This window comes from Elaeis guineensis, chromosome 1 (assembly GCF_000442705.2).
Source record: "Elaeis guineensis isolate ETL-2024a chromosome 1, EG11, whole genome shotgun sequence".
NCBI lineage: Eukaryota > Viridiplantae > Streptophyta > Magnoliopsida > Arecales > Arecaceae > Elaeis > Elaeis guineensis.
This window is the reverse complement of record NC_025993.2, coordinates 115,774,442-115,846,530: the sequence shown is the minus strand read 5'-3', so window position 1 is coordinate 115,846,530 and position 72,089 is coordinate 115,774,442. Positions and strand designations below refer to the sequence as shown.

The 72,089-nt window shown below is 38.3% G+C and overlaps 1 protein-coding gene across 2 annotated transcripts; it reads left to right on the top strand.

Moving 5' to 3' along the window:
• Positions 1-36,673: 36,673 nt before the first annotated feature.
• Positions 36,674-51,248, top strand: LOC105038745 (actin-related protein 3). 2 transcript variants are annotated; one of them, XM_010914620.4, is made up of 10 exons: positions 36,674-36,970; positions 39,716-39,950; positions 40,033-40,257; positions 43,055-43,201; positions 45,323-45,415; positions 47,789-47,908; positions 50,006-50,116; positions 50,205-50,330; positions 50,453-50,551; positions 50,842-51,248. In XM_010914620.4, exons 1-10 carry the CDS (start codon positions 36,924-36,926, stop codon positions 50,920-50,922), a joined length of 1,284 nt encoding a protein of 427 aa, XP_010912922.1. In that variant the 5' UTR covers positions 36,674-36,923; the 3' UTR covers positions 50,923-51,248. The 2 variants fall into 2 exon arrangements, 1 of the variants encoding a protein (XP_010912922.1); XR_830781.4 differs by having other exon boundaries at positions 36,725-36,970; positions 50,198-50,330; positions 50,842-50,969.
• Positions 51,249-72,089: the final 20,841 nt, after the last annotated feature.

Below are 72,089 nucleotides of genomic sequence, written 5' to 3'. Positions count from 1 at the left end.
TAGATGCCTTCTAGGATGAAATTACGAAGGCTTCAAAAGAGGCCTTCAACTATGACTTCTTGAGCTGTAGTAGTTTGATTATAAAGTTCTTTTTCGACCTTGATCTCAGTAAGGTAACTATGAAAATAGCTTTGATGACAACATCTGAGATATCTTCTGGAGTTACCTTAGGAGCTCCCATCATAGTACCACCTACCACTCCTCTGGCTGACGTGCCTGCAATTGAAGTCCTAGCCAGTCTAGCTCAAGTTTCAATCGTTGAAGTTACTTTGGTGGAATTGGTTGACAAGAATTTTATTCCAGCTCCTCCAGCAAATGCTTCTCAGGCTCAGGCCTAAATATCCATCATAGTTTTTTCTTCTTCTTATTAAACTTTTGTATTAGCCTGATGTAAGTTTTTGTAAATGTCTTCGATATTAATGAAATGAAGATTTTCTTCTAGGCTTATGTACCTCTTTTCTCTTTACATTGGATATTATCAATCTTACATGATCCTATCTGGATCCTTAACAACTTGAAGAATATTTTTTTTAAGTCTTTCACAATACACGATTATCATCTGACTTCGATCAGACAATCAGGGATATGCATAGTTTGACCTCAGCTAGGTAAATAATCAAGTTATTAACAAATATTGACTATTCTCAATCAAATTAATAATCAAACCAATGTGGCTAAACTTAACATGTAAGCTCATTATTGAAGTGAACTGAATCAAATCAATTGACTCAGAATAAATCAATGTCTAATGATTTATTGTAAAGGTTCTAAAAGAACTTTTATTTGACTTCAGATTAGCAGATTGGATCTTTTCATTTATGGCACTTCGTCCCATGATGTTTTTCTGTGACTTCGGTCATTAATTGTTTTGATCCAATGTGGAGAAGCTTGATTTATGGATCTGAATGCTTTTTGTCATATTCTTGTTGAGTCTATCTTGAAAATCGAACATTTTAGTATCCATGAGGTTGGATGTCTCAGATCGTAAGGTCCAATTCAGAGATCGGGTGTCTCATACTTAAATATTCGTGAGGTCCAATCTAAAGATCGGATATCTCACATCTTTTTTTTGTGAGGTCTAATTCGAAGATCGGATATCTCATATCTTTTGTCTGTGAGGTCCAATCTGATGATTGGGTGTCTCACATCTTTTGTCTGTGAGGTCCAATCCAAAGATTGAATATCTTATATTTTTTATATGTGAGGTCTAATTTGGAGATCGGATGTCTCACATCAAGTCATCTTGATTTGGTTGGGATTGTTATAGCTTTAATTCGGCTTTTTCCAACCTCATTTGGACACTTATCTTTTTCACATCCTTGTTTGGCTAAACTTAATGATCTCGTTTGGATGAGATTCTTTATACTATCTTCGTTTGGCTGGACATCACAGCCTTATTTGGATAGATTTACTTCTTTTGGTTAATTTGATACCGACCTAGTTCAAACATGATCTTCATCCATTATCATCCTCATTTGATCAATTTTCATCGATCTAGTTTGGATGAAAATAAATTTTCTGACAAAAATTTTTTTATTGAAACGATCAGAAATTCATCTCATTGGGACAAAAATTGAAAGCTTTATTAAAGGACTTTATTGATGGTACATTCTAAGATTTTTAATATTTCATATTTGTGGAATAATTATACTATCCAAATTCTTAATTCGATATGCTTCCGGATGAATCACTTCAGTAATTCGGTAAGATCCTTCCTAATTAAGAGCAAGTTTTTCTTGTTTTGTAGGTTTTGAGACTTTAGCTCGATGAAGAACTAGATCTCCTTTATAAAAAAATTTAAGCTTTACCCATGCATTATAAATCTGGCTACTCTTTGTTTATAAGTTGCCATGCAAATTTGGGCTCTCTCTCTGATTTGATCAAGTAAATCTAGATCAGTCCATAGTCGATCTAAATTACTTTCTTCATGAAAATTTTCTGTTCTGATCATCGATAGGCCGATCTCCACTAGTATTACAACTTCTGCTCCAAAAATGAGCTTACAAGGTGTTTCTCCAGTTGGACTCCGAGGTGTAGTTCTGTATGCCTAAAGAACATTATAAAGTTCTTCTGCCCAAAGATCTTTTACTTCAGTGAATCTTATCTTTAGATCTTGAAAAATAGTTCTATTAGTGACTTCAGTTTCTTCATTCAGTTGTGGATGTCCTACTGAAGTAAGCCTGTGATCTATGTGAAGTTCAGAATAAAATTTTTTAAATTTTTTATTGTTAAATTATTGCCCATTATCGATGATTATCATCCGAGGTAAATCAAAATGATAAATGATTGATTTCTATATGAACTTTTACATCTTTTTTCGATGATTTATGCCAAAGATTCAGCTTCCATCTACTTGGTAAAATAATCAATAGCTACAATCAAAATTTTTTTTGTCCCATAGCCATTGGGAAAGGTCCCAAAATATTCAATTTTCATATTGCAAAAGGCCAAGGTACTGTAATAGAAATGAATTCGGCTGTAGGCTGATGTTGAATATTGACGTACTTTTAGCACTGATCAAATTTATTAATAAGATTGGCTATATCCTTTTGGATAGTGGGTCAATAATAATCTTGTCGAATCACTTTGTAAGCCAAGGACCTACTCTCCAAGTGGTTGCCACAGATTTTTTTATGAACTTCTCAAAGAGCATAATCAATTTCTGATGGTCATAAACACCGAAGTAATAGAAATGAATATGATATTTTATATAATCGGTTATCTTGAATGGCATACCATGAAGTTTGTCTTTTAATTCTTCTTGCTTTAATTGGATTAGTTGGTAGAATTTTTTTTATAATATAATGCATTAATGGATCAATCCAACTTGGCTCATACTCAATTTGGACAATTGGCAAAGCTTCAATACTAGGCCTTTCAAGAACATCAACAAGAACCTTTTGATTGAGTTCAGAAAAGTCTGACGTGGCCAAATGTAAGAGAGCACCAGTTCGAGCATTCTTTGATATCGATATTTGTATGACTTTTAGATCTTAAAATTTTTTTGATAATTCTTTTACATTCTATAAATATTGAGATATTATAAAATTTTTAGCTTCAAATTGACCTCATACCTGTCCGACGGCAAGTTAAGAATTGATAAAAACTTTGAGTTTCCTAATGTTAAGCTTTTTAGCCATTTTCAGTCCTGCAAAAAGTGCTTCATATTCAATCCCATTGTTCAAAGTATCAAAATCAAATCTTAAAGCATGTTCAGTGATATCACCCTCTGGATTGGCTAGAGTCAAAGCAGCTCCGTTTTCTTTTGAATTTGTTGCTCCATCAATATGTAGCACCCAGTATCCTTCTTCACTATCATTTGGACTTTCTGAGATCGATTTTTTATCAGGAATAGAATATTTCATAATAAAATCAGCTAATATTTGAACTTTCAATGAAGATCGAGATCGATAATGAATATCGAATTTGCTTAATTCAATAGCCTACTTAGCTATCCGACCTAAAGTATCAAGTCATTGTAAGACTGACTTCAAAGACTAATTGGTTAGAATAGTAATAGAATGAGCTTGAAAATAAGATCGAAGTCATCTAACCGATGTAATGAGAGCATAAATCATTTTTTAATTTTAGAATATCAAATTTTAGTATCTCTAAGCAACTTACTAGTATAATAGATTAGCTTTTGTATTTCTACATCATCTCAGATTAAAATCGAGCTAATAGCATTAGTTAAAATAGATAAATATATGAATAATTTTTCACATTTAACTGGCTTTGATAATAATGGAGTTTTGTTGAGGTACTTTTTAAGATCGTCGAAGGCAGCTCAGCACTCATCTATCCAGTCAAAGTCTTTGATTTGTCTTAGGATTTTAAAGAAATAAAGATATTTCTCAACTGATCTGGATATAAATTGATTGAGTAATGCTATCCATCCGATAAGTTATTGTACCTTCTTTATTATACTCAAATATTTCATCTCGAGTAGTGCTCAATTTTTTTTCAGATTAGCTTTGATTGCTCTTTGAGTTATAAAAAAATTCAAAAATTTTTTCGATGTTACTCCAAAAGCATATTTATTGGGGTTGAGCTTCATTTGATATTTACGTAATTCTCTAAAAACTTCTTTGAGATCAGTAATATACCGATCTGACCTAGTGCTTTTCATCAACATATCATCAACATAAACTTTCATATGATAACCGATTTGTTGCTTGAAGATCTTGTTGACCAAGCATTGATATGTAGCACCTATATTTTTAAGACTAAAAGATATTATTTTATAACAATACAAATCTCTTTCAGTAACAAAGGCTATATTTTTTTCATTCTCGGATACCATTCTAATTTGATTATAGCCAAAAAAAATATTCATGAAACTCAATAATTTATGTCTTCAAGTAGCATCAACAAGTTGGTCGATTCTTGAAAATGAAAAGCTATCTTTTGGAGAAACTTTATTGAGGCTGGTATAATTAATACAGATCCTCCATTTTTCATTCATCTTTTTCACCATGATAATATTTGCAATTTAATTTGGATATTGTGCTTCTTTGATGAACTTAATTAGCTTTCAAAAGTTTATCAACTTCCTCTTCTATTACTTTTTATCATTACGGGGTGAAGCTCTTTTTCTTTTGTTGCACTGGTTTATATTTTGAATTAACATAAAGCATATAAATAATGATATTGGTAAGAATTTTCGACATGTCAGATGCTAACCAGGCAAAGTCAGCATTTATCTGAAGAAAAGATATCAAATTTTCTTTTAGGTCAGATTTTAGTTGAGATTCGATCTGAATAAATTTCTCTAAATCCTCACCTAAAGGAACAGTAATAAGATGCTCGACTGATTCTCCTCGATTTTTGTTGATCTTAGTTTTATCCTTTGGAATAGGTATTTCAATTGGCAGAGCTATTAGATGTATGTCCTAGAAGTCAATATAGCTGATATATTATAATAATTTTAGGATACAATTTTATACTTAATATATTGATAAGATCAATAAAAAGATATATTTTTTTCATTCAAGTGTGATGTGTCTTTGAATCATCCATGGAATTAGTTTCGATATATATTCTCAAAGTATTGAGAATTAGAGACATGTATTTAATTCCTAAATACTTTCGATCATAAGATCATCATGAGGACGGTAATAGTTTCGGATAGATTAATGTACAAATTATTTTTTTTTGAGATAGATAAGTCTCTAATCTACTGTGTAGAGACGCAGGATGATGAGTGTGGGTAGTTATTAGAAAATAACTAGTACTGAGCATGATTATACGAGAGATGATTTGGATTTCTATTCAATCATCAGTAATTATCTCGATGCTGTAGTTGTATGATCGATCGTTTGATTTGAGATGGTACTACTACTTGCAGTGAGACTGTTGAAGTTTGACTGACACATAAATATGAATCTCAATGAGCTCTTGTAGTGGATGTTGACGACAGTTGATCTACTGTAGGAGTGAGGTGCGCATCAAGACACGATCTATCAATCTTGATAGAAAGGAGTAGTCCTATAAGATTTGAAAGGCTAAATTTAAGAATCTATAGCTATAGTAGTGTGATTGATAGAAAAAAAAATTCATAGAAGTCGCAACTGGACTTAAGCTAATCGAATCTATCATATGACTGATGTTGAGATTTGACGATTTATCGATGACCTGCCATCTAGTCGGAACTCATGATAGAGAGACTGAATCATATGTTAACTATACCTAGAGGTTCATTTCAGTTCAATTAGGTTACTACTACATACTGCTAGATATCACTAGTGGATTGTGAGAGCTTACTAGAATCGTTCTGGATCGACAATCCTTACTGAGTTATAGTGAAATTATTTTGACCCATTGAAAAGAGTTTCAATGATACAATGATAGAGATCATTGTATATCTCACTACTAGATAGAATTGAATCTATAAGGTCACACAACAAAGAGATTAAACTTGAAATAAATAATTAAGCTTATGAAGTGTCAATTGAGTTTAGAGAAACTCATTAGGTTCATGATAACCTTGCTAGTATATGGTTGGACTCAATTCTTTTTTTCGTTGGGATTACTTATTTGATAAAATAATTCTAACTTAATTACCTACTAATAATCTATATGAATAAGATTCATGAGACTCCAATTGTTGGGTGTCTAAGGTTATGGATCGTATTAATTAAGAGTGCAAGTTCCTAATTAATTTTCTTAAAAGTTATTTTTGGGTGCCACCTTGATTTGATCAAGTTGGATGTGTCTATTGATTATAAGACTTTTAGTTCTCTTATGGGGCATCTCTTGGGTGTATTTTTGAGTATCTAATTATGGTTGTAAGGGCTCCAGTTGTTGGCACCTAAACGGTCTCCTAAAATTGAATAACTTAAGTTAATAGGAAACCCAATGCAAGACTTGTATTATGTGATTGAATAGGATTCAATCCTTATGTCTATTTAAAGGAACCTCTCCTAAGATCCCTAGAGCATCCAAACTAGCAATCCCTCACACCCAAAGACTCTCTCCACACCCTCTCTTCCTCTCTCTTTCTCTTCTCTTGGGCGTTCTACATGCCCATCCCTTGGGACATGAGTCCCAAGGAGTTTCACGCCCAAGGTGTTGGGTATCCCATAATTTACTGATTGCTGATATTTTATAGCAGTACAAAGCAAGGAGAAACTCTAGAAAAGATGAGAAGAAGAAGATCAAAGAGAAAGATCAAGTATTGATTGCGATTCAGGCTTTGTTCAGATTCAGTAGGTTGAATTTTTTGGAATCAAAATTCAGATTAAAAAGGACTATTCCAAACTGATCCCGAGTGGATACTCGTAGAGGCTGGATATTTGTGTGGCTAAGAAAGAATATTTTTCTTTCAGATCCAGATTCAAAGAAAAAGATTACGAAACAGATATGTGATTTGATCACAATCTGAATTTCAACATATATCAATTTTAGCATATGAGATAGATCCATATGGTTTTATATTTTTATGCATACATAATTCAGATTAAAAGTATTTTAATCTTATTCTCTACTATGGTGTTTAGAAAATAAAATTTTTGAAATACATATGCATGCACCAAACCCTGAATTCCAACGATGGTATCAGAGCCACGGATTTTCATATACTGAATTTTGATATACATGTTTTTTAAAAGATTTTAAAATCAAATTTTTTCTTGATATATAAGATGTATAGATAGATCTTCTAATCTGAAATTTAATTTTGAATTTAATTTTAGAATATATAGAAAATATATAATCGCATGAATAAATCTGAATTTTGATCTAGAAAGAGTTCTAGTTCATGTTCATGTGATACATAGATGCATGTATAAAATCTAAAATTTTTATATGATCTGAATTTTAATTCATATATGTGATATATGATTGCATATTTAAATCATAAATTTATTTTTAATCTCATCTATGATTAGTATATAAGATATATGATATCATGCTAAGATCTGAAATTTTGTTTAGATCTAATTTTATGTGCATATATTTGATATATATTTATATGCTAAAATCTAAAAATTAATTTAATATTTTAAAACTTACTTTCATGCAATAAATTTAAATCTGAAATATGATTTTAGAATCTAAAATTTATGTTTGTGCATGAAGATTTTGGTAGTGAAAAAACTATAAATTAGGTCATATAATAGGATTGCATTTAAAATTTTTTATTTGAGTCATATAGATCTAACTCGATTAAGTAATTGATCAAACCAAATCAAGTATTGATAAAAATTAGATCAATTAAGCTAATGATCATACAATTATTGTTGATCAAATCGTTTGGATCCCATATATAGAATCGATTAACCTAGGGATCTAATTTGGCTCGCTAGTTTAAGCCTGATTTGCTAGTGCTAACCAATTCTGATCAATCGACCTATTGATGTCTAAGATAAGTTAATGAGACATGGTTATTTAATTAATTTCATTAGCCGATCTAATCGATTTATTGATATCTTAAGAAGGCAACGGGTGGATCCCCATCGATCTCTACTTACCTCATCAATTTGGAAGATTGGATCTTGAATTAGGTTACTTAGCAATCTGGTTTAGCCCATGCCAGTTAGATCGGTCATATGATGACTGATTAGATAAGATCTAAACCTAAATCTTCTCACAAATATTAAGTTCATAGATCTTCCACTGTTGTAGATATGCGAGCGTGCTACCGACATTGATTATTCTCAACTGGTCATAGTGGTTCAGTTGCATCAGGAACACGCGACCACTCTACTAGCAAAGAGTTGCTCCAAGGTAAGGATGGGGTTGGACCCAATAACTATTAGGTAAGGGACCTAATGACGGTCTTGCACCTGCTTGTGAATGGTGGATCGGGCTTAACTAAGAAGTGTGGACAATAACTGTTAGGTGAGCCCATATGACTTAGAGACCAAGTCACTGCAACATGCTTAGTGAAGCATCTGCGCAAAGAGTTGCCTACGCATCGATGTGTATGTTACCAATAACTGTTAGGTGAGGTGCATGTCATCGGTGGGATCGCAGCACCCACTAGGAATCTTTTGTCGCGTTAGAATTTTTGTTTCTTTCTCAGAGAGTGGAGGGATCCGATAAATTAGTGGGAGCCATTGTTTGCATCTTAAAGTTTCTAGAAGCAAATATAAATATTAAGTATAAAAGTCTAACTTGAATCTCTACTCTCACAGTTAAACCACAATGTCAGCCTCAAACTCTCTAGCCCGCATCCTTGAATCAATTGTTTGATTGGTACCTGTTGGTGCAAAAATCCGCCTGCGCCGGAGAAGCTGGAGTTGAGGAAGCCGCGGTCGCCGCCGGGACCTGCAAGGGAAGTCTAAACCGGAGGTGGGGTTGCTCCGGCAAGATCCTCCGACGCTCAAGTCAGTTCTCTGCCTCAACAAGAATGGAGTGCTCGAACGAAGAATTTAGCAGAGTTTTTAGATAAGGCAAAAGGCTTAGAGAATAACGTATCTGGATCTCCTTTTATAGGCAGAGGGGGCAACGGATTGATGGTGACACCTGCAACCGTCTGGTAGTGGGCCGCCCACGGTCAGAGAAATTAATTGCGGAGAGTGGTGGGGTAGACTCGTGGCTATTATCATAGTCTGCCACGTATGGCCTGTTGCGGATAGTGGGGCGGCGTCCGTTGCCGCTAGCTGTCAGTGAGTAGTGGGATCGTGCAGCACCTGCCGCAGGGAGCGGGACAGAATCGTGGCTGTTTGCTACAGCCTGTCAGGGAGTAATGGGTCCGCTGCTGGAGCCGCGCAGAATCCGCTGTAGGACCTGGAACAGGATCATGATTGTTGTCGCGACCTGCCGAGGGGGTGCGGATCTGTCGATTGAGGTTCGACCGCGGTTGGAGTCCGACCTCCGTAGGAGCCCGGGCGGAACCGCTCTGATGTCGAAGGTGGAGCCCGGCTCTCGTAGGAGTCCGGGCGGAGCCGTTCTGATGGCGAAGGTGGAGCCCGGCTCCCGTAGGAGTCCGGGCGGAGCCGTTCTGATGTCGGAGGTGGAGCCCGGCTCTCGTAGGAGTCCGGGCGGAGCCGCGCTGATGTCGAAGGTGGAGCCCGGCTCCCGTAGGAGTCCGGGCGGAGCCGCGCTGATGTCGAAGGTGGAGCCCGGCTCCCGTAGGAGTCCGGGCGGAGCCGCGCTGATGTCGAAGGTGGAGCCCGGCTCCCGTAGGAGTCCGGGCGGAGCCGTTCTGATGGGGATTTCGGCTGCGGGTATTTTATACCCAACACCAGTCCCCCTACTTTCAAGTTTGAATTTCAAGCGAAGGAAGTACAATGCGCAGCCGAAATTGCCCCCTCGACCCTTGTGCGCAGCTGCCCCCACTTAATGCGCGCGTGTCAGAATCCGTTTTTTGGCAAAGGCGACTTGAAAAGTCTTTTTGGAACCCCCGTTGAAACGCGATCCCAGGCGTCGCTCTGTGGGAATCTGTGAGCGGTCAACCCTCGATAGCAACAAAGTGGATAAGCGTGACACGCGGCACACACCATCTGGCCCAGGAATTCTCGCCGTCATAACTGCGCCAGGATCCGCCGGCTATTTAAACCCTTCGATCCATTCACAGTCTCATCCTGGCGTTCTTCTTTTCCCTTGAGAGTCTTGCTCCCCTCGCACCAATTCTCGCCGCCTTTTGCCCATCAATCCTTCTCCGAGGGTTTCCACACCATGTCCTCAACTCTGGAGGCTGTTCTTGAGGGGATTGTTAGGGCTCGGAGGAAGGCGAGGAGGAGGACGACGGTCGGTGAGAATCTCTGTCATCTCAGAGGGGGCCCAAGGAAGAATTCCTTCAACAACAGGGGTTTAATATCGGGGGCTGTTGTAGAAGCTATTCTGCCCGCGAATTTCGGAGCAGTAAGGCGGGGCAATACCGGTCAAGAGGGCAGAATAGACGTCACAAGTCATGACGGGATCCTTGACGCCGTCGGGGCCAAGGGACCAGAGACGGTCGACGGCGGGGCAGTAGAACTTGTTGCGGAGACGGTGGAAGTAGCGCATGCCGACCTTGCCGGAGCGTCTCAGGTGGCGGCCGTCATGGCTACGGTTCTTCTTGAAACAGGTCTTCGCTACTACCGTCGTTACCCCCACCGCCTTCGGAGATCAATCTCACCCCTTTCTCGCTAAGGTCGGGACTTTGGGAACAGAATGAAGAGAGATGGGGCGAGAGCTGTTACATGCACTGGAGAACGCGACTGAGAAGAACAGAGACGGGAAGAGAAATTTGCAGCTTGGATCGGCCTCCGGTTCATCCTGCCCGAACCGTGCTTTGCGAGACATGTATTTTTTTTTTCTCTTTTTCCTGACCCGCCGGGTCCTGTAATGTGTGCTTCTATCAAATAAAATAGTGATTTCAGTACCTTGTTTACCTCTCATGTCAAATAATTGTCTGCCGAACTTCTTTCCTTCTCTTTGCCTGTGTCATGCCGTTCCAAGACCGTCGGCGACCTTTTCAGTTCATGTGTGGTCGTCCTTCGTCGGGCTTCTTTTCGGTTTTTCCTGCCGTTAGGAGATATCCACTTGTTAGGTTTGCCGGGATCTTTCTCCGCTGGAGTTGGGGCTAGGTTCGAAGAAGCTCCTGGAAGTTGAAGTAGCATAGTTTTCATAAGAAGTAGGGCAAAGTCTTTCTGTAATCAAAGTCATAAGTAAAGTCTAGCTTCCGTAGAAGTCCGGGCGGAGCCTTTTCGTGGCGGAACCCAGCTCCCGTAGGAGTCCGGGCGAAACCTTTTGGTGGCGGAACTCGGCTCCTGTAGGAGTCCGGGCGAAACCTTTTGTGGCGGAACCCGGCTCCCGTAGGAGTCCGGGCGAAACCTTTTGGTGGCGGAACCCGGCTCCCGTAGGAGTCCGGGCGAAACCTTTTGGTGGCGGAACCCGGCTCCCGTAGGAGTCCGGGCGAAACCTTTTGTGGCGGAACTCGGCTCCCGTAGGAGTCCGGGCGAAACCTTTTGGTGGCGGAACCCGGCTCCCGTAGGAGTCCGGGCGAAACCTTTTGGTGGCGGAACCCGACTCCCGTAGGAGTCCGGGCCTTACTCCCCGCTCATGTCAGGACGAGGTTCTCCTCCTGTTCCTGACAGGGCTGTGGGGGCACATTAGGGCATTGTAGGGCCTCTCCCCCATCCGGTCTAAAGGAACCGGGCCTTCGACTTTGCTCAAGTTAGGGCGAGGTTCTCCTCCTGTCCCTAACAGGGCTGTGGGGGCACGTTAGGGCGTTGTAGGGCCTCTCCCCCCATCCGGTCTAAAGGAACCGGGCCTTCGACTTTGCTCAAGTTAGGGCGAGGTTCTCCTCCTGTCCCTAACAGGGCTGTGGGGGCACGTTAGGGCGTTGTAGGGCCTCTCCCCCCATCCGGTCTAAAGGAACCGGGCCTTCGACTTTGCTCAAGTTAGGGCGAGGTTCTCCTCCTGTCCCTAACAGGGCTGTGGGGGCACATATGGGCGTTGTGCGGCCTCTCCCCCCATCCGGTCTAAAGGAACCGGGCCTTCGACTTTGCTCAAGTTAGGGCGAGGTTCTCCTCCTGTCCCTAACAGGGCTGTGGGGACACATATGGGCGTTGTGCGGCCTCTCCCCCCATCCGGTCTAAAGGAACCGGGCCTTCGACTTTGCTCAAGTTAGGGCGAGGTTCTCCTCCTGTCCCTAACAGGGCTGTGGAGGCACATATGGGCATTGTGCGGCCTCTCCCCCCGTCCGGTCTAAAGGAACCGGGCCTTCGACTTTTGTAAGATTGTCCCTAGACAAGTGGGCACACATTTTTCGATTAGGATGAAATCACTGGTAGTATACCCGTAAGTTTTCTGAGTTTCATGGTCGCGGGAGGTCGGCCCCTCCGAGCTCCTTAAGATAATAAGTCCCCGGTCGGACTACTTCTTTGATCTCATAAGGTCCTTCCCAATTTGGGGCTAGTTTCCCCTGGGCCTGCGGCTGTGAGACAGCAGCTCGTCGGAGTACAAGATCCCCCGCTCTAAATGTCCTGTTCTTGACTCGGGCGTTATAATATCGGGCAACCTTCTGTCTGTAGGCCGCCATTCGGACCTGAGCGATCTCCCGTCTTTCTTCCAGTAGGTCGAGGTTGGCCCTGAGATTTTGTGCATTCTGGGGTTCATCGAACGCCACGACTCGTGCCGACGGGAGTTTAAGTTCGATCAGGATGACGGCTTCTGTACCAAAGGCTAGAGCAAAGGGAGTCTCTCCTGTAGGCAACCTCTGGGTAGTTCGGTACGCCCATAGCACATGGTAAAGCTCGTCCGCCCAAGTTCCTTTTGCTTTTTCAAGCCTTGTCTTGATTCCCTGCAAAAGGGTTCTGTTCGTTACCTCGGCTTCGCCGTTTGCCTGGGGATGGGCCACTGATATGAACTTGTGGGAGATGTTTAGGTCTTCACAGAATTCAGCAAATCTGGCTCCCGCGAATTGCCGTCCATTATCAGTGATCAGTGTTCGAGGTAAACCGAACCTGCACACTATTGATTTTCAGACGAAATCCTGTACTTTCGCTTCTGTGATTTTGGCTAGTGGTTCGGCCTCGACCCATTTGGTGAAGTAGTCGATTGCTACAAGGAGAAATTTCCTTTGACCGGACGCCATGGGAAAGGGGCCAAGAATATCCATCCCCCATTGTGCAAAAGGCCATGGGGCACTCAGGGGTGTGAGCTCGGTAGCAGGTTATCTCTGGACGTTGGCGTACCTTTGGCATCGATCGCATTTTTTGACATATTTTATTGAATCATGATGCATTGTTGGCCAGTAGTACCCTTGGCGGAGTAGTTTGTGGGATAGAGACCTGGCACCCAAATGGCTTCCGCAAACTCCCTCGTGCACTTCCCATAGAGCGTAGTCAGCTTCTGAGGGTCGGAGACATCTCAAGAGAGGCAAGGAGTACGATCTCTTGTACAATTTGCCCTCATAGAGAATGTACCGGGATGCTTGATTTCGGAGTTTTCGGGCCTCTTTCGTGTCTTGGGGGAGAATCCCATCTCTAAGATAGGTTATCAGCGGGTCGACCCAGCTGGGCTCGTGGTCAATATCCATTACGAGCTGCGGTTCTTCCGTACTTGGGTATTTTAAAACTTCAAAGAGGATGCCTTTGGGCAATTCGGCCGGAGCCGATGTTGCTAGCTTGGAGAGAAGATCGGCTCTGGCATTCTCCGATCTTGGAATTTGCTTGATGTCGAAATTGTTGAAGGCGGGGGTGAATTCCTTCACCTTCTTAAGATATTTGGCCATACTGTCCTCCCGTGCTTCAAAGCTCCCGCTGACTTGTCCCACTACAAGTTGGGAATCGCTGTGCACCCGGAGTTGGTCTATTCCAAGCTTCTTAGCGACCTTCAATCCTGCGATCAGAGCTTCATATTCTGCTCCATTGTTTGTTGCGGGGAATCCGAAACGCAGAGCGTACTCCGCGACGACTCCCTCCGGGCTGGTCAAGATCAGGCCTGCACCAGCGCCCGCCATGTTGGAAGATCCGTCCACGTGGAGGGTCCAAAAGCCATCGAAGGAACTGGCTTCTTCGTCGGAGAAGTCCGGTTGAGTCTTCAGGTCGTCAATTTTGCTTTGCTCAGGTTCGGCCTCCTCAGGGACGGTGCATTCTACTATGAAATCTGCCAATACCTGGGCCTTTATTGCCGGCCTAGGATGGTAGTTGATGTCGAATTCTGTGAGCTCGATTACCCATTTCGCCATTCTCCCAGAAATATCAGCTCGGTGCAAAACCGCTTTGATCGGTTGGTCAGTGAGCAACGTCACCGTGTGCCCTTGAAAGTAAGGCCGGAGTCTCCGAGCTGCAATCAACAAAGCGTAGGTCAGTTTCTCTAATTTAGTATACCTGGTCTCGGCGTCCCTCAGCACGCGGCTAATGTAGTAGACCAGCCGCTGGATTTTTATTTCTTCTTTGACAAGGACTGCCGCGAGGGATGTGGGAGAGACTGCCAGGTACAAAAATAACTCCTCCCCAGGTTCGGGCTTTGCCAGTAGTGGAGGTGAGCTAAGGTAGCTCTTTAATTCCTCGAACGCCTGTTGACATTCAGGGGTCCAACAGAAGTTCTTCGGCTGTTTGAGGGTTTGGAAGAAGGGCAAACATCGCTCAGCCGACCTCGCGACAAAGCGATTAAGAGCTGCAATCCTTCCAGTGAGGCACTGAACCTCCTTGATTGACCTCGGGGCGGCCATCTCTTGGATGGCGCGAATTTTCTTCGGATTGGCCTCAATCCCATGCCCCGACACCATGAAGCCCAGGAACTTTCCTGAGGTTACCCCAAAAGCACATTTGGTCGGGTTCAGCTTCATTCTGTATTTTCGAAGAGCACCAAAAACTTCCTCGAGGTCGGCAACATGATTTTCGGAAGATCTACTTTTCACGAGCATATCGTCCACGTACACCTCCATGTTTCGGCCGATTTGTTCTTTGAAGATTTTATTTACCAACCGCTGATAGGTTGCGCCTGCGTTCTTGAGGCCGAACGGCATAACCCTGTAGCAGTAAAGGCCGCGATTAGTGATAAAAGCAGTCTTCTCCTCATCTTCCGATGCCATTCTAATCTGGTTATAGCCGGAGAACGCGTCCATAAAAGTGAGAAGCTCATGGCCCGAGGTAGCATCCACCAGTTGATCGATCCTGGGGAGGGGGTAACTGTCCTTTGGGCAAGCCTTATTTAGCTTTTTGAAATCGATACACATCCTCCACTTGCCGTTCGCTTTCTTGACCAAGACGACATTGGAGATCCACTCTGGATAATTGACCTCCTTGATAAATCCGGCCTCGAGAAGTTTATCCACTTCGTCGGCTATTGCCTTCTGCCTCTCCGGGGCATGACTCCGGATTTTTTCTTTTGTTGGCCGATGTTTAGGGTCGACCGCCAGATGATGCTCCATGACTTTTGTGTCGATCCCCGGCATATCCGCCGGGACCCATGCGAAAACGTCCGCATTCCTTTGGAGGAAATCCACAAGACGCACCCGCACCCCCTCCTCCAGGTTGGAGCCGATTGACACAACATGCTCCGCATTCCCATCGTTCAAAGGAATCGATATTAGATCTTCGATTGGACCACCCCTCTCTTCAGTAAGGTCATCGCGCGCGTCCAATCCGTCGACCGGACAGAGGTCCACCTGGTCGTTCTTTTGCAAGGCAATGTTGTAGCAATGCCTGGCCAGCGCTTGGTCTCCCCGAACTTCTCCAATCCCCTCGCCGGTGGGGAACTTCAACTTCAAATGGTAGGTTGAAACGACGGCCCTGAGGGCATTGAGGCCGGGACGGCCAAGAATTGCATTGTAGGCAGATGGCGCCTTTACCACCAGAAAATTCACCAGAGCCCTGGACTGCTTTGGATGCTGACCCGCGGTCACAGTTAGAGCTATCGTTCCTTCCGTAGGAACGGCGTCACCAGTAAACCCTATCAAGGGGGAGCACATCGGCCTTAGATGACCGCCAAGAGTGGTCATTCTTGAAAAGACGTTGTAGAACAAGATGTCAGCCGAACTTCCGTTGTCGACGAGAATGCGACGGACATCATAATTTGCTATGTTCAAGGAAACTACGACCGCGTCGTTGTGAGGGAATTGGACTCCCTGGGCGTCTTCTTCAGTGAAGGCTATGGGTTTCTCGACTTTTTGCCGCTTGGGGGGTGCAGCTGATTTGCCGATCGCCTCCTGCCGGGATTCCCCCGAGACGACATTAACGGAATCCCGCGGAGACTGGTCGCCCGACCACCCTTTATCGACGGTCATAGCCAGAGGTAGTTGTGCAGAAACCCCGCGAGAAGGCATCGGATAGGAAAAGGAGGCTTGGGTGCCGGAAAAGATGGCCGGAAGCGGATCCGTTGAGCGCTCCTTTAAGAACAAGGGTGCTGCGAAGGTTCACGCCCCTCCTTCTAGCGCCAATCCTGTTGGTGCAAAAATCCGCCTGCGCCGGAGAAGCTGGAGTTGAGGAAGCCGCGGTCGCCGTCGGGACCTGCAAGGGAAGTCTAAACCGGAGGTGGGGTTGCTCCGGCAAGACCCTCCGACGCTCAAGTCAGTTCTCTGCCTCAACAAGAATGGAGTGCTCGAACGGAGAATTTAGCAGAGTTTTTAGATAAGGCAAAAGGCTTAGAGAATAACGTATCTGGATCCCCTTTTATAGGCAGAGGGGGCAACGGATTGATGGTGACACCTGCAACCGTCTGGTAGTGGGCCGCCCACGGTCAGAGAAATTAATTGCGGAGAGTGGTGGGGTAGACTCGTGGCTATTATCATAGTCTGCCACGTATGGCCTGTTGCGGATAGTGGGGCGGCGTCCGTTGCCGCTAGCTGTCAGTGAGTAGTGGGATCGTGCAGCACCTGCCGCAGGGAGCGGGACAGAATCGTGGCTGTTTGCTACAGCCTGTCAGGGAGTAATGGGTCCGCTGCTGGAGCCGCGCAGAATCCGCTGTAGGACCTGGAACAGGATCATGATTGTTGTCGCGACCTGCCGAGGGGGTGCGGATCTGTCGATTGAGGTTCGGCCGCGGTTGGAGTCCGGCCTCCGTAGGAGCCCGGGCGGAACCGCTCTGATGTCGAAGGTGGAGCCCGGCTCTCGTAGGAGTCCGGGCGGAGCCGTTCTGATGGCGAAGGTGGAGCCCGACTCCCGTAGGAGTCCGGGCGGAGCCGTTCTGATGTCGGAGGTGGAGCCCGGCTCCCGTAGGAGTCCGGGCGGAGCCGCGCTGATGTCGAAGGTGGAGCCCGACTCCCGTAGGAGTCCGGGCGGAGCCGTTCTGATGGGGATTTCGGCTGCGGATATTTTATACCCAACAGTACCAATTACAAAGACTGGCTCAAAAACCTCAAGATTATCCTGACCTCAAAAAAGTTAAGCCATATCCTGACCTCAGGATCATCCTATTGCTGAGCAAAGAACTACTTTCGAGAAGTGGATGGATGAAAATAGTTGGATCAGGTATTATGTACTGACATCTATGCCAAATGAGTTGCAAAGCCAGCATGAGCATATACCCACTGTCCGAGCCATGATCACTCACCTAAAGAGTTATATGGTGAGTAGAGCCAGCGCGAAGTATCCAAAAGACTCTTCAATTTGAAGATGCGCGAAAGGCAGTTTGTCCACAAGCACTGTATGACAGTGATCAAGGATATTGAGGAGCTTGAAAAGCTCAGGCTAGAAACACAAAAAAATTACAGATGGATCTGATCCTTCAATCCCTAACCAGTTCATATAGTCAATTCATTATGAATTTTTATATGAACAAACTGCACTATTTTTGAACTCATCAACATGTTGGTCACCACGGAGGGTATCTTGAAGAGTTCAAAGAGCACTGTTCTCACTGTGGAGCGAACTTCTTCTTCCAAGAGAGAGTCTATTGGAAGGAAGAAGGTTAATTCCACGAAGAAGCAAAAAAAAGAGAGCAAGCCGAAGAAGGATGGTCCAAAGGCAGTCGAGATAAAGGAAAAGTATTTTCACTATCATGCTGAAGGCCACCGGAGAAGAAACTATCCTAAATACCTGAAGAGCCTAAAGACCAAAAAGGGTGATAAGCCTTCTGAAGGTATGTTCGTAATAGAATCTAAACTTATGATTTCTTCTACTTCTAGTTGGATATTGGACTCTGGCTCGAGTGCTTATATATGTACCTTAATGCAGGATCTGATAGAAAGTAAGAGGTTGAGGAAAGGTGATATGATTCTTCGAGTCGACAATGGAGCAAAGATTACTGCAGAGGTCGTTGGCACTTATCCTCTTCGATTACTGTCTGGTGTTAAATTAGATTTAAAAGACTGTTATTATATTCCTGCAGCTAGTCGAAATTTGATTTTCGTGTCTGTGCTAACACAGAAAGATTTTGAAATTTATTTTAATAAAAATTTTTATTCTATTTATTTACGAAATAAATTGATTGCACGAGATCTTTTAATTGACAGTCTTTATCACTTGCATGTTAATGCGAATGTGAACCTAAATGAGCAAATAGTGAGTGTCGTAGGTCAGAAGAGACCCAGAGATAAAATTAACCAGAAGTATTTGTGGCACCATAGACTAGGCCATATTGGAGAGGATGGGATAAACAGACTGGAGAAGGATGGAATCTTTGGCTCTCTTAATCTAGAGTCATATTCAGCTTGCGAATCCTACCTTTGAGGAAAGATGGTCAAGTTGCCCTTTGTAGGATATGAGGAAAGAGCTATAGAGCTACTTGCCTTGGTACACACCAATGTGTGTGGGCCATTTAATATGCAGACTAGGCATGTTTATACCTACTTCGTTATCTTTACCGATGATTTGTCTAAATACGAGTATGTGTATCTCATGAAACACAAGTCTAAGGCCTTTAAAATTTAAAAAATTCAAAGAATTCAGGTATGAAGTAGAAAAGCAGACAAATAAACCCGTTAAGATTCTTCAATCTAATCGAGGAGGTGAATACCTTAGTCAAAAATTTTTGAGATATCTTAAGGACAATGACATATTCTCTCAGTGGATCCCTCTTGGAACTCCTCAGCTCAATGGGATATCTGTAAAGAGGAACAGGATCCTATTGGATATGATCTGATCCATAATGAGCTTCACTGATCTACCTTTATTTTTTTGGAGACATGCCTTGTTAACTGTCATTCACTTGTTGAATAGGATTTTATCAAAGTTCGTTCCTACCACACCGTATGAGATATGGTTTGGTAAGAAGTCGAGTCTGGGTTATCTCAAGACTTGAGGATGTCCGGCCTATGTCAAGAGACAGATAGCGGATAGCTAGAGAATAGATCTATTATAGCTCACTTTATAGGATATCCAAAAGAATCTATAGGATACTATTTTTACTTTTTACAAGATCATAATATGATTGTAAGCCGAAACGTCATATTCCTAGAAAAATAGTTTATCTAAGATGGCGGCAGTGGAAGGTTAGTGGAGCTCGAAGAGAAAGTCTTTGAAGAGCTCAGAGCTATAGATCCTCAGGAACTCATAGTCTATGAGCCAGTAGTTGATGTTCGTCTACCACCTCGTAGATCTAGCAGGGTCTCCTGACCTCCTGAAAGGTACATGGGTATGCTTACGGAGGAGATAAAAAAAATATTCCTTAAGGAAGATAGGGGTCATAGTGATGATCCTAATATCCTTGATGAGACGATGTCTGATATCGATTTTGAGAAATGGTTAGATGTTATGAAGTCAGAAATTGACTCGATGTACTCGAACCAAGTCTGGACTTTAGTAGATCCACTTGAGGATATCGTACCCATTGGGTATAAATGGATCTACAAAAGGAAGATATGTACCGATGGTAAGATAAAAAGACCTATAAAGCTAGGGTTGTGGTTAAAGGTTATAGTCAGCATGAAGGCATTGACTATTAAAAAACCTCCTCGTCCGTAGTCATACTAAAATTCATTCGCATTTTGCTTGCTGTTGTGGTTTACTATGATTATGAAATCTGACAGATGGATGTGAAAACTGTCTTCTTGAATGAATATCTTAAGGAAGATATCTATATGGAGCAGCCTATAAGTTTCACATCCGATGATGGTGATCACAGAGTCTACAAGCTGTAAAAGTCCATACACAGATTAAAGTAAGCTTTTCGGAGTTGGAACCATCGTTTTGATGAGGTAATCAAATCGTTTGATTTCATCAAAAATGAAGAGGAACTTTGTGTGTACAAGAGAGTCAGTGGGAGTACGATCACCTTTCTCGTATTGTACGTAGATGATATTCTCCTTATTGGGAATGACATTCCCATGCTGACCATGGTCAAAAGATGGTTGTCCAAAAAATTTTTCATGAAAGATCTAGGGGAAGCGTCCTATATTCTCGAAATAAAAGTCTATAGGGATAGATCTAAATGGATGCTTGGCCTGTTACAAAAGCTATATATAGAGAAGGTGTTGAAGACATTCAGCATGAAAAACTTCAAGAGAGGTCGCTTACCTCTTAGGCATGGTATTAGTCTCTCTAAGACGATATGTCCGACTACATCTGAAGAGATACAGTGCATGAGTAGGATTTCTTATGCTTAGATCATAAGAAGTCTCATGTATGTCATGCTATATGTTTGACCTGATATTGTCCTTACCGTGAGTGTTACGAGTAGATATCAGTCGAATCCAGGTTATGAGTACTAGATAGCTGTGAAGAACATCCTTAAGTACTTGAGAAGGACTAAGAATTCGTTCTTGATCTTTGGAGGAGATTCTAAGTTGTGATTCGAGGGTGTATTCTTGTTTGATTTACTAGAAAGGTTCTAAATAATCGATGAATAGAGACTGAATATGCTATAGATGTGTAGAACGAATTTTGGTTTTAATGTTAGTTATAGAAGTAGATATCATGCTATGACACAGTACTACAAAGATAATGGCACCATAGTCCTTACTAAGGAGCCAAAGATCTCATCAGAAGTCCAAGCACATAGAGTAGCGATATACGCAACTACCTCATATCGAGGTGCGAAGAGTAGACTCCGCGGACAATGTGGTAGATCCTCTGACTAAGCAATTGAGCTAACTGAAAATGAAAATCTATCTTGAGAAGATGGGACTTAGATTTGTGATCAATTGATTTTAGTCCAAGTGGGAGATTGTTAGATGTATGTCCTAAAAACTAATATGACTGATACATTGTAATAATTTTAGGACATAATTTTATACTTAATATATTGATATGATCAATAAAAGAATAATTTTTTTTTATTCAAGTATGATGTGTTCTTGAATCATATATAGAATTAGTTTCGATACATATTCTCAAAGTGTTGAGAATTAGAGACATATATTTAATTCTTAATTGCTCTTGGTCATAGGATCATCATGAAGACGATGATATATCCAGATAGACTGGAGCATAAATTACTTCTTTCGAGATAGATGAGTCTCTGATCTATTGTGTAGAGACACAGGACGATGAGTGCAGGTAGTTGTTAGAGAATAACTAGTATTGAGCGTGATCATAAAAGAGATCACTTGAATTTTTATTCAATCGTCAGTGATTGTCTCGATGCTGTAGTTGTATGACTGGTCTTTTAACTTGAGATGGTACTGCTACTCGTAGTGAGACTGCTGAAGTTTGACTGACATATAAACATGGGTCTCAATGAGCCTTTGTAGTAGATGTTGATGATAGTTGGTCCACTGTAGGAGTGGGATGTGCATCAAGACAGGATCTATCGACTTTGATAGAGAAGAGTAATCCTATAAAATTTGAAAGGCTAAGTCTAAGAATATATGGCCATAGTAGTGTGATTGATGGAAAAGAGTTTCCATAGAAGTTGCAACTGGACTTGAGCTAATCAAATCTATCATATGACTGATGTTGAGGTTTGATGATTTATCCATGACCTGTCATCTAGTCGGGACTCATGATAGAGGGACTGAATCACACGTTAACAATACCTAGAGATTCATTTCAGTTCTATTGGATTGCCGCTATATACTGTTAGGTGTCACTGATGGATTGTGAGAGCTCACTAGGATCGTTCTGGATCGATAATCCTTATTGAGTTAGAGTAGAATTATTCCGATCCATTGAAAAGAGTTTTAATGATACAATAATAGAGTTTATTGTATATCTTACTACCAAATAGAATTGAATCTATGGGGTCACACAACAAAGAGATTAGGTCTGGAATAAATAATTAAGCTTATGAAGTGTCAATTGGATTTAGAAAAATCTATTAGGTTCATGATAACCATGCTAGCACATGGTTGGACCAAATTTTTTTTTTCATTGAGATTACTTATTTGATAAGATAATTCTAACTTAATTATCTGCTAATAACCTACATGAATAAGATTTATGAGACTCCAATTGTTGGGTGTCTAAGGTTATGGATCATATTAATTAAAAGTGCAAGTTCCTAATTAATTTTTTTTGATAGTTATTTTTGGATGCCACTTTGATTTGATTAAGTTGGGTGTGTCCATTGATTAGAGAGCTTTTAGCTCTCTTATGGGATATCTCTTGAGTATGTTTTAGGATGTCTAATTATGGATGCAAGGGCTCCAATTGTTGGCGCTTAAAGGGTCTCCTAAAGTAAGTTAGATAACTTAAGTTAATAGAAAATCTAATACAAGTAAGACTTGTATTATGTGATTGAATAAGATTCAATCTTTGTGCCTATTTAAAAGGTCCTCTCCTAAAGTCCCTAAAGCATCCAAACTAGCAGCCCTTCATACCCAAAGGCTCTCCCCACGCCCTCTCTTCCTCTCTCTTTCTCCTCTTGAGCATGCTACATGCCCATCCCTTTGGATGCGAGTCCCAAGGAGTTTTACACCCAAAGTGTTGGGCGTCCCATAATTTGCTGGTTGCTAGTGTTTTATAGCAGTACAAAGTAAAGAGAAACTCTAGAGAAGAGGAGAAAAAGAAGATCAAGGAGAAAGATCAAGCGTTGATAGCGATCCAGACGTCGTTCAGATTCAGCAGGCTGAATGTTGGAGAATCAAAATTTAAATTAAAGAAGATCGTTCCAAACTGATCTCAAGTAGATACTCGTAGAGGCCAGACACTTGTGCGGCTAAGAGAGAATCTTTTCTCTTTCAGATCCAGATTCGAAGAAAAGAATTACGATACAGGTATGTGATTTGATCACAATCTAAATTTCAGCATATATCAATTTTAACATATGAGATAGTTTTATGTGGTTTTATGTTTTCATGCATGCATAATTCAGATTAAAAGTATTTTAATTTTATTCTTTACTGTGGTGTTTAAAAAATAAAATTTTTGAAACATATATGCATGCACCAAATCTCGAATTCCAACAAGAGCTTCTACTGGTGTTTTCATCTTTATGGCTATCAAAAAGTATTGCTTAGCAAGCATTTGATCTCTCTGTATCTCTCCGACTCCATTCTTAATTGGGAATCGGACTAACAAATGATTAGTGAAAACCACAGCCTCGAGAGCGTTAAGCCTAGGTCAGCTAAGGATAGCATTGTAAGCTGACGTTATCTTGATAACTAGAAAGGTAAGTCTTATCGTTGACAGACAAGATTCTTTTCCATTAGTAACTGGTAAAATGATCTCTCCTTCCACAACTACAGAATCTCTGAAGAATCCGATCAGGAGAGCACCAACTTGTTTTAGTTGATCCAACATATCCATTTTTCAGAATACATCATAGAACAACACATTCACAGAGCTTTTATTATCAACTAATATTCTTTTTATATGATATTTTACTACTGTCATAGAGACGACAACAGTATCATTATGAAAAATTTGGACTCCTCTAACATCGTCATCAAAAAATAAAATTGTGTTGTTTGTATGTTGCCGCTTTAGAGGACTTTCGGCTATTTCAACTGCCCCCCAAGTTTCATTGAGATCTGAGATCATATTAATGACCCTAGCAGTAGGCTTATTGAGCTCATTTTTATTGTTGGGCTTCTGTCTTTATTCAGCGACTTGACTTTTTCAATCTCGAATATACTTGCTGAGGTGACCTCGGTGGATTGGTGCTTAAATCTCATTTTTAAGTAACCAATACTCTTCAATGTCATGGTCATGATCTCAATGGAAGTGGAGTACTTTTTTTTATCTCTTTTTACTGGTGGGGCCTTTATAGGATTAAATCAGTGAAGATATCTCCGATCCTTGATTTCCATCAATATTTAAACTCGAAGAGCAAAAAGTGAGGTGTAGGTTTTGAATTGCCGAGGTGGACTTTCGGACCTCAAATTTTTTCGAAGTCGATCAGAATTACTTCCCTATTGACTTCTACAGTCTTTTTCTCGAGGTCGCTTTTTTTCATTCTTTTCTTTCTTCGCCTGGTAGAGTATGCTCTCCTCTTCTTCAGCTTGAGCATACTTCCGAATACGGACTAACATTTGCTCATAATTGTCCGAATAGTTCTTGTTGAGAGAAAAGATTAGTTGATTTCTATAGAGTCTTTGCTTTAAAGCAGCCATCACAATAGACTCATTGAAGTTTTCTACTCCCAACATAGCGGCATTAAAGTGTGCAGCATATTCTCGAAGAGACTCGTCCTCCTATTGTTTAACAATAAAAATACTATTAGTATTCTTCATATGAACCCAGTTATTATCAAAATAGGTGACAAACAGTTTCAACAAATATTTAAAGGAAGAAATGGATCCTGACTAGAGTCCAAAAAATCAGATTCTTGCAAATTTCTTAAGAATAATTGGGAAGGCGATGCAAAGTAGGACATCAGACACCCCTTGTAGCCTCATAGCTCTGAAGCCTTTAAGATGGTCTAGAGGATCAGTAGAACCATCAAACGATTCTACTGTTGGCATCTTGAACCGTGAGGAAACCGGTTCACTCAAAATTTTTTGGAAGAAAGGATACTGTAGATTGAATTCTTTTCCACTATATGGATGGCCTCTGAGTTGTTTTTCCATCAATCTTTTCTTAAGATCTTGAATCTTCTATCCAAGACCTTCTTTCCAGTGTGATTTCTTGCTGTGTAAAGTAGATTCTACTTCCTAAGACTGATCAATGTGATTAAGAAGATGATCATGATGAAAATTTTGATGAATTGATTGCTGGATGTGGTAAGATCGAGCTTCTTGAGAGGTTGCTTCTTGCTGCTGCTCGGTAATGCGCTGAAATCATTGTATTGCAGCAGCAAGGGCTTAGACCTGTTGAATTAGGAGATTTAATTGTTGTGGATCAACCATAATCAGAGGTTGAGTATTCTCTTGAGCATCTCATGAAGAAGATGGCGTAGGTAAAAGATGATTTTGTTCCTTCTTGTTTATCATTTCTATCAAAATTTCTGGAGACACAAGCTCTTCCTTTAGTGTCAATCTGATGTCACAAGGCTTTGGAGGATAGATGGTAAGGTTGGTTCTAAACAAAAATAGAGTATTTTTTAATGCAGTTTGGTGCAATCCACAAGAAATCCTATAAAAGAAGTTCTAGATCCGATGTGATACTCTCCGGATTAGGACCCTCCAATAATAAAATTAACTGGAGCTTTGAGAATCAGCAGTAGAAATGAAAAGACTGGAAGGCAAGAGAGAAGATTCTAAGAGAATAGAGAGAGAACTCTTATTTTCTTTAGTGGGGATCTAAGCACTGTGAATTTTGACTTACCTTGTGGAGGATATCCTATCTATCTTTATATAGAAGGAGCTTCCATAGGCCGTTAGGAGAGTTTGTTAAGCTATTAGTTTGTTACAATATAATGACTAGCTGTATGAAGATTGTGGGTTGTTTGTCGATGTGGAGATTAGTTGTAAAATGACTGAGAGATAGCTACTGCTGAATTGGATGCCAGCTGTAAGATAACCATCAGTGCTTTTAGGGTCACATCAATCTTGAATTGATGTGATTTACTATAGATCGATAACTGGCGGAGTTAAGCATCGTGTTTCATCAAGAATTAACTTAAGTCAGATGAGATCGATAAAACGACGAGCTGAAGATTAATACAGATCGATATACAGCCGACTTGATTTGAAAATATACTTATAATTCAAATAACTCTGATGCTGCCATATGACTTAACGGTGAGATCGATTTATATGTATCAATAATACTCATATTATTCTATCTTATCCGATTATATATATATATATATATATAAACATATACATATATACATCCTAAAATGAAGGCTTTGCTTTAATACAGCTCTTTGTTTATATTCTATATATATATATATATATATATATATATATATATATATATATATATATATATATATATATATATAAACATATACATACATCCTAAAATGGGGCTCTGCTTTAGTACAGCTCTTTGTTCATATTCTATATATATATATATATATAGATATCAGAACTCTCTATTCACCACGTGTCTAAATAATATTTATGTTCATGAGGATATACTTCTTGGATGGAATGCATTTTTGTATTCGGAGAAAAACAGAGGGAATTTCATAGGAAAAATTGCATTCATGAGCCATATTTCCAACGATGTTTACTTTGATGTGGAAATGATTCTTAGACGGAGGACATTCTTGTAGTTTAGGAGGCTATAGAGGTCATTTCCACATACTTTTAAGGACCCCGCATGCACTCGTGCGACTGATCCATTTGCTCATGTTGTTCCAGTACATCCTGACGTTCCCATATGATGGGAGAGTTCGTGGATTCTTCTTCTCAAACAACCATCTCCGATAAGTCCCCACAACAAGATTACATCAAAGCGAATTTTATGGTTCAATTTGACCCAATTCTGCTGATGTCGGATTTGTTACTCAAAGTCATATATGATGAGTATTATATGGTGCATCTATTCCAATTAACATGAAATTTGTCTCAAAGGCTGAAGTGATGGCTACATGGTATGGATTTAAAACAACTGTATCTATGCTTCAGAACGATAAAATCATTTTAAAGAGAGATTCAAAGGAGGCGATCACATTGATTAATGCCAAGGAGTCTTCGCAACATCCTGCACCGATGAATATCAGGCTTCTTCATTTTGCCATGTCTGAATTCTCATGCATTCATATTCTTTGTGAAACTAAGTATGTAGTAGATTGGCTAGAAACTTTGCAAGTATTAAATGGGGTGGAAGGATTTGGATAGAAAGGAATTTCACTATAAAAATTTTTTTACGCATCATCTATGGTGTAAAAAATTCGATGTGAAATATACTGTCTTATCTGATTGGTTCACGTAGATATCACTTTCCAACATGCATTTAATGTCTATAGTTCCATTTTTTCGTTTGAAATTTTGAATGATGAAAATGCCCATCATTTTTAAAAAAATATATAATATTTTGTGACATATTATGATATTTTACATCAAATTATGACTTCTTGTACGTAGGATGTCATAATATGATTTAGAAAATTATGATATTCTAGCATATTATGACATTCTATGTCAAATTATGACTTATTACACATAGGACGTCATAATATGGTCCAAGATATTATAATATAGGAGGCATATTTTTTTTCAATCATTTTTCAATGTGTATTTAATGCCTGTAATTTTACTTTTTTGTTTGAAAATTTTGAGTGATCAAAATATTTTTATTTTTTAAAAATAATTATGATATTCTGTGATATATTATGACATCAATTATGACTTTCTGCACATAGCATGTCATGATGTAGACATAAGATGTTACAATTTTTTTAAAAAAATAAAAATATTTTTATTTAAAAAAATTTAAATAAAAAAATAAAATTATAAATATTAAATAAATATTAAAAAATAATAATTATATAAATTAATAAAATAAAATAATATGCTCCGTATCAGATTTTTTACAGCAGTGCACGGAGAATTTCTCTTCCACCTGCATTGCATGTAAGAGAACACACTTATCATTAAAATGGATTTGAGCCATATCGGTCATCTCACTTCTCTCTCCTCCACCATCTTCGCCGCCTAACCGAGTCACCGCACATACGTTCATACCATAATCCACCCCTCCATCTGCTGCAGGCCACCATAAAGTGCCTTCCCAAAAGTAGCTATTCGTACCAATGTCGCTTTTAGTCTCCCACCACCGCCGGATGGTGCCATCTTTTACCCATCTAACGGTCGCAAAAGAACAGGCCAAGTAAGTGCGACAAAAGCTATACCTTCAATAGTATTAACTATTAATTAATTGATAGAGGTAGCTAATGTCACGCGACAAATATGACTAACACAGCACCACCAACCAAAATAATGGTAGCCCACCTCGCAGCTGAGTTCCACCACCAATCATAAGTTATTATTTGCACTGTGCCGTTATTGAATGGCACATACCACTTTAATACTAGCTTAATTATACCTCGTGCCACATGCGGCGTGCAATTTTTTTTTTTTTTTTCTAACCACTTTTTAAATACATATTTTATAGGTTTAATGAAATAGAATAAATATGAAGAAAAAACTGCACCTCATGTATCGCATGGGTTATATGTTAGTATTTAACTAAAATATAGACTCATTTTATACCGAACACTCCATTTATCATATTGGCACATGTATTAATAATTTTATTAATAGAATTCTTTATTTTGAATATTAAATAAGATACTTATTGAATATAGTTTTTTATGCTAAATCATATTAATATTATCATTAATATAATTTTTTATTAGGACTGAAATTGGATTAGATACGGATATCAATATATTAATATCCATATTTATTTTGTCAGACGAATGTAAATATGGATACGGATATCATATTGATATAAATATTCATATCTATATTTGTTTTAAACAGATATAGATAAAATTTAGATACTAAAAATATGGATATAATTATAGATATAACTTAGATAATTAAATTTTGTGATTACAGAATCAGAAATATTACTAAATAAATGATAAGTCAATCTAATAAAATATTTATATCATTATATATTTTTTTAAAAATTAATAAGTATTATATAAAATTATATTGGATTAAATATAGATTAGATTATTTGGATATGGATTGGATAGTTGTCTATCCATATTTATATTCATTTTTCTTTGATGGATATGGATATAGATGCAGATATTAGTCAGATCTTCAAATTTCTATGCATATCCGGATTGATTTCGATACGAAAATAGATCCAAATGATAATATCCATACCACTCTCATCTTTTTGTTTAGAATAATAAGAACTCTTATTGAATATAATTTTTTTTGATTTTGGATAATTTATTTTTCCACTCTTGATGAGAAATTTTAGTTCTTAGATAAGCCTATAATATTTTAATATCTTCCTTGTTAATAAATAATTTTTTATTTTTGATACATAATTTTTTTATAATATATTATCTAGTATGGTAATATTTGGTTTTTTTTTTTTTTCTAATTACATTTCTATTCTTTTGATTGCGATAAATGGCTTCTCAAATCTCAACCCGCCCAAGATGATCGAATCACCAAGTCCAAAACCCTCTTCCACACTTGAAAACAAGATTGAGTCAACGAGGTTGGTACTGGCTTGACACATGTCCCGACACGGGTGCTGCTTCATAGCGTTTCAAACTTGGAAGGCTCCATTACCAACGGATTTTTTTTTTTTTTGCTTTGTTAGTTTGTGCGTGTTGAGGAGGTGGTCGGCACATGCCTTGATATCGGTGCTTTGGCTTGGTTTTCGGCGATCTTCGTCTCTCTTTCCTCCGCCGCGTTGTTGGTCTCGTGACCGCGTGACGTACGGAACATTGACCTGCCTTGATACGCGAAGTTCGGGCCGGATTGGATGCGAACCAGTTAAAAATTCATAAACGGTGCCGTACATACATACATACATACGAAAATACTGTATTTTTTTGGCAAGAGATAATACTATTCTTGTATGGAGACATTCATCGTACAATAGACAGCTGTCAAATAATACAGATGATTTATATCAATGCACAACTGTATATCCTATGTTGAACACCACATATGCACTGCACTGTATCCTACGGTCCCGCGCATACACCGTTGAAGATCCGGCTTAGATATATTAAAAAAAATTAAAAATTTAAATTTGAATTTAACCTGTTTGAACCAATTAAATTCATAAAATCTGTTTATTAAACAAGTTAAATCAGATCGAATTAGACATATTAAGTAGCTTTTTAATATAAGTTAAATAAATTTAAATGAGTTGAACAAATTAAGTGGACTAAATTAAATAGGATAGAAACATGTTAAGTATATTTTAAATAAGTTAAACAAATATTGAATGAGTTAAATAGATTAAACGATTAATTATCTGATCTAATTTGATTTGAATATTAAATAGATTAAATAGGTTAAACAAGTTAGATGTCGAAAATCTAAATCCAACCAGAATGTTTAACAAGTTAAATAGATTGATATATTTATAAACCAAATCCATTTAGCTCCAATCTAAATCTACTTATGGCAGTTGAATATAGATCAAATTGATGGGCCGGACTATATTTTGCCACCTTCAATGAAAGCCTTCAAACCAAGACTCCTGTAATTGGATAAGATATAAATATATCTATAATCAAGTTGTTTATAACTAGCTTAAGTTTTGATGAATGATAGGCACATAAATTTACAACTTATTTGGTATCATTGTTTTTTGTTATTTTTATTTCTCTATAAGATAGTAAAATATAATTAAAAAAAATCAATAGTGAAGATAATATTTATACAAAACTACTTCTATCCTTTTTCCTTGTTCTTACTCTCTTTGAAAGTAACAAATTTTTGGTGGACTTTGTGAAAATAAATAGAAGATTAGGCTCAATTCCATAACAAGCTCCTTCATTATTTAATTAACAAATGAGCCGAGAGTGGGCACCTTAATTAATATTTGGTTCAATTTGGCTCAGTTGGACCTATAGTTAGAACCCAATCGACATTAATGAATAATGTTTTCAAGAAAACCTCAGCTAATGAATTAAAAAAAATACTGCTATATCCATTCTATTGCTTTGTTTGGGGAAGAATGAGATTAGTAAAAGATTCAAAGATTATCATAATCACCATGGAAATCTTGTTGGTCCAAGGTTAATTTCGATGGCATTCTATGAACAATCAGGGCTTCAAACCATTGAAGATACATGCATTAATAATGCATAGATGAAATACAAGCAATGCACAGTTTACTTCTGGCCAAGAGATAGGCTAAATTCTTCTGTGTAGTCTAAACTAGCCTATGGTATGTAATACAAGCAATGCCTTCTCATCTTGTAATATGCTTGGAAATTTTGTTAACCAATATGTGCATATAGAATCAAAGAATTGAACTCAAGTTAATTACATTTGCTGCATGCTTCTTAAAGAACACAACTTGACATTGGCCAAGTAATGGAGAACATACAGTACTGGGTTAAATACAATCTTTCCTTTGAGAGAAAAATTAAAGAAAAAGAAGTTGATGAATACAATGATTAATGCTAATAAGGATTCATGAGGATAAATGTTGTATGCTCAAAGAAAAGTCCAGGATCAATAAAAGATAAATACTCTTAACAAACTTAATAGATTATATTACTCTTGATGACCTTACCTGACAAAACATGATCATTATATTACGCCACTAATTACAACACACCCATAGCAAAGAGGATTTTTTTTTTTTTTTTTTTGGTGTTGCACGCCCATATATAGCAAAGAGTTCGACCTATATGTAGATCCCAAAACTACTAGAAACAGTAGCCGTCCTCTCTCTTGCATGTTCTCGTAGGTTTTGAGAAAAATATATCTTACTTTGGTTTCATGAGGCAGGGCACGGTTAAATCATGGGTCAAAACTATTGTGTATTGGTGTTCGCCGCCTAACTGGAGCATAATCTGCATTCCACCACCATGGCATCATCCCTTTGTTTGCCACGAATCTTCCCCTCGTTGCCAGCCGCTGACCCTGTAACCTGGTGGCGCCTTCCACATTCAATAGATTTGCAAAGAAAATTAAAGAACCATATTAGAAGTGTATCAGTGAGAAGTTTATATATGATCAAAATCACATGCATAATAATATGTAGAAGAGAAGTTGTTGTTGTCTTGATATACATATATACATATGCATACATAGAGAGAGAGAGAGAGAGCAATGGAAGAGAAGATGTTTTACCTACTCTTGTTTGATGATGGAGCAAGGAGAGTCCTACAAGCATCAGAATAACTGCCCAAGCCTCCATTCTAGCAGACCCCATACTCCTCTCTCCCCCCTCTCTCTCTCTCTTTATTTGGATTTGAACTAAGAGCATGCCACATCAGACCTCTACGGCCTTCCTTGAGTCAAAGACATGAGATTTGCTCAAGCATGAGGGAATCTTATATAGTTGCATTCTGTCACTCTATGTGCATAGGTGAACTAGACTCATATTCTAAAGGGAAGAAGATTCTATTGTTTCAAAGGCCTTTTGGTGGGTCTACAATAAGCAAGGGCCTCTCTCTCTCTCTGTGGGGCTGTTATCTTTCAGAATATTTTGTCTCATGTGAGCTCCACTACTAGGAGGTAAGCACATGACAGTTAAAAGTTAAAGGGCCTTTGAGCAGAGAAGAGACATCATCAATGAGGTGTTTATATTTTTAACCTTGGTTGATCATCTCGAGGGTACCACCACCATGAAGATGTTAAGCCTAGTCTTAGTGGAGTCAAGGCTAGTAGACCTCATTATTGGTCGGCGTATGTATGGATGTAAAGATAAGCTCAAGACAACATAAAATACTATATTATGTTCTTTGAAATCAGTTTCCTGTTCTCTTCTTGCTGCTTTTCTTTTGCTGTTGTTGGCAGCTAGACAGAATCCGCCACCTTAGAACCTCACAATCCTTGTGATCTCGTTTCTTTTCCTCCTTGTATATTCTGAACCTCTCCCTTTGCTTCTGTAAGTATTCTTTCTCAACAAATTGAGTGGTAGTGCCTCCCTTTTGCATCAGAAAAGAAAGAAAAGAGAAGTTCTACGAAGTCTAGCCATTGCACAACTACTTACACAACGTGCCCCTTATGATCAGAAATTTTGTTGTTTTGCATGTAACTGTCGCAGAATTAATCAGTATTTTTGGTATTTTTTAACAGGCCAGGAAGTAGAAGTCTTTAATTTGTAGACCATTAGGATCCTAATGAATGAAGGCTCTGATCCCAAAGTTTATAATGTAATCACCTAAAGATTTCATTGGCAAGATAATAAAACATTTAGTTCGGAATCAGAATTTCTCGATAACAAAAAAAAATATTTGATAAATCCAAACACGGGACTAGAGGACAATTGATATTAGTTTCTTTGTCAAGATAACATTAGCTTAGTAGTGGTCCCATGATTCTGAAGTAGCTTAGTTGTGGTCCTATGGTCATGAACTACCTCAATAGTTGGAAGGCATCTCCAAGTAAGTTTCAAAAGAAAGTATTAAACCTAGCGACGAATTTGCCCTACGTAGTTGACATTCATAAGCCCCATGTAGTATTACTTTTATTTATATACTATATTTATCAGAAGGAATAATTAATGTATTTATGTATAAGAAGGGATTTGTACTGTACCATTCAATTTATAAACTCTTGACTATGGTGCAAACAAACTAAGTTGCTCATAAGCAGCTTGACCTTGGCTCACTGAGAGCTTCGAGCGCAGCTTAGCTAAGAAATGTGCTGAGATCAAATACATTTTTTGAGTTTGCATCATAAATGAGCTAAATTTAAGCATTTTGAGATTTTGATTTTCCTAGATTCTTTGCTCGCTGCTCATTGGTTAGAAAGCCCATTCACCTAATGTTTTGAGTCAAGACTCTCTTTTATCTGCTGTAAATCGTGAACTAGGATAATTGCTTTCTAGGAGTTGAAAGCACTAAATACTCATATTGCTGGGGGGATTCCCTTCCAATGTAAGAGGAGGATTCTTTCTTTTGCTTGGGAAAGATCTATCTTATTATCTGAAAAATGGAAGAAGCCATAGCAATGAGTGGGGGCAAATGAAATTAAAGAACAATTAAAGAACTTTCTTTTCGTAGGATTTAGAATCTCAACTAAAATGAAAGATCCATACTCTGATTCAGATTTTGTTGAACGAAACCTCCTTTGATTAGGGTCAATGTTAGCAAAGGACAAAGATTGATGAGTGGGATGATCTGTTTTCAAAGGATTTTTTCTATCGCATAGAGTGATAGACTTCAAAGACATTTATTATGGAGTCAAAGGTATACTAGGATTGTTCAACCTCACAAATTGCCAAGTTGGAAATGAGTTGAACCTGAGTAGCCTTGTATTTGGTATATTTGGGCTCCTTTGCATTCATACCATTGCATATAGAATTTTGCCCCATAGCTTAATGGGATGGAATAAAGAAAAACAATCATATATTAGAACATATTTGAGTATTTATATTCAACTTTGGAGGTTAATTTGGTTGAAGGTAATTTGGTATGGAAAACTAAATCTCATATGAGATTACTACATTTGGTATGAAAAGAGGATGAAAGAGATGATAAAATAAATTTGATCGCATACCTACTTTCCTAAGAAAGAAAATAAAACAAATATCAGTAGGAGGATGGTATAATGTAACCTTGGTTGATCATCTCGAGGTGCACTGTAATATATGGTGAATTCGAGGCCACCACCATGAACATGTTAAGGCTAGTCTTAGTGGAGTCAATGCCAGTGGACCTGATCATTATTGCTCGGCATATGCATGGATGCAATGATAAACTCAAGGCAACATAAAATACTATGTTAAGTTCTTTGAAATCAGTTTCCTGTTCTCTTCTTTGCTGTTTTCCTTCTGTTATTGTGGCAACTACAGATAGAATCTACCTTAGAACCTCACAATCCTGTAATCTCTCATCTTTTCCTCCTTGTACATTCTGAACCGCTCCTTTTGCTTTTGGAAATACTCTTTCACAATAAATTGGGTGGTAATGCCTCCATGTTACATCAAAATAAGAAAAGGTTCCTTGAAAACTAGCCATTACATAACATGCCCCTTATGATCAGAAATTTTGTTGTTTTGCATGAAATTGCTGCAGAATTAATCGGTATTTTTGGCACTTTTTAACAGGCCATGCAATAGGAAGCACTTATCTTAAATCTATAGACCACAAGGATCCTGATGAATGCAGGCTCTCATCCTAATGTTTTATAATGCAATCACCAAAAGATTTCATTGGCAAAATAATAAATCTTACTTAGTTCATAATCAGAATTTCTGGAGAATAAAAAATAGTACTTGGCAAATCCAAGCATGGGACGAGGGGATGACATTATTTTCTTCATCAAGATGACATCGGCTCAGTATTGGTCCCATGATTATGAAGTAGCTTAGCAGTGGTCCCGTGATTATGAAATAGTTTAATAGTTGGAAGGCATCTCTAAGCAAGTTTCAAAAAAAATACTAAATCTAGTGACGAATTGAATTCGCCCTATGCAGTTGACATTCACAAGCCCCATTCTGTATTACTTTATTTATAAGCAGGAATAATTAAAGTATTTATTATAAGATGGAATCATTGATGTATTTTTTTATAAGAAGAATAAGTATGTACCATTCAATTTATAATCTCTTGACTAGGGTGCACACAACCAAATTGCTCGTGAGTAGCTTGATCGTGGCTCATCAAGAGCTTGTTTTGAGCGCACTCCACTAAGAAATGTGCCGAGATCAAACTCTTTTTCAAGTTTGGATCATAAATGAATTGAGCCTAAGCATTTTTGGGTTTTTATCTCTCCCAACTCTTTGCTCACCTTACCTTTGAGTTAGGATTCTCTGTTGGTTGCTCTAAAGCATGAACTAGGATAATTGTTTTCCGGGACTTGGGACTTCAAAGCACTCAATACTCATATTGTTTGGAGAATTCCCTTCTAATCTAAGTTGAGGATTCTTTCATTTCACTTCACTTTGGAAGGATCTATCTCATTATCAAACAAATCAGATGAATCATATTCATAGCAGTGAGTGAGGGCAAATGAAATTATAGAATAATTGAGGAACTTTCTTTTCATAGAATTGAGAATCTCAAATTTGAAATGAAGATCCAAAGTTTTGTTGAACAAAACCTCCTCTGATTAGGGTCAATCTTGATAAAAGACAAAGATTGATGAGTGGGATGAGCTATTTTCAAAGAAGTTTTTCTGCCGCATCAGGTGATAGTCTTCCAAGACATTTATAATGGAACGAAAGGTATACTGAGATTGCTTAACCTGGCCAATTTCCAAGTTGGAAACAAGTCAAGTCCGAGCAATTTTATACTTGACACCACTCAGCTTATTTGCATTCATACCATTGGCATATAGAACTTTGCTCCATAGCTTTATGGGATTGAATGAAGAAAAACGATAGTGTGTTAGAACATATTTGAGTATTTGTATTCAACTTAAAGTCATCTTTTCAATTTTAGTCAATCATTATTATATAATTAATTATTAAGTGCTTGCTATTCATGTAATTCTGAGAGCATGTAATTGAATGTTTCATTAATAAACTTCTCCAAATATGAATAATTTTAGCTTCATTAATTATCCAAGATATATATTCCACATCTGATGAGAACCTGGATGCTATCCATACCGAGCATACCCAATGGACATTTAATGAGGTATATTTACCAAAGTATGGGAGCACCCCACTATAACCGGCGAACAATTTACCGACATCTAAACAGGCCTCCAACTTGTCTTCTCTTAGCCCAGGCTGGCGTCTCTAATGCTCTTGTAGATCCAGCAGTGTCACTCGTGTCCATTTCAAAGCGGCAAGATCAAGACAAGGTGTCGAGCCGGTGTCCGATCTGGAGCACCGATACGGATAGCCGAAAACGACAGAGCCGCCGCCCAACGGATCCGAGAGCGCGTATTGCCGCTCCGAGAGCAAATTATTTATCGGGATATACCGCTGTGGCGCCCCTGTTCCGGATCGCCGTTTGGTAACTCGGCGGGGCCTCACGCCGCGGTGGGGATCCCCTCCCATCCCAAACCCCCACGACACGGATGGAATCCCTCCCTTCCTTTCGTTGAGCCGCCGCTGTCGCTTGCGATCCACGCCTCTTCTACTGTCTTCTTCTTCTCTCTCGCCGACGCCCCACCCCTCCGCCGCCCGTGGCCAATACCATGAGCGGATGCCCTAGGCGGCGCTACCTCTCGGATCTCGTCGGCAGATCCTCCGTTTCCTCGCTCTCGAATGGACGCTGCTTCTCGGCCTGCCGTTGTCATCGACAACGGAACCGGGTAAGGTTTTTCTGACAGCTAGAGCTCTTCTTGTTCGTATAATGTGGAGTTTATGACTTCGAATGACACATTTCTTTCGTGATTTTTTTTTTTTTTTTTTTTTTTTTTGTAAAAAATTAGTTTTCGCTCTTGTTTTGGTAATTTGAACATCAGCTTCGTGTTGGTGTGATTTCGGTTTGGACTCAAAATGGTCGGGGATTTCAGGAATTGCTTGGTGGTGGAGTTGAGAGTAGTTAAGGAGCTGATTTGGTGGGATTGGGAGCTGGGAACGTGGCAGATCTAGTTAAACTTCTTGCTGTTGATATTTCTAGGACATGCATTAGGTTTCTGGTTCGGTTCTTTGTGTGGTTGGACTGGTTTGAGACGAGTCTCTAATGTTATGGATCTAGGAAGACTAAGTTATGTTTTTGAGATTGGAGTCATTGACTTGGGAAAGTGGAGCAATGTATTCATATGGGAAAATTGGATCTTTATCAAGAGGGAGGCGATTTTTAGGTTAGATTTTACGGATTACCATTTTCTATAGAGTTTGCAACATGTGTGATACATTGAACTTATGTAACTACTGCTCTTCTGGCAGAATTACTTTCTTGGCCTTGTTTGTTATGGGTGCAATTCGTTAGTCTACGCTTCCTTGTAAAGAAGTATACAGTGTTAAAATGTGCTGAGGCTTTTGCTGGGTTTGTGATCCTCTATATGTTATATGCCCCATATAGAATGTCTGAATTTTGCTTAAGATGATTCAAAGAGTGTTTTGTAGTTCTTAGATGTCCCCTAATAGTTGTTAAAAGTCAAGTGAACATTGGCAGTACCACTTCATGCTCTATTGGTAATGCTATTGAATGTTGAAAATGGTTGAGGGATTGGAAAGGTCCTATCTGCCTAGGAGATGCACAAAGGCAAGTACTGCCAGAACAACTTTCTTGGATAGAGAGAGCAACTGAAAAGAAAAACTTGAGATGTCCTGAAGCAGATTGTCAAAGAGTAGAATGATTGAAAAATGCCTTAAATTCCATGTAAAACCCAAAAAGGAACATAATTGTTCCTGTTCCCACTTCTGTGATTTGTCTAATCAATCACCTTCTGAACAGTCTCTGAAATATTTAAGTATCCCTCTAAACTTGTATTTGAAACATATCTTGTTCCTTTTTGACTAAATTTTGTCTTCATTTTTCACTATTGTTTTAACTATCAGAGTCTGATCTATTGTATTCCTCCTAGGTTTTAACTTTGGGCAGCAGATTGATTTAATTCATCAGAAACTGAACCAAACCAACCTGTGACCTGATTTCAACCCAGACTTGCACTCACAAATCATGCCTTAATTGAAAAATCCAGACAGTTGTTAGTCATGGATGGACAAATTGGAGCCCACCTGGACTGAATCCCAGTTGGTGCTATAAAAGTGCATAACTAGTGATTTGCTGATAACAGTTTAATGGGTCTGTCAAATTTGATTTCTTGGGTGCGAAGTAGTCTTAATCTGTTATCAGTTGATTTTGATTGCTATCTGGCAGAGAACCTTTTACTTTGAATAATCCTGTCTATAATTGATTTAGAAAACCAAAAAAAATTATGTAGTGTCTTGCCGCTATGTGTTCATTATTTTGCCATTCTCCATCACCTATCTTGGAGTATGGTGTGCCTTTAAAAAAAAAAAAAAACTTGACTAGGATAACAGACAAACATTGTTAAAAATTCTGAACAGGAAACTTGGAGGAATCATGGAAAATGCAAGATCTTTTTTGATGGATGTGGTATTATCCAAATAAAACATCTTTGGCTGAATTTATGATGTCTGTGTGAGTAATACTTGTGAATAGCTAGTTGAGGGATTTGGAGCATCCAGTATCAGCTAAGATTTTGGCATGGAAGAGCATTGAATTAAAAAGGGCCATCACCTTCTTAATTGAGGGAGACTTTGAAGTCCAATGGTGGTTCTTTGCTTATAGCCTCCTAAGCCTTGGGAAGACATGGTCAATGGTTGATATTACTATGATTCTTCTGCAAGGGCCTACTCTTTTTTCCCCCACAATAAGCATGAGGTATGTTTTGGCATCTGAAAGGATTTCTTATGAAGAGAAACCCCCCCCCTCCCTATGGGCCCATTTGCTAGCTCCATTCATTTGCTACATTTTCATGTACAGCTGTAAACAAAGAAGCCATGAGTTTCCTGGGTAATCTATCTTGGTGCTTCTAAATTAAAAGGTATCTGTTGAGCAAGAAATTCATTATTCAACAAAATTGTTCACCATGTTTGAGTGGTTCTAAGGTCACTGCAGCTCAGATAAAAAAGAATAGTGATGGTAGAAAGTCGTGTTGCTTCCATTGTAAAACCCTATTTTTCCAATGAGGGGTGTTCATCTTCTGTACCAAATGCCAAACACATGTGCCATTTAAGTATGTCCCATGACTGCTTTCTAATTCTGAATCCAATAAACATTATGAACAAAAGGGCTAAGACATGCCTAGAAAATATTGATTTGTGACCAATATGTGGGGATAATCCCACTAACCTTTTTATTAACCACCCTAATGCATAAATGATTTGGAAGGAGACTCATCTATTTCATGATTCGATACTCTGAGTGAATAACAGTTATGGATCTCTTTTATAAGTTCATTCACTTTCTTGCACTGACATTTCATACTCATAAGCAGCTCATTTGTTTGTCTTATTCTTATCTGTTTTAACAATAAATCTTTCTGTATATCTTGACTATTTCTTATGTTTCTTGTATTTAGGTACACCAAAATGGGATTTGCTGGCAATGTTGAGCCATGCTTCATCATCCCTACAGTAGTTGCAGTCAATGAGTCTTTTTTGAATCAAGCAAGGAGTTCAAGTAAGGGAAATTGGCTAGCACAGCACAGTGCAGGTGTAATGGCTGATCTTGATTTTTTTATTGGAGAGGAGGCTTTATCACGGTCTCGCTCTAGCAGCACATACAATCTTAGCTACCCTATACATCATGGTCAGGTATCTATACTATCAAACTGTCCTAATTTTCCACTTATGCAGTCCTTGTGAACAAGTTTGAGGCAACAGTGCAATTGTGCAGGTAGAGAACTGGGATACCATGGAAAGATTTTGGCAACAGTGCATTTTTAATTACTTGCGTTGTGATCCAGAAGATCATTATTTTCTCTTGACTGAGAGCCCACTCACCGCTCCTGAAAATCGTGAATACACAGGGGAAATCATGTTTGAGACATTTAATGTCCCTGGGCTGTATATCGCAGTCCAGCCTGTCCTTGCCCTTGCTGCTGGATATACTACTTCCAAGGTTGGTTGTAACAGCCAACCAAGAATTGTTTAGTCCTCATTTAGCAACATATATTATCATATATTTGCAGCTAAGATGGTTTCTCTCATAAATCTGAATAGAATTCTATCACCAGTTCTAATTTCAACAAATTAGTGGGATATATATGTAATAATGTATATATATTGGAGAAATTATCATGTTATATCATGTAACTACATCGAAGCAAATGATATGATTATTTTCATGTTTCATTGATTGTAATGATTGTGATGATATCACCTCTTCATTTAATACGTGCTGGCACAGGTTCTTTATATTATTTATTTAAGTTCTGATTTGCTAAAACTATTATATTTGTCAAATTTGTAAATATTTCTTATGTACATGCTAATCACCTCAGAACTTCAAATGATCATAGATGGGTGCTATTTCCTCTATATTGTATACTTGCACATGTTGGTATTGCAAGCAGCATGCATGCTGGCATGCAATAGCATGATTAATATCGTGGCTTGGAAGTGCAGGGATATGTTTATCAATTTTCGCAATTTAGGATTGGGAATAGTTGCTAATGCATTTTCACGTATTTAGCCATATCATCTTATTCCTTTCTGATACTAAAGTCTTGAAAATTCATGTCTTTAGATTCAACCTATAAGTGAGAGTGCCAATTGGTTGAGTAGTAAAGTCACCGGGTTTTGCATACAAGGAACTTGGGTTTGATGCCGTCCTCACCTGATTTCAGCCAGGCTTCCCCTGTCCTGGTCCTCAATAAAAGATTCAACCTAAGCATCTAAAATACATTACGTTACTCAAAGCATATTTTGATCGTTTTAGCACAATATCATGTTTCCAGATCATTTATAATGTATGTGTCATGCATGTGTCATCTTATATGTCATACTGGTTCTGTCTTAATTTTACCCAAATTCTTCTTAGAGTATACCCTCTCAAAATTTATGCTTGATTGGATTATATCATAATCTAAAGTAACTAGTTCTTAACTCTGTACATTATAAAATTATAAAATTATTATGAATTTACTCCCTTATCGTACTTTGATACCATTCTTTATTCTTTCTTTGCTAATTCTTTCTTTACTATTGATGATATAAAAGCAGCATTGCCTATCTTATTGCTGTGATACTTTTTGTTCCTTTCTGTTTATTTATCTCTTTTTTCCCTCTTGTAATTGGAATCCTTGATCGAGTCCAGGACAGTTCTTAGCCTGGTATTTAACATAAATCTTCTTTTCTTCTGGAGTGTAGGACCATCAAATTGTATATTGTCCCTATTTTTCCTCTGGTGCATCTGATGCAAGCATATGAAGTGACATTTTTTTCATCAAGTATTAAACTTGTTTTTGTTAAGCAGGACTGATTCAAGAACTAGGTCTGCATAAGCTGCTTATTCAGTGAGACCATCTTGTATCCTTATGCATGCTGACTATAGCTTACAAAATCTGCTGGTATTCTTCCTTCCGACATTGGGAGCCTATGACCTATAATTTAGTTAAGCATAAATTCAAGGTGGTATGAGGGTGTGGGACATATAATCCAATCTTAACCTTGCATAACCTCAAAGAGGAGAGTTGGGTAAACTGACAGTACTTATTACAATGGAAGAAAACTAGACTCATAAAACCTGTAGCTCCAAAAACAGAAACAAGTGAACAGAAGCCATATGACCCCAAATAACATATTGTTTGCTTTGGTGTAACTTTTCATAACCAAAGTAACTTTTCATAACTTTGGTGTAACTTTTCATAACTCAAGATCTGATTTAAAAACTTATCCATAGAAAGCAAAGGAAAGGATGGTCATTGAAACAAGCAATTTTAACATAAGGTTCTCAATCTGCAATTCGATCGAATCACTAATGGTTCATATTGCCTTTTCCCCCCTTTTGCCAATAGGTAGGCTAATCCATTCTTTCATATCTTACTAATTAATAAATTTTCCTTTCCATCATTTATTTTGTACTAATAGGATTAAGCTATCAAATTCAATGGTCATGGATGTGATTCTAGCTTGACTCTGTGCCTATAATATATTTCATTACTCTATGTATCTGGCAAGCAGGGATCAATGCCCTTCAAATGGATATTATGACTTGCACAGATCAAACAAAGTGAGAACATTAGAAAGTGGATATCTGCTGGAAAATAATTCACATTCTTATCTTTGGTTATTCTGCCATAATAACCACTAACTTCCCATAAAGGGTTTTGAATTAGTGTACCTCTTCATATCAGTAAGAAAAAAGTCGTAGCCACACAGGAGCTTGTTTTGTTGGGGTTTTTGCTAGACATGATATCTTCACTCAAGCCGGCAAAATTTATTCAAAAAAGGGTTTTCTCCCCAGTGTCGCTGAATTCTTCGAAGGCATTCATCCTGTAGTATATAGTCAAATCAGCATTACTGCATATTTGTGTTTTCACTCGAAGTAACAGTATACAGTACCGGAAGGCTGGCCTGTTTGTGGGATTTGTCCACCAGCATTTAGGGTGTCTTAGTCAGCAGTAGTCATACAGTGTTGTTGGAAGCACAAAATGTGAAGAGTGTGAAGGGGTACTTGTTCCACCAAGCTATCTCCCTTTATCACCTGGTGGTCCAGCAACATATACATTCTCTTGTTATATGATACAGGAACTAATAGTCTCTGGAGAATGTAATTGTTTCTTTGTATTTGACAAACTTGAGATTACACACACAGACTCCAAATCACCATTCTTTACCCTTTTTTTTTTTTTTTCTTGACATTCATATTGTGTAGTCAATATTTTCACTAAGGTTGACTGGTATGTTTTTTTCAGTGTGAAATGACAGGGGTTGTAGTTGATGTGGGAGATGGAGCTACGCATGTTGTGCCAGTTGCAGATGGTTATGTGATTGGGAGTAGCATCAAATCTATTCCTATTGCGGGCAAGGATGTTACTCAATTTATTCAGCAACTTTTGAGGGTACAAGCTTTAACCACTTCTATTTTTCAGATGTCACCAGAACTGCAATTTGCCTAATAAAGATAACTCATTTGTGGCTGATTCACATGCAAGCAATAAATCTTACCATGTAACATATGTTAATTTAACTGATTTGCTTGTATATAGACACAATAAGAGATCAGACTTATATGTTGGCTTGCTAGATAAAGTACAACTCTTTATGATATGAAACCTCATTGAAGTCAAATATTCAATTTAACATGCTAATTTTGAGTACAGATATGCAACTTTTCCTTGTACAGATATGCAAATTTAATGAAGTATGAAAGTTATGGTCAAAAACTGATCTGTTTTGTTTGAAATGTGTTCATTTCATTTGGAACTGAGCAAACTGATGATAAAAGACTTGGTTTTGGTCTAGTTTCAATGGCCTGACAAAGTTTGGTGGAAACTAACCTAAACTAGCCACATTTTTTTTTTCGTTGGGGGTGTTTGTTTTGTGGGGGGGTGGGGGGGTGGAATTATTAATTTATTTCTTAAGTACATGGGCTATATGATGTCAACTTTGTGTGGTTTTCTTTCTTGTTTCTTGGGTTAAAATAGAGGAAATGGATGATAAACATCATACTGGGTTCATTTCTTTATAAGTATGTAAGCTGCATAGTGTCAGTTTTGGGTGGTTTGTCTTTATTTTCATTAGACTTGAGACAGGGCTGAGCTCTTCGTAAAGTCCTCTACTACAATACTTCATAAAGACTACATGAGTGCTCAAAGGAAAGACAGAGATCAATGTGGACAGTTAATTACAGAGCACCATTCTTCATAATAATAACATCTTGCTTATGCAAAGTAAATACAATAATAATTTAATGAAATAGCCATTTAACCAAAAAAAATATGATAAAGAAATCTCCAAATTCAAAATATTGGTGAAATTTGCCAAAAAAGGATGAAAAAACTTGAACACACTAGGCCTTAAAAGAACTCCACTTTTTTGATAAATTTAGTGAATTTCTGAGCAACTGAGTTTAAGAACAAAGTTATATATGAATAAATACACATACACAGACATTCAATGTGGACAGCTACTTACAAAGCATCATTCTTCATAATAATAACATCTTCTTACATATGCAAAGTAAATGCAATATTAATTTAATTAAATATCCATTTAAGCAAAAAAATGATAAAGAAATCTCCAAATTCAAAGTATTGGTGAAATTTGCAAAAAAGGATCAAAAAACTTGAACACACTAGGCATTAAAAAGCTCCACTTTTTTTGATAAATTTAATGAATTTCTGAACAACCGAGTTTAAGAATAAAGTTATATATGAATAAATGCACATATATATGTACTCACATGCATTCATGTCCATATGTGTATGTGCATGTGTGTGTGTGTTCCTGGTACAAAAAATACCAGTATACCTTGTGAATTTTATTTATACAAGACTTCATCCCAAAACTTTTTTCTCAAAAAGCTTCAGCCTAAAATTGTTGACATTACACAAATAGATAACCTATAAAACACAGAATTTTCTAAAATGTTATGCAGTAACTTTTCATTTCTTCTTTAATTTTTCTTTTTTGTTTTTTGAAATTTTTGATTTTTCTTAGCAAATCTTCAAATTGTGGAGCAAAATTGCCGAACCAAAATGAAGGACTGACCAAAATTAAAACTGAAAGGGAACTTACAAACCCTGATCTTAGTGGTACTGATTTCAATAATATAATAGAGTCCTGTTTGTGTTTTCCTGGGGATTGGAGCTTTTTTTTTTCCCATTTCCTAAGGCTCCGAAGTCCGAATTATATGGATGACCAAATCACAAAGATGGCTTCATCTAGTTTGTAAATTAGATACAGGAAACCTGAAGTATGGTGGGTTGTCATATACTCTGTCATTTAACACAACACTGTATTCTCAAGTCCAAAAGCTGATTTTACTAAATAGAAAAAAAAAAGGAAATCCACTAGTTTTGTGGGAGAAGAGAAGATAAACAGAAATTTTTTATTTTTCAAAGTAAACAATTGCAACCACATAAAGGTTCTTCAGAAGACACCATGATCAATTATTTGATCCATATTCCTTTTAATTAAGAATAAGATCACAATCTATGGGCTAATTTTATCATATATAGGAAAGGGGAGAGCATATACCACCAGAAGACTCTTTTGAAGTAGCTCGGAAGGTGAAAGAGATGTATTGTTACACTTGTTCTGACATTGTCAAGGTACTTGTTATTTTCATAAGGTTTTATTTGATAGCATTATACTTTTTCTTTTTAATTAAATGTACTTTTCGTTCTTTATATCTTTGAGATTGTATCTGTAGAAGATAAATAACAGTATTTTTTTGAGAGAATAACATTGTGGTTGCTGTAAATATTGTTATAACAATTACTAAAGCAAATGTTGGTTTATTGTTAGATATTTCAGTCTGACCTCTAACATTAACAATTAACTCAACAAAAGGTCACTGAAGTATTTGATTTTGGTTATAGATCTAAATGCCTCGAAGTAGTCTAATATTAGCTTTTGAAATTGCTACCTCGTAGGTTTTAGACAGACAATAGACCAAGATTGGTGATGTGTCTTGCCATTACCATACGATTCTGGCAAGGAAACACTACTTGAGATGCTTTAGGGATGCTCATTCACTCATGAATGAGATGTGTCGGTTGGCACTCCTGAACGAGATTTCAGGGACAGACTGGGATGGTTGCATTTTGACACTCGTGATGGTGGTGTGCCCAGAACACATCTTTTTCTTCTCTCTCTTTATCCTTGTTGTTAATGGCCTCTCTAGTACCCATTCTGTGTCGTACCCATCTAGGAGCAAGCTAAGATGGATACCAGTACTAAGACTAATCCTTGCCATAGACCATAGGTATAATTATTGAGCCTTGTCCGAACTATTTGAGGTTACCTTAAGGGTTTTTTTCCCCCACACTAGTAGTTCTTCTTAAGGCTTACCTCTGCTGTTGTTGCAAACTTTCCTGTATTTTCCTATAACTTTCATTCATGTTATCTTAGATCTTTCCTTGTTCTTTCTAAACTCTTGAACATAGATTCTAGTAATTCCAATTACCAGAGCCTCATGTTTTTCATTGTATATGGTCCCATCACTTTGTTCTTAATTATTTAACTCCTGCAGCTCCTTAATTACACATTTTCTTTTCTCTGTTCTTTCTAGTTGTCGGACCATCATTGCAACATTCTCATTTCTGTTACACCATTCTTTTTTTTCCCTTTTTTGTGTCATCGTACTGAACCATACAACATTTATGTAATTCCCTTGTTGCTGCAATTTTTCATCAAAATATTAAGAAAACTAGATAAATTATTATTTTTTTGGTTATAGATTTTTTTGGCAAAGATCTTATTTAGCACAATGCTATATCAGCTTCATACCATTCATTTACAAACTTAAGGTATGAAGTTTATAACATTTTCTATTGCAATGCTTTCTGAGTTTGATGGTAAGCTGATAGCAATCCTGCAACATTGTTTTGGCTAGTAGACCTTCCATGGAGTCCTTCGCAGAATCGCAGCTGCAATACTTTAAGGGCAAGCGTAAATTGTCATTGGTGCCTTGGTTTTTAGAGTTCATAAGCACAATATTGTCATGGTGTCTGAAGCACGAGACTTACAAATTTTTTCTTTGTATAAATTTTCCTTTGCCTCTGCCAATAGGTTTTTTTCCTTCTCTTGATAGAGTTTCAGATGGATTATTTATGCAAAATTGGTTAAAGACCATCTTATATGTTGTTAAAATATGCACAGCTTGGTGTAAAGTACAATTTCAACATGGATGTCATTTTAGTGGTTTCTTTTTGAAAATAACTTATAATACAATAGAAATACTTTCATTTATGTTGGTTAGAATGCCTATGTACATTTTTGAAATTTCTATATATCTCTGAGTATGAATAGTCATAAGTAGCTAAATTGATCAAGTCTTTATCTTATTCTGACCTGATCTTTCCTTAAATTACTCAAGTGGAAAGGTCAAGTCTTGTTAGTCATGGATTGGTCCGTAGATTTTCTGGTTCCAGAACTTTGAGATAATGGTCCACAATCACAAAGTATTTTGCGCTGGTAGTACTAATTTTATTATCTTAAAAACATGGTAATGATTTTTGTCAAATTAATGAAGAAATTTTACTATTGAAACATGTTTTAACTAATGATATCTGCTGCAGCGTGATCTCTATATATAGATGACAAATTATTATAGTTTTCCAGTTTTCTTAGTTTGCCTTTTTTCCCCACTGTCTTTTACCTGATGCCTTAACTTATCAGCTGTCATCTAATAGTGTGTCGTAGAATTGCTTGTTATACTAGCCCCTTTCTGGGCTTATGTCATTGAAATATTGTTTTCCTTTTTGAACATTCAGTTGGATAAATATTACACAGGCACATTGATAATTTAAAATAAATTTTGTTTTATCTGATGAGACAGCTCTTTATCAGTACATGTATGGTCAGAATCAACATCTGCTTCTAACAAGCTAGAGCATGATCTAAAATTAATTGATCATAAAACTTTTTTTTTGTGAAAAAAAGCACTTTATTAAGTGATTATTTATATCTTATTGTCCCAGGAATTCAATAAGCATGATAAGGAGCCTGCCAAGTACATCAAGCATTGGACTGGTGTTAAACCAAGGACCAGAGCTCCATATTCCTGCGATATAGGATATGAGCGCTTTCTTGGTCCTGAGGTAGGGTTTTTCATTTTATTATCTCGTGTTCACCACATGCCAGCAATATGTTTATGAAATTCTTTCTGTTAATACAAAGAGTTTTCAGTGATTTTTTAGCTGTCCGATTGACAGAATTTTATTGTATTTTGAAAGAGAATTAGTGCTTTTGGTCCTTGCTTGAGTTATTTGTTTAAGTTTAAGCATGCTTTCTTCATTGTAGTTTATGGTGGGCATATAGTTAATCAGAAAGTCATTTGAGCTAAAGGAAAAATTGAAAGCCAAATAATGTGCAATGTTAAAATGGGAACTTTAATCTCCAGTGGTTGAATGTATATACATATAAGGGCATCGATATGCATATGTCAAGGTGGCTTTTAGTGTATATCTTTTGATTTCTGAGTTTACTATTTTGATCACATAAGATCTGAATCAGACAGTCATTTGCTATCTCACTATTACTACCACCATCATTATCACTAGTTCACCCCTAGTGTTGCCATCACCACTACTAGTCTGCTGCCACCAGGCCAAAGTTGTTAAAGGCTCAAGGTACACTGCGGTGCCAAGGTCTCTTGGAGCCTGAGCACAAGACTCAAAGCAAGGGAAGGTGCAATATTTGTACATATGCACATATGTATATACATGTATTATATGTATTTGTGTAGATATGTTATGGCTATATGTATGAAGATATATCATATCTGTATATAGATGCATACATACAAAGATGTATACATGTATGTATATATACATATATACGTACCATTCTACGGACATATTTGTCTGTACACACTGATACATGTACGTAAAACTATAATGAATCCATTGGCGCAAATAAATAGAATGCATACAAAAATGATTACAAACACCTAAGTAATTTCAACCAAACCCACAAACAATTCCACACACACATCACAGCAAGCACAGACACAGACACACCTCTCTCAGAAACCATAGTCATCATAGCACTCAACATGCACATCAAACAAGCTTACAGTCAACCATCTTCAAATGCAGACATGCAATAGGACTCAAGAATAAGGAAACATGCTAGAATTATTCTGCTACAAATACAGAAACCTAACTAAAATTTGACACTGCCCCCAATAGAAAATTTATAGGAAAATCCACAAAACCTCTGAATCCTATGAGTGAGCATGCTCACTCACAGGATAGAAATAAAATCAAATATTTGCTTGTCCAAGTCTTTGCTTGCAAATACACTGGCTCTTGCAAAGCTTGGCATGGTCTAGCTGGTCATGGTGCTTGATAGTTGCACATTGCGCTGCATCGTGGTGAACCTAGTTAGAACCAAATTAAACTAGCATTGCTTGATGGATTGTGATGGCTGGGATGGACATGTAAAAAGAAAAACTTTTCGAGGATATACAAGTACATAGTGATTTTGGGAGGGTATCCACATAAGTTTGCGTATTTAAATGGGTACACAATTATTGCAATCAGAACCTACAAAAGCATTATCAAATCATTTAATTGTTTTCATCTGTTTTCTTTTAATTTGTTGATTTATATGGGTATCAAAAGTTTCTCCTAACTTGGAGTTTGCAAAAAAATTAAATTGTTGCTGCCTAAAACCAAAATAGCTTAATTCTAAGACAATGCATTCTGTCCAATACGACAGACACGTTCACTGACAATGAAGTTTTAAAATTTTACCAGCACCCATATCTGCTGGGTTGATGACAACCTCTAGTTGTTCTTTACATGAATGTGTAAAAGAAGAGATTATGTTATTTTAACATTGTCCACCGAGAGCAGAACCTTCAAGGCAGGTCACTATCTTGATTAAGAATGCCCCCAATACACTGTATTCGTTCTCAAAAATTTTTTCACAAGTATTTTTCTCTGAAAAATATGTATAAAAATACCAATTAGTCATATTGTTTACCTTCTTTCTTGATTGTGAAAGAGCAACAGTCATTGGCATAGATTTATAATAACTAAACCATAAACCTGAACAATCATTTATATTCTCTATTTCTTGGTCTGAGTTGCTGAATATTGCTAGGTTTACATTTAATAAATAGTAGACAAACGATGATGCTTGCTAATCACTTCCGCCCACAAAATATTTAATGTTCTGTTTTTATGCAGATTTTCTTCCATCCTGAGATATACGGTAGTGATTTTACCACTCCTTTACCTGCTGTGATTGACAAGTGCATTCAGTCATCCCCAATTGACACAAGGAGGGCTCTGTATAAGGTGTATGAGATAAAAATATTTTTCATGCCATGATTTTGTTTCTAGGTGTTGTTTTAGTTTGTATAACTTTAACTTGATAAGGTCGCAGAATATAGTGCTATCTGGAGGATCAACCATGTTCAAGGACTTCCATAGAAGATTGCAGCGAGATCTAAAAAAGATAGTGGATACGCGAATCGTTACATCTGCTGCCCGCTTTGGTGGAGATGTTAAGGTAGGCAAACTCTCTCTCTCTCTTTCTCTGTGTGTGTGTGTGTGTGTGTGTGTCTGTGTCTGTGTGCACGTGCATGTGTGCACTTTGTGCTGGACTGATTATTTCAATATGTTGGGGTACAGTCTCAGCCCATTGAAGTTAATGTAGTCAGCCATCCTATCCAGAGATTTGCTGTTTGGTTTGGAGGTTCAGTGCTTGCATCTACACCTGAATTTTATGGGGTATTTCTCTCTCCATATCCTGTTTATTATATATTGATTTTGTGTCCTGAGGGGAAAATAAAGGCTTGTTATGTCATTTTATTACTAGTAGAACCTTGTGAAAAAAATAAAATAAAATACACTACAAGCTTTATATTGCAGATATGACGCAAATCATGAGCATAAAACATAATTTTCATAGTTCTGTTGAACCTAAATCCTTACTGCAAGTTCTTTTGCCCATCCTCCAACTTGCCCAGTTCTGTCATTCCTAATATTGCTCGATGATCAGGATGATTGTATTCATGCAGGCTTGCCATACAAAAGCAGAATATGAGGAATATGGTGCAAATATATGTCGAACAAATCCTGTCTTCAAAGGAATGTATTGAAATGGAAAATGAATAATGGCCAGTGAATGTAAGGTTCATCTCCTCCATGTGAAGCTACAGCCTACTACGTTACTCTCCTTGGAAGCCCCCATCTGTACAGCTGAGAAGACCATGAAGAGGGAACCTTCATACGAGTTGTACAATACATGTATCAGCAGAAGGCCTTAGGTTTCGTTCTGTCCATTGATTCTGTATTAATTTCATGGAAATTTTTATATATTTGATAAAGCAAAGAAAAAGGGAGGTTCCCACTTGTACTCCAGGTACGATGCTTAATCGAGTTACTCATTATATAGCATATATGCTGAGCGAGCACCTGAGCTAGATGACCCCTGTAGTGTATGGCATGGTTAATGCAACAACATTTCTGCACTAAAATTACTCGCTTGTATATCTAACCCTCAAGGTGAACTGTGGACTCTTGATTTCACATTCTTGCAAGCAACATCAAAATTTGTGCCAGGGCAACTGTTCTGATATGGATTGAATAATCTTTGATTAATATTGTTGAAAAAAATATTTGAAATTTGATCTACAATGAGTATAGAATGAGGTTCAGGACAACGAACAGAATTTAACGAGTTCAAGAATAGTCAAAATGGAGTTTAGACGGAAAAATTATGTGTGAAAAAAGATCAGAAGGTGGACGAGTACGGCACGGATGGTAGATGGGTGTACCGCAGTCCACAAGTTAGTGCAGTCTATGGAGAGCTGTGTGGATCTATGGAGAGCTGTGTGGATCAGTGAATCGTTTTTCTTAGGTTTCATGCAGTCCATGATGGATCGGAAGTGATTCCAAGTGCGTTTTTCATGGTTTATAAGTTTTATCATAGATTGGGTGTGGGAGAGTGCAATCTGACAGCCCAGGGACGAGCCGGTTGTGATCTGATGGTTCAGTGGCTTCTTGGGTGCTATTAGGAATCCTGTGACAGATAGGACTCAGATTTGGGCTGCGTTTAAGGTCTTTAAAAACCCCCGTGGGCAATAGAGAATGGCAAACCATGATAATAGCATTCAACAAAAATTTGAGAGATGCCAATAGTCGAGAGAGGGTTCGATAGGCAGACCATGGAGAGGCGCCAGTAGAGAGTAGAGGTACAGGAATACCTCAAGCAAACTGTCAAGCAGCGGATAGCAATCATTTCAGGAGTTCAAGGGATCTCTTAGAGAGGGAGCTTTTGTAAAGGAGAGCTTCTTGTTGAGATAGAGGGATTGGTATATGAGGATTGAGGGTGTGATCTTCTTTTGTAAATTTTTTTTTTCATAGTGAAGCTTGCATGCCCCGTAGAAGTGAGCCTGTTGGCTGATCCACGTATTTGATTGTGTTTCTTGTTTTATTTCTTCTTTCTTCCTGTTGCAATGTATGATACCAGATCCTGCACAACAAGTGGTATTAGAGCTAGGTGGTATCAGGATTCAGATTACGGCGGTGGTGATCAAGATTAAAGATAGAGAAGACAGGCTCAATCAAAGTATAGATCAACAGGTTCGATGGAAAAAATAATTTTTTCTTATGGCAAGCGAGAGTGAAAGACATGCTCATCCAGCAAGGATTGATCGATGCTTTCTTATGCAAGGAGAAGCCGACTATCATGGAGGTACAGAATTGGAGGTGGCTCTAGATACAGACGGTGAATACGATCCGCTTGTACCTAGCAGATGAGGTGGTGATTCATGTACTGGTGAGATTTTTCTGATGGTGCTATAATCGAAGCTCAAAGAGTTATACATGGCGAAGTCTCTTACCAACACTCTCTTCCTCTGGAGGCAGTTCTACTAACTGTAGATGACTGAGGGACAGAGCGTGCAGGAGCATCTTAGCCACTTCCAGAAGATCCTCACTAACCTCCTCAGCATTGGCGAGAAAGTTGAGGAGAAGACCAGGATGTTGTCTTACTAGCATCGCTTCTCCCTTCATATGAGTTCTTGGTAACTGCTCTTCTAGTGGGGAAGAGCACTATTAAGATAGACGAGATCATCGCGATGATTCTCCAGAACGAGGTTCTCAAGAGGAAAATCCAACTTTGAGCTCAGACAGCAACAGCTCAGCTTTGACGATTTTTGGAGAAGTGGCGGCAAACGAAGCGACAGAAGATCACGATAAGGATGGTCTAAGTCCAGGACGAGGGACTTTAGCAAGATCAGATGTTACCGATGTGACGAGTTGGGACATCTAGCTGGAGATTGCCCACAACAAAGAGATGGATGAGGGCTACTACAGTGATGGCTAGTAGCGAGTCAAAGAATGATGTCTTGATGATATCTAATGAGGTATTTACTTCTTTTCAGTAATGAATTTTAGATTCTGCATGCACCTATCGTGTATGCTATAGAGAAGAGCTGTTTGACTTTTTGAAGAGCAGTGAAGGCACATTCATCTACCGAATAGATCGAGCTATGCGTCAGAGGCATCAGGATGGTTAGCTAAAGGACACATGATGGTGCAATGAGGAGATTGAGGGAGGTTCAATACATATCCGACTTTAGACGGAATCTTATCTCACTGAGCAGACTGGATTCAACCGGTTACAAATGGAGAGATGATGGAGGAATCCTAAAGGTTTTGTGCGGCGATAGGGTGATATTGGAGAAGAAAAAAAGGACGAGAGGACATTACTACCTGACAGAAAGTCCAGTGTGAGGTGGAGCTTCAAGAGCCAGGGGGAGCCCAAAGCGAGGTGAAGCACCAAGTAGAGATGGATTAGGCACGAGATGCAAGACTCAAGAGGATGAGAGGCGATATCGCAAGATGAGATTCCTATTACCGTAGGAGACTATCCCGAGCAAGTCTCAGGTCAGGAGTACAGCATACGATGGAGATAGGATAGAGTAGCCTGCCTCGACTCTTATGTTTGCCCATCCATGATCAGCAGATGTTTGCCTTAGGGCATGGGGCTGAGAAGATCTGGAAGCTCTCAGAGTTAGGAGGAGGTCGAATATCGAGTCGAGATAAAAATTATTGAAAAAAAAATTTGAGATTCGATCTATAATAAGTTTAGAATGAGATCCAGAAGGACGAACGGAATCCAACGAGCCCAAGAACAACCTAAACGGAGTCCAGACAGAAAAACTGCATGCAAAAGAAGGTCGGGAGGTGGACAGGTATGGCACACGGACGGCAGACAGGCCCCATGGTCGGTGCGGGCCCATAGGTGCGTGGGCCAGGTGCAGCCCAGTGCACGAGCCGACAGCAGGCGCATGGCCCAAGCACCCGCACAGCCCAGCATGCGAACATGCGTGCACAACCCACGTGCAGTGCAGCCCATATCGCACGACGTACCGTGGTCCATAGGCTGGCGTGGTCCATGGAAAGCTACGTGGACTAGTGAACCGTTTCCCCTAGGTTTCGTGTGGTCCATGGTGGACCAAATGCGATTCCAGGTGCGTTTCTCGTGGTTTAGAAGTTATCATGGATCGAACTGTGGGAGAGCGAAATCTGATAGTCCAAAGATGAGTCGGTTGTGATCTGATGGTTCAATGGCTTCCTGGGTGCTATTAGGAGTCCTGTGACGGATAGTACTCGGATTTGGGTTGTGTTTGAGGTCTTTAAAAACCCTTGTAGGCAACAGAGAATGATAGACCATGGTAGCAACATTTGGCAGAGACCTGAGAGACGCAAATAGCCAAGAGAGAGTTCGACAGGCAGATCCTGAAGAGGCACCAGCACAGAGCAGAGATACAGGGGTATCTCAGACAGACTGTCAGGCAGTGGACAGTGATCGTTTTAGAGGTTCAGGGGATCTCCTAGAGAAGGAGCTTTTATGAGGGAGAGCTTCTTGTTGAGAGAGATAGATTGGTGTGGATTGATGTACGAGAGTTGAGGGTGTGATCTCCTCTTATAAATTTTTTTTTCATAGTGAAGCTTACATGCCCCGTCAAGGTGAGTCTTTTGACTGATCTATATATTTGATTATGTTTCTTATTTTATTTTTTCTTTCTTTCTATTGCAACATGTGGTACCAAATCCTGCACAATAAATATTACAAAATTTTCTGAATGGCCTCCTGAATACAAGTCTATTTTCTAGTTGCACATGCATGTGTCTGTGTATATATATGCATATATGTAAGTATGTTACTATATATGGGTATATATGTACATATGTACATATATTTTATGTATGAATTTATCTACATATGTATATGTGCGTATATATTTACACATATGCATACATATGTGTTGCGGTCAATCTCCTGTTGCATCCATTGCCAGTTAAGAGTATCTACAAAAGAAGTCCGTATTGACCGGAGTTATGTCCGATGGAGACTCTCCGATGCTTAAGTCAATGGGGAGTAGTGAACAGCAGATAAGAATTTTGATTAGCAAAGTCTCAGTCCAGAATTATCTTATCAATGCTATTTATTTACCTCTCTTTTATAGATGATTCAAATATAACCGTCGAGCATGTAGTCTCACTTTTTATGGCACTAAATTATCGGGCCATAATCATAGAGTTAATGGGCTGTTTATGTCCACTAATGATCGTGACATATAGTTGATAACTATTTATAATGGTTAGATATATAGGTTCTGCACATTCTGGCATCATGTGATCGTAGGAAGATAAGCCAACTATATGTCGGTAGTCGTGAAGATCCAAATGAGCATCGGTCGGTTACTCTGATATGTCGATAGTCATCGATCGGATATTAACTGAGTTATCATGATGTCCATTAATGGTTGAAAATAACGATCGTAGGTCGGTCAACTGATTGTCAGTCAGCATGCTGTATTTATGAAGCCGATCTAGAGTCAGAATAGGGGGGTCGGTTGAATTGTCCCAACAGTTGCCCCCCACTCCCAAGTCCAAGGTAGCTTGACGTGTATATTATCACGTGGTTTGTCACGTGGTTTGTCACATTAGACGAAGGGAGTTATCACGTCACGTGCTGTTTTGAACTCCGATTCGACTGCTGGCATTAATGATTTTTGAATTACAAGAGGTCTCTAGCTGTTTTATTGTTTCGATATCTGCGAGATCATCATTGGGATGTCGTTCGAAAAGATACTATGGCACCCAGAGAATCCAGACGATTTGAGTAGATCTTGACCATGTGTCAAAATATCATTGGCTCTGAGCTATTCACGTGGATAATAGTGAAGTGGTATGATCTGGGAACAGGTGCATTGAACCGTCCATCAATGGTCGGTCTTGATGTCGCCATGTGTCGACATCTGAGGAGATCTCGATTTAACTAATTTCATTCAGACCGTTGAGGGGTCCTATATATATAAAGTCACTTTCATCTAGGCTTTACTTTTGCATTTGTCGCCTCTCTGTCGCAGATGGTTCTACTGCCCCGATACTAGGAGCTTTTCGGGTTGTCCTTCGCACCATCTTTAGCTTCAGGTTGAATTTCCCTTCCTTCTCTTAGGGTTTCTCTTAGGATTTTCTCCTCTTTTCTAGTTTTTTATTTTCGATGGCTAGTAAGAAGGCCTCATCTTCTCGGGATAGTCGGTCGGAGAATCAGACCGACGACTCTCTTTTGGGTCTGAAAATGGAAGCTTCTTCCCTATCCAGATCCAATATTGAATGGCATCAAAAATAGTACCATATCTCAGAGCAGTATCAGCTTTCTGCTCCTGCTCCAGATGGTCGGGTGAACTCTCCTCCTCTGAATCAAGTTGTATTTTATATCGAGGACCTTCGGATCGATCTTCGATTCTCGATTTCGGAGTTCATCCGAAATCTTCTTGATTACTATGGTCTCTGTCCTGCTCAGCTAGCTTCGAATTCCATCCAGCTGATCATTAGTTTTGCTTTGTTGTGTCGGCTTATCCCGACTGAACCTCGTCCTTCTCTCTTTCGGCCTTTCTTTATCCTTCGTCCTCATCCCAAGGTCAAGGGTTGATGGTTCTTCAACCTGAAGAAAGGTCTTTCTTTCATTGCCGATCTTCCATTGTCTATTCATAGATGGAAGAATCAATTTTTTTTTGCTTCTTCTTCTGCTCCTTAGGGCTTCCCTTCATGTTGGGATGATCCGAGAACTGACCCTAACGAGAATAGTCGGATGGAGACTGCTGATCAAGAAGACTTTTTCTGACTAAAGGATATGAAAGTTCCACCGCGGCAAGAGCTGATGACCGAACAAGCTCTCTATGATACTAGACTTAGTTCGGTAATTTTCTTAGGTATAACATAGTCGGTCATTTTGCTTTTTCTTTTTACTTGTTTTTGAGTTTTGTACTGATCTTTTTATTTTAATTGCAGCTATGTGGACAAAGGCACGAGTGTCAGCCACCGACATCCGCACACATACTGCCAAGAAGAAGACAGTAGCTAAACCCTGACCTTCCTGACCGTCGAAGAAGAGTTGGATTGGTACTCCATCGGTACCGATGAGGAAATTTGACATTCCATCGGAAATAGTTTTCGAGCCGGTCCTAGCGTTGTCGGCTCCGACAACGCTTCTTCTGACTGAGGTGTGGTCTGCTGAAGTTGGGATGGCGAGAGATGACGGAGCTGCGGTAGAACCATCAGTAGCTCCATCAGTGGAGGTTCGGGTTGAAGCGGTCGTGGTCGAATCTCAGCAATCTGCGGCTGCGCCAGCCGTTCTGTTAGATATATGTCCTAAAAGTCAATATGGCTAACACATTGTAATAAATCTGAGACATAATTTTATACTTTATACATTGATTTGATCAATAAAAAGATAAGTTTATTTTTCATTCAAATGTAATGTGCTCTTGATTCGTCCATGAAATTAACTTTCGATACATATTCTCAAAGTATTGAGAATTAGAGACATGTATTTAATTCCTAAAAGCTTCTAGTCATAGAATCATCATGAGGATGGTGATCGATCTGGATAGACTAATACATAGATCATTTTCTTTGAGATAGATGAGTCTCTGATCTACAGTGTAGAGATACTAAACAACAAATGCGAGTAGTTGTTAGAGAATAAATAGTATTGAGTATGACCATACGAAAGATCACTTGGATTTCTATTCAATCGTCAATGATTGTCTCGATGTTGTAGTTGTGTGAATGATCTTTTGATCTGAGATGGGACTACTGCTCGCAGTGAGGCTGCTAGAATTTGACTGACACATAAATATGGACTCAATGAGTCCTAGTAGTAGATGTTGGCGACAGTTGATCCACTGTAGGAGTAGGATGCGCATCAAGATGGGATCTATCAACTTTGATCGAGAGGAGTAGTCCTATAGAATTTGAAAGGCTAAGTTCGAGAATCTGTGGCCACAGTAGTATGATTGATGGAAAGAAATTTTCATAGAAATCACAATTAGACTTGAGCTGATCGAATCTATCATATGACTGATGTTGAAGTTTGATGATTTATCTATGACCTGCCATCTAGTCGTGACTCATAATAGAGGGATTGAATCACATGTTAATTATACCTTGAGGTTCATTTTGGTTCTATTGGGTTGTCAGAATATACTGCTAGGTGTCACTGATAGATTGTGAGAGCTCACTAGGATTGTTCTAGATCGACAATCCTTGATAAGTTAGAGTGAAATTATTCCGACCCATTGAAAAGAGTTTCAATGATACTTTGATAGAGATCATTATATATCTCACTACCATATAGAATTAGACCTATAGGGTCACACAATAAAGAGATTAGACATGAAATTAGCAATTGGACTTGTGAAGTGTCAATTGGATTTAGAGAAACCCGAATAGGTTCAAAGTAACCTTGCAAGCACATGGTTGGACCCAATTTTCTCTTTATGTTTGGATTTCTTATTTGATAAGATAATTCAAACTTAATTACCTACTAATAATCTATACGAATTAAATTTATTGGACTCCAATTATTGGGTGTCTAAGGTTTTGGATCATATGAATTAAGGGTGCAAGTCCTTAATTAATATTCCTCAATAGTTATTATGGGGCGCCACTTGATTTGATCAAGTTGGATGTATCCCATGATTAGAGGACTTATAGATCCCATATAGGGCATCCCTTGGGTGTACTTTGGGATATGTTTATATGGATGCAAGGGCTCCAAGAGTTGGCATCTAAAAGGATTCCTAAAGAAAGTTGAATAACTTAAGTTATTAGGAAACCTAATACAAGTAGGATTTGTATTATGAGATTGAATAGGATTCAATCCTTTTGCCTATTTAAAGGGACCTCTCCTAAGGTCCCTAGGGCATCCCAACCAGTAGTCCATGCCCACGAAAGAGAGCCCCCACACCCTCTCTTCTCCTCTCTTCCTCTTCTCCCTTTGGATGTCCACACGTCCTTGTTCTTAGGCATCCCTTTTCTTCTCCATGCCCAAGGCTGTTGGGCATCCACTTTGGTGCTGGTTTCTGGTGCTTGGTAGCAGCATAATAAAGGTAGAAAGGCAAGAGAAAAAGAGAAGAAAAAAATCAAGGAAAGAAATCAAGAGTTGATCGCGATCCAGGCTTCGTTCAGATTCAGCAGGCTGAATTTTCTTAGAGAAAAAAATTCAACTTGAAGAGGGCTGTTCCAGACTGATCCCAAATAGATATCCATAGAGGCTGGATACTTATACGACTAGAAAAAAATCTCTTCTCTTTCAGATCCATATTTGAAGCAAAGAATTACGAAACAGGTATGTGATTCGATCATATGTTAAATTTCAGCATATATTCAATTTCAGCATATGAAGTAGATCCTTGTGGTTTATATTTTATACATGTATAATATAAATTAAAAGATATTTTAATTTTATCTTCCACTATGATGTTTAGAAAATAAAATTTTGAAACACACAGGCATGCCCCTATAGACCAATTTCAATAGTGGTATCGAAGCCACGAGTTTTATATGCATAAAATTGACATACATATTTTGAAAAAAATTTCAAAATCTGATTTTTTCTTGATACATAAGATGTATAGATAAATTTTTGAATCTAAAATTTTATTTTGAGTTTGATTTTAGAATATATAGTTGATATATTAAAGCATGCATAGATCTGAATTATGATCTAGAACGGTTTCTAATTCATGTTCATATGATATGTAGATACATGCATAAATCTAAAATTTTATATGACCTAATTCATAATTCATATATGAGATATGTGGTTGCATATTTAGGTCATAAAATTACTTTCAATATGATCCATGATTAGTATATGAGATATATGATATCATGTATTGGTTTGAATTTTATTTGGATCTAAATTTTATATGCATATATGAGATATATATTTGTATGTTAAATCTGAAAATTATTTTTATGATTTAAAACTTATCTTACATGTAAAGAATTTAGATTTGAAATTTGATTTTAGAATCTGAAATTTATGTTCATGCATGAGGATTTTGGTTATGAAAAAATCAAAAATTAGGTCATGTAATAGGATTGTATCTAAGATTTTTAATTTGAATCATATGGGTCTAATTCGATTAAGTAATTAATCAAAATGAATTAAGTATTGATGTGGATTAGATCAATTAAGTTATATGATCAGGCAATTATTGTTGATCAAATCGTTTGAATCCCATATGTAGAATCGATTAACCTAAAATCTAATTTGGCTCGTTGGTTTGAACCCGATTCGCTTGAGTTAACCTATTTGGATCGATTGACCTAGTGGTGTCTAAGGCAAGTAATTGAGACGTGATTATTTAATTAGTTTCGTTAGTTTACCTGACTAAGTTATTGGTGTCTAAGGAAAGCAACGGGGGGACCCTCACCGATCTCCACTTACCGATCAATTTGGAAGATTGAGTCTTCAATTGGATTGCTTGGCATTTTTGGTTTAGCTCATGCCAATTAGATCAATCATATGATGACTGATTAGATGAGACCTAAATCTAAATCTCTCCATAAATAATAAGTCCATAGTCTTCTACCATTGTAGATGTACGGACGTGCTACTGGTGTTGATTGTTCTCGACTGGTTACAGTGGTTCTGTTGCACCAGAAACACGCAACCACTCTATTAGCAAAGAGTTGCTCTAAGATAAAGATAGGATTGGGCCCAATAACTGTTAGGTGAGGGACCCAATGATGGTCTTGCATCTACTTATGAATGGTGGGTCGGGTTTAATTAAGGAGTGTGGTCAATAACTGTTAGGTAAGCTCACATGACTTAGAGACCAAGTCGCTACAATATGTTTAGAGAAGCATCTGGATAAAGAGTTGCCTACGCATTGATGTACATGTTATCAATAATTGTTAGGTGAGGTGCATTGCATTGGTAGGACCGCAGCATCCACTAGAAATCTTTTACCGCATTAGAATTTTCGTTTCTCACTCAAAGAGTGGAGAGATCTGATAAATTAGTGGGAGTCATTATTTACATCTTAAAATTTTTAGAAGTAAATATAATATTAAAGTATAAAAGTCTAACTTGAATCTCTATTCTCGCAGTTAAACAATATCAGCCTCGAACCCTCTAGCCCGCTTTCTTGAAACCAATCATTTGATCGAAACTAATTATAAAGACTGACTCAAAAATCTCAGGATTATCCTGACCTCAGAAAAATTAAATCATATACTCGATCGAAATTCATAGTGTTACCAAACCGTCCTATTACTAAGCAAAGAGCTGTTTTTAAAAAGTGGATGGATGAAAACAGTCAGATCAAGTGCTATGTGCTGGCATCTATGTCAAATGAGTTACAAAGCTAGCATGAGCATATGCCCACTGTCAGGGCTATGATCACTCATCTACAAGAGTTGTATGGTGAGCAAAATCGTACAGCGCACTTCGAAGTATCCAAAAGACTCTTCAATTTGAAGATGCAGGAAGGGCAATTAGTCCATGAGCAATGTATGACAGTGATCAAGGATATTGAGGAGCTTGGGAAGCTCGGGTTTGAAATACAAAAGAAATTACAGATGGATTTGATCTTTCAATCCCTTACGAGTTCATATAGTCAATTTATTATAAATTTTCATATGAACAAGCTCGATTGCATTATACCCAAACTAGTCAACATGTTGGTCACTACGGAAGAAATCTTGAAGAGTTCAAGGGACACTGTTCTCGCTGTGGAGCGAATTTCTTCCAAGAGAAAGTCTATTAAGAAGAAGAAGACTAAATCCGCTAAGAAGCAGAAGAAAGAGAGCAAGCCAACGAAGGAAGTTCCTAAGAAGGCCGAAGCAAAGAGAAAGTATTTCCACTGTGATGCTAAAGGCCACTGGAGGAGAAACTGTCCACTCTACCTGAAGAGCCTAAAGACCAAAAAGGGTGATAAACCTTCGGAAGGTATGCTCGTAATTGAATCTAACCTTATGGTTTCTTTTATTTCTAGTTGGGTATTGGACTCTAGTTCGAGTGCTCATATATGTACTTCAATGCAGGATCTAATAGAAAGTAGGAGGTTGAGGAAAAATGACATGATCCTTAGGGTCGGCAATGGAGCAAAAGTTACTGCAGAGGTTGTTGGCACTTATCCTCTTTGATTATCGTCTGATTTTAGATTAGATTTAAAAGACTATTATTTTATTCCTGTAGCTAGTCAGAATTTGATTTTCATGTCTATGCTAGCACAGAAAGGTTTTGAAATTAATTTCAATAAAGATTTTTGTTCTATTTATTTACGAAATAAATTGGTTACACGAGATCTTTTAATTGACAGTCTATATCACTTGCATATTGATGCGAATGTTAATTTAAACGAACAAATAGTGAGTGCCATAGGATAAAAGAGATCCAGAAATTAAATTAATCAGAAGTATTTGTGGCATCATAGACTAGGCCATATTGGAGAGGATAGGATAAACAAATAGAAAAAGGATGGGATCTTTGGCTCTCTTAATTCAGAGTCGTGTCTAGTTTGCAAATCTTGCCTTCGAGGAAAGATGGCCAAGTTACCCTTTGTAGGATATGGGGAAAGGGCCACTGAGTTACTTGTCCTGATTCACACTGACGTGTGTAAGCCATTTGATGTGCAGACCAGAGGTGGTTACAACTACTTTATTATCTTTACCGATGATCTGTCTAGGTATGGGTATGTGTATCTGATGAAACACAAGTCTGAAGTCTTTGAAAAATTTAAGAAATTCAAATATGAAGTAGAAAAGCAAACAGGCAAACCCATTAAGATTTTTCGATTTGGTCAAGGAGGTGAATACCTTAGTCGAAAATTTTTGAGATATCTTAAGAACAACGGTATAGTCTCTCAATAGACTCCTTTTGGAATACCTCTACTTAATGAAGTATCTGAAAGGAGGAATAGGATCCTATTAGATATGGTCAGGTTTATGATGAGCTTCACTGATCTACCCTTATATTTTTGGGGATATGCATTATTAACTACTATTCACTTGTTGAATAGGATTTCATCAAAGTCCGTTCCTACCACACCGTATGAGATATGGTATGATAAGAAGCCGAATCTAGATTATCTTAAGACTTGGGATGTCCGACCTATGTCAAGAGACAAATGGCTGATAAACTAGAGGATAGATCAGTAATAGCTCATTTTATAGGATATCCAAAAGAATCCATGAAAAACTACTTCTACTTTCCACAAGATCACAATATGATTGTAAGTCGGGATGCCATGTTCTTAGAAAAATAGTTTATCCAGGATGGTGGCAGTGAGAGGTTAGTTGAGCTCGGAGAGAAAGTCTCTGAAGAGCAAAGAGCTATAGATCCTCAAAAACTCATTATTCATGAGCCAGTAATTAACATTCCTTTACTACCTCGTAGATCTAGCAGGGTCTCCCGACCTCCTGAAAGGTACATGAGTATGCTTACGAAGGAAGTAAAGAAAATATTTCTTATGGGAGATAGGAGTCATGGTGATGATCCTAATACTTTTGATGAGGCGATGTCTGACATCAATTTCGAGAAATGATTAGATGTGATGAAGTCAGAAATTGATTCGATGTACTCAAACCAAGTATGGACCTTAGTGGACCACTTGATGGTATTGTACCCATTAGGTGTAAATGGATCTATAAAAAAAAAATAAGTATCGATGGTAAGATAGAGATCTATAAAGCTAGACTTGTGGCAAAAGATTATAGTCAGCACGAGGGCATTGACTATCAGAAAATCTTCTCGTCTGTAACCATGCTGAAATCCATCCACACTCTGCTTGCTGTTGCAGCTTACTATAATTATGAAATCTGGCAGATGGATGTGAAAACTATTTTTCTGAATGAATATCTTAAGAAAGATATCTATATAGAGCAGTCTTTGGATTTCACATCTGGTGACGGTGATCACAGAGTCTGCAAGCTGTAAAAATCCATATGCGGATTAAAGCAAGCTTCTCAGAGTTGGAACCATCGTTTTGATGATGCGATCAAATCGTATGATTTCATCAAAAATAAAGAGAAACCATGTGTATATAAAAGGATCAGTGGGAGCACAATAATATTCTTCATATTGTACATGGATAATATTCTCCTCATTGGGAATGATATTCCCATGCTGACCATCGTCAAAAGATGGTTGTCCAAAAAATTCTCCATGAAAGATCTAGGGGAAGCATCCTATATTCTCGAAAAAAAGATCTATAAGGATAAACCTAAACGGATGCTAGGCCTATCACAAAAGCTGTACATAGAGAAGGTGCTGAAGAGATTTAGCATGAAAAACTCTAAAAGAGGATTTTTGCCTCTTAGGCATGGTATTAATCTTTTCAAGACGATGTGTCCGACCACATCTGAAAAAGTTCAATGCATGAGTAGAATTTCTTATGCCTCAGCCATAGGGAGCCTCATGTATACTATGTTGTGTACTCGATCTGATATAGCCCTTGCTGTGAGTGTCACGAGCAAGTATCAGTCGAATCCAGATGAGGAGCACTGGATAACTGTGAAGAATATCCTTAAGTACTTGAGAAGGACTAAGGATTTGTTCTTGATCTTTAGAGGAGATTCTGAGTTACGAGTGGAGGGATATACTGACTCAGATTTCATGTCTAATCCTGATGATAGAAAGTTTACATCAGGATATGTATTCATTTGTAATGGTGCCGCAGTCAATTGGAAGAATTCCAAGCAATCCATCATAGCGGATCAACCACAGAGGTAGAGTATGTCGCTACTTTGGATGCTGCAAAGGAAGACTTTTGGTTCAAAAAGTTCATCGCAGAACTTAAGATTATGACATCGGATGTCATACCACTTTACTGCGACAACAATGGAGTCATAGCACTTGCTAAGGAGCCGAGGTCTTATCGAAAATCAAAACACATCGAGTGGCGGTATCATATCACATGCGACTACCTCAAAAAGAAACATATTGAGATGCGAAGAATAGACTCAGTGGACAACATGGCAGACCCGCTAACAAAGTAATTGAGCCAATCGAAAATGAAAGTCCACCTTGAGAAGATGGGACTTAGATTAGTGGCCAATTGACTTTAGTCCAAATGGAAGATTGTTAGATGTATGTCTTAGAAGCCAATATGGCTGACACAGTATAATAAATTTGAAATATAATTTTGTATTTATACATTGATTTGATCAATAAAAAGATAAATTTATTTTTCATTCAATTGTGATGTGTCCTTGAATCGTCCATAGAATTAACTTTCGATACATATTCTCAAAGTGTTGAGAATTAAAGACATGTATTTAATTCCTAAATACTTTCGATCATAGAATCATCATGAGGATGGTGATCCATCCAGATAGACCGACGCACAGATTATTTTCTTCGAGATAGATGAATCTCTGGTCTACAGTGTAGAGACACTAGGCGACAAGTGTGGGTAATTGTTAGAGAACAACTAGTACTGAGCATGACCATATAAGAGATCACTTGAAATTCTATTCAATCATCAATGATTATCTCGATGCTATAGTTGTGTGAATGGTCCTTTGATCTGAGATGGTACTATTGCTCGCAGTGAGGCTGTTGGAGTTTGACTGACACATAAACATGTATCTCAAGGAGCTCTTGTAGTGGATGTTGGCCACAGTTGATCCACTATAAGAGTAGGATGCGCATCAAAATGAGATCTAAGTCCGAGAATCTATGGCCACAGTAGTGTAATTGATGGAAAAAATTTTTTATAGAAATCACAATGGACTTGAGCTGATCGAATCTATCATATGACTGATGTTGAAGTTTGACAATTTATCCATGACATGCCATCTAGTCGGAACTCATGATAAAGAGATTGAATCACATGTTAACTACACCTTAAGGTTTATTTCAGTTCTACTGGGTCACCACTACATACTGCTATGTGTCACTGGTTGATTGTGAGAGTTCACTAGGATTGTTCTGAATCGACAATCCTTGATGAGTTAGAGTAGAATTGTTCCAACCCATTGAAAAGAGTTTTAATGATACTTTGATAGAGATCATTGTATATCTTACTATCAGATAGAATTGAACTTATAAGATCACACAATAAAGAGATTAGATATGAAATTAGTAATTGGACTTATGAAGTATCAATTGGGTTTAAAAAATTCGATTGGATTCAAGGTAACCTTGCTAGCACATGGTTGGATCCAATTTTCTCTTTATGTTTGGATTTCTTATTTGATAAGATAATTCAAACTTAATTACCTGCTAATAACCTACATGAATTAGATTCATTAGACTCCAATTATTGGATGTCTAAGGTTTTGGACCATATGAATTAAGGATGCAAGTTCTTAATTAATATTCCTTGATAGTTATTATGGGGCGCCACTTGATTTGATCAAGTTGGGCATGTCCCATGATTAGAAGGCTTATGGATCCCATATGGGGCATCCCTTGAGTGTACTTTGGGGTGTGTTTATGTGGCTGCAAGGGCTTCAACAGTTGGCACCTAAAAGGATTCCTAAAGGAAGTTGAATAACTTAAGTTATTAGGAAACCTAATACAAGTAGGACTTGTATTATGAGATTGAATAGGATTTAATTTTTTGCCTATTTGAAAGGATCTCTCCTAAGGTCCCTAGAGCATCCCAACCAGCAGCCCATGCCCATCAAAGAGAGCCCCCACACCATTTCTTTTCCTCCCTTTCTTTTCTCCCCTTAGATGTCCACACGACTTCATTCTTGGGCATCCCTTTTCTTCTCCACGCCCAAGGCTATTGGGCATCCACTTTGGTGCTAGTTCCTAGTGCTTGGTAGTAGCACAAGCAAGGGTAGAAAGGCAAAAAGGAAGAGAAGAAAAAGATCAAGAAAAGAGATCAAGAGTTGATCGCAATCCAGACTTCGTTCAGATTCAGCAGGCTGAATTTTCTTAGAGAAAAAAATTTAACTTAAAGAGGACTATTCCAGGCTGGTCTCGAGTGGATATCTATAGAGACCGAATACTTCTACGGTTAGAAAAAAAATTTCTTCTCTTTCAGATCCAGATTTGAAGAAAGAAATTATGAAATAGGTATGTAATTCGATCACATGTTAAATTTTAACATATGTTTAATTTTAGTATATGAAATAGATCCTTGTGGTTTGTATTTTATGCATGCATAATATAGATTAAAAGATATTTTAATCTTATCTTTCACTGCGGTGTTTAGCAAATAAAATTTTGAAACACACATGCATATGAAGTAGATCTTAGCGTTGTCGGCCCTGACAATGCTTCTTTCGACTGAGGTGCCATCTCTTGAAGCTGGGACGGCGAGAGATGACGGAGCTACGGCAGAACCATCGACGGCTCTATCAGTAGAGGTTCGGGCTGGAGCGGTCGTGATCGAACCTCAGCAATCTGCGTCTGCGCCAGTCGTTCCTCTAGCAAAACGATCTCGAGCACAATCAAGTACTGATTTTTCGACGGTCTCAAGCACGCAACTGCCGACCGGATATCGGGGGAAGGTGCCGGTAGCTTCGATCGATGATGGGTCATCTGCAGGCCTTCCCACACTCTTCGACATCAGGATCTCCAAAGGTGACTCAGTCTTGGCCAATCTGTCATTGGCCAGGCAGCTCATTGAAGCTGCTCTTCTTCCAACTGATAAGGAGAATAAGAAGAGTCAGACGGTGGCCGAAATATTCTCTTCCTTCTATCCGACGATGCTTGGAGTAATTTTTTAATATTTTTCTTTTTTTTATCTGACTTGACTTGTCTTTTGTTTTCGGTGGGTGCACGATATGCATGCTTTGGAGAGCAGATATCGGAAGATCACCGACTTTCATCGATCTTAGATGGATAAGGTGGCGGCCGTCACTGCTGAGAAGAATGCTGCCATTGAAGAACTTCAGGCGGCAACTGAATAGGAGAAAAAGCTTCAGAAAGAAGTCTTTCGTATGACGGTTGACCTTCAGTCTTCCAGAGCCGAGCTTGAGTCGGCTCATCAAAATATTGTATCCCTCGAATCTCGGATCAGGAGCAAGAAGCATCCCATCCATCGTCTTCGGAGAGAGGGAGATGGGTGTATTGATGAATGGAAGCGAAGCGCAGAAGGCATTGGGCCACTCCGAAAAGGCTGACACTGGCCGATGCTGAGTCAGCTTCTGCAAGAGTTGAAGCTGAGTTGGCGAGGGATGCCCTAAGTCTGGCCATCGAGAACTACAAAAATTTGAAAGAATTCAAGAAAAAATTCTCGAAGGTAGATTTGCTTCCTACTGTATCGGATATGAGGATGATCAAGATGCGATCGATAAATTGTATCCGAATTTGGACTTGAGCAGCATTGTTCCTTCTGTTTCAGAAGAAGCTGCTGCTGAAGAGGGCACCGCACCGGCTGAAGATGATGCACCGACTACACCAGGACCTGCTCCAACCATCGAAGCTACATCGAAGTAGGGAGATGAAGAAAATGACTGGTGATCGACGTAGCATTTTCACTTTCTTTTTGTAATTAAATTTTTAATCGAACTTTGGTCCAATTTTTGTAACTTTCCCTTCAATGAATAAAAAAAAAATTTCAAAGTACAATTTTGTTCTTCTTTGTATACTTTCAATGTCGTAGAATCATAGTCGGACAACCGAATATCAATCGACGAATCGAATGTTCAATAATAACTGTTGTAGAATTTATCTGTTAGTCGAATGTCGATCGACATACTTTATCTTTTAGATATTTGAATAGATGGTGATAAGTCGAATATCCTTCGACTAACCGTAGTTAAGTCGGTATATTTAGATATTTGATAAACAATGGTAAGCCGAATATCCTTCGACTGATCATAGTCAAGTCGATGTATTTTTGATTCGATCGAGATCGAATCGGCATACTATTTCGCTTAATTAAACTAAGTCAACATAAGTAGTTGTCCAACTAGAGTCAATTTTTACAGTAAAAACTGAAATATAGTCGGTGTGTCACTTTTTACAGTAAAAAATCAAGATACAGTCGATAAGAATTGACCGTTCATTTATCGATCTACTGTCATTTTGTAGTTGGCTGAAGCTTTCATAATTTTGAAATTCAATATTTCATTCTGAATATTATACATATGAACAACTTTATTGATAATGCATCTTCAAATTGTCAGCATTCCAGATCTGAAGAATAGTTGTTTCATTAAGAGTTTCTAGCCGATATGCATTCGGTCGAAGTGTTTTGATTATTCTATAGGATCCTTTCCAATTTGGAGATAATTTTTTCTGATCCAAAGATTTCGAGACTTCTGCTTTTCTTAGGACCAGATCTCCTGGATGGAAGACCTTCGGTTTAACTTTTGTATTATAATACTGGGTTATTCTTTGTCGATATGTTGCCATCCGAACTTGAACTTGTTATCCGATTTTCGAAAGCAAATCTAGATCAACTCTTCGACATTCTGAATTGCTCGACTCATTGTATTGTTCTACCCTTACTGATGGTAATCCGACCTCAAATGGGATCATCATTTCTGTTCCATAAGTCAGATTGAATGGCAATTCTCCCGTTGGTATGTGAGGAGTTATTCGATATACCCATAGAACCAGATACAGCTCTTCTATCCAGAGGCCTTTAGCTTCATTCAGTCTGATTTTGAGACCATGCAAGATTGTTCGGTTGTTACTTCCACCTCACTGTTAGATTGTGGATGGCCGACTGATGTGAGCTTGTGTGTAATATAAAATTTTGCACAGAACTCTTTGAAGTTCTGATTGTCGAATTATCGATCATTGTCAGTGATGATGGTGTGCGATAGACCGAATCTGCATATGATCGATTTCTGAATGAAGTCTTCCATCTTACTTTCAGTGATCTATATCAGAAGTTCAACTTCCACCCATTTGGTGAAGTAATCAATGGCAACCACTATAATTTTTTCTAACCAGATGTCGGAGGGAAAGCACCAAGTATGTCGATTCCCCATTGCGTGAAGGGTCAAGGTGAAATAATTGATGTCAGCTGACTGGCCGGTTGATGCTATATATTTACATACTTTTGACATGGTTCATATCTTCGAACGAGTTCAGCTGCATCTTTTTTCATGATGGGCCAATAATATCCTCGTCGTAAGACTTTATAAGCCTAAGATTTGCCCCCAAGTGATTTTCATAAATCTCTTCATGGACTTCTCTGAGTACGTAGTCGGCATCTGCTAGTCTTAAACACTTCAGTAAGAGAAGAGAAAATGATCTTTTATAAAGTTGGCCATTCATCAAAATATATTGTGAGACCATCCTTCTGAATCGTTTGGCTTCTAAAGGATCTGTTGGTAGAGTTCCATCAGTCAAGTACTGCATGATCGGATCCATCCAGTTTGGTTCATCATTGAGTTGTAGCACTTATTCGACTTTATCAATACTCAACCGTTTAAGGCATTCGACGAATATCCTACCCAGAGAGTTGAATGTAGTAGTTGTAAGTCAGAAAAGTGTATCGACTCGAGTATTTTCTGTTCTTGAAATGTGAGAGATTTCAAAATATTTTAAAGTTGACGTTAGATCTTTCACTTTCTGAAGATACTTCATCATAATGGAGTCTCGGGCTTCAAACTCGTCCTTAACTTGTCCGGTAATCAACTATGAGATGGTGAAGACCTTCAAGTTGTCAATGTCAAGCTCTTTGACGATTTTTAAGCTGGCTAAAAGAGCTTCATACTTGGCTTGGTTATTTGAAACTTTGAAATTGAATCGAATGGCATATTCTATTACAAATCCTTCGAAATTGGTGAGGATGAGACCGGCTCCACTGTTTTATGTATTAGATGCTCCATCAATATATAACATCCACACCGATGTTAAGTCGGGCTTGGGAGTTTTAATTGGCTTTATTTTGTCATGGGATTCATCCTCAGGATTATTATTAAGTATAGTATACTTGGTGATGAAGTCGGCCAAAACTTGTGCCTTCATCGATGGACATGGATGATATTGGATATCAAATTTGCTGAGTTTTATCGTTCACTTCGTCATTCGTTCTGAAGTATCAGGTCGATATAAAATCATCTTCAACGGCAGATCTATCAAGACAATAATGGGATGTGCTTGAAAGTATGGATGAAGTTGCTGTGTTGATATGATCAAGGCGTAAATCATTTTCTCCGTCCTTGAATATCTTATTTCAGCATTATGAAGCACCTTGTTGGTGTAGTAAATAGGCCGTTGAATTCGATTTTTATCCTCTTGGACGAGTACCGAACTAACTGCTCCTATCGAAGTCATCAAATAGAGATACAAAATTTTTCCAACCTTTGGTTTTGTGAGTAGTGGTGGAGATACCAGATATTATTTTAGATCTTTGAAGGATGTCGGCACTCGTCTGACCATGAGAAGTCGTTTGCTTGTCTCAGGATCTTAAAGAAGGGCAAATATCTTTCTGCCGACCTTGAGATGAATCGGCTGAGTGCGGCGATCCTTCCATTAAGTTATTGTATTTCTTTCTTGAAACTTGAATGCTTCATATTGATGATAGCTTTTATTTTTTTGAGATTGACTTCGATTCCTTATTGTAATACAAGAAATCTAAAAAAAATTCAGAAGTTACTCCAAATGTGTACTTGATGGATTTAATTTCATCTGATGTTGTCGAAGTGTGTCGAAGGCTTCTTCCAAATCTCAAATATGATCAGAAGTTTGAGAGTTTTTTACTAGCATATCATCCATATAAATTTTCATATTTTACTCGATTTGTGTCTTGAATATTTTATTGACTAGCCGTTGATAAGTAACTCTGGTATTTTTTAAACCGAATAGCATTACTTTGTAATAGTAGATACCTTTATCAGTTGTGAAAGCTGTGTGCTCCTCATCTTTGGGTGCTATCCGAATTTGATTATAGTCCGCAAAGGTATTCATCAAGCTTAAAAGTCGGTGCCCTGAAGTCCCATCAACTAGCTGGTCGATCTTCGGTAAAGAAAAATTTTTCTTCAGACATGCTTCATTTATATTTATATAGTCGATGCAAATTCTTCATTT

Bases quoted from the DNA above. Each gene is read 5' to 3' on its own strand.
- LOC105038745 (XM_010914620.4), top strand. From the start codon at position 36,924: ATGGACGCTGCTTCTCGGCCTGCCGTTGTCATCGACAACGGAACCGG. The intron at 39,951-40,032 runs GTATCTATACTA...GCAATTGTGCAG, and splicing joins ACCCTATACATCATGGTCAG to GTAGAGAACTGGGATACCAT. The intron at 40,258-43,054 runs GTTGGTTGTAAC...TGTTTTTTTCAG, and splicing joins CTGGATATACTACTTCCAAG to TGTGAAATGACAGGGGTTGT.